Genomic DNA, 62,146 nt, shown 5'->3' on the forward strand with positions numbered 1-62,146 from the left:
CGCAGGCGCGTCGCGTGCTCTCTCGTGCTCCCCACCCCTCCCAGGACTTCGCGCAGTCGCAGTGGACGCGGTTTGCCCGCCGCCGCAGACTCCGCGAGGTGCTCGGCCCTCTTTTTTCCACGTCCACTGCGCCGAATCTCTGGGGCGGCGCAGGCGCGGGGAGGGATTCCGGCTTGCCTAGCCGAGGAAGCTCCCATTACGCAGAGGGCGCGTCGGCAGAGCTGACCTTCCCCTTTTGCTGCACCCCCGGGCGCGTTCGCACTGCAGGCGGAGTGGTTGTGCCCTTCCCGCTTTGCTTTTCTTTTCTTGGCGTCATTCCCTGCTTTTGCAAGCAATTTCTCACGTTTCCGTTAAGTAGGAAACGTGGACTGCAGTCACCCTTGTTTGAAAACCAGGTGTGTGGAAACATGAAGGGGCTACTCTGCTGAAAAAGTTTGACATTGCAAACAAGGGGTTTTATAACCCACTGTTCTCCAAGACTAGTTCCCCAGGTGTCCCTGGATGAAACAAGCATTAAAGTGGACCCTGGAAAAGTCCTCAGTAGTAAAAATTTACATGGGTACTGCTCTCTACGTTCACACTAGCGCGTACATCACACCTTACAACTGTATCCACTCTGTGGATACCATTTTTCCACGGTGCTTTTCTGTTCATGCGTCTGTTTTGTTGCTTAATCTTCCTCTCTTGTCGTTGTTTAAGCATTTATCTCCCACACTCAGCTCCCAGAGGCGAAAAACACATTTATCTTTGTGCTTGCAGCCCCCATCAAGTCTCTGTCACATAGAAGGGAGAAACACGGGGACTAGGGAAGGTTAGTTGCTCAGCTGGCTTTCCGCCACATAATAACTGCCTTTAAAAGGGCAGGATAAAAAGTATCCATCTAAAGGATCTAGGCTAGCAATAGTGTTTAGCCTGCTTTGGGAAGTGCTTAGAGGGATGGCCTTGACCCATTCCAGGGGTGTTTTTTCTGGACACTCAGACATGACTCTTCCCCAAGCTCAAGGCAGCGCTCCCTCCTTCCATGTATCACTTACAACAGCTAAGAATTATTGAGATTCATGCTGGTGCCCTGGCAGTGTTTTAGATGTTATATACTTGTTATCTCTATTAATCCTTACACAGCCCTATTTTTACCTTGTGGATGTGGTTAATCCAGGCACAGAATATTAAGCGCCTACCTAGCTCTCAATCACACAAGTAAGGAACAGAGCTAGGATTCAAATCCAGACATCTAGTGCCAACATCTGCACTCTGAACATTTGTCATATACTCCCGCTCGGTGTATGAAGTTAGAACAGGCAACCAGTCATAACTGTGGTCTGTCTGGAGTAGATTTCACAAACTCTGCAATTACTGCCAGTTCATTTGGGGCCTTAAGATCTAAAGAAATAGCTCATCATCACTCTTTCTTCTTTGTTGTACATTTATTTATACCCAACTTCATCCCAGAAGAAAGGAGTCAAGATAGCTTACATAAATGTATGCAGCAGGGTAAATTTAAAATAAGTTCAAGAGCCAGGTGGTACTGGCCTGTAATCCCAACAGCTTGGAAAGCTGAGGCAGGAAGATTGAAAGTTCAAAGCCAACCTCAGCAACTTAGTGAGACCCTAAGCAATTTAGCAAGAGCCTATCTCAAAATAAAAGTAAAAAGGGCTGAAGATGTGGTTCAGTGGTTAAGCACCCCTGGGTTCAATCTCTGGAACCTAAATTAATTAATTAGTTAATTTAAAAAGTAGAACAAAAGAAAATGCATGGTGTAATAAGGTCCCATTCGTTTGCTAGAGATTGGCCACAGGAGCTGAGTGTGGTGGCACACACCTGTAATCCCGGATACTGGGGAGACTAAACCAAGAGGATGGAAAGTTAGAGATCAGCCTCAGCATCTTAGGGAGACCGTGTCTCAAAAATTAAAGGGCTGAAGATGTAATTCAGTGGTAGATGCCCCTAGATCCAATCCTCAGTACTACCAAATAGAAAAGAGCATAAATATGACTCCCAGATATCTAGCAATCAAAGAAAAGGTCAGTTACAAGTGGAGTAGGTGTTTTGGCTGTGCAGGAATTGGGACTTGAATACAGCAGCTTGCAGAGTTGGATACCACATCCCCAAATCTCTTCCATGAATCTTATGAAAAATAACTTTGATCCTTGTCTACCTTTAGGGTTCAAATACTTAAAGGACTTATTAAAAGTCTCATTTAAAGGACAGGGACAACCAAAGGAAAGTGGATTGCACAGAAAGAAAGTGAGCATTGGGGGGAAATCACCATGAGAGGATCAGAGATCAGTCTCAGCAGAGTTGTGAGAGCTAGAAGAGTTAGGAGAGTAGTTCTGAATACTGTCTGCAGCTATTCCCTTCTCCAACCCCACCAGGTTTCCCAGGACCCTGGAATCCTGGGAAAGAATGGGCCATTATGAAAATAAAAGAGCTTTATCACTAGGGGCCCGACCAGCTTTTCCAAAATACTTGTATAAGAATTCAGAATTCTTTTTTAAAATTTTTTTGTAGTTATAGATGGACAGCATGCCTTTATTTTATTTGTTTACTTTTTTAATGTGATGCTAAGACTTGAACCCAATGCCTCATACATGGTAGGCAAACACTCTGCCACTGAGCTACAACCCCAGCCCAAGAATTCAGAATTCTTAACTGATGCAAAAACTATGTTACTTAATACCCCAACAGCTTCTGGGGGCAACTCACCATCATTTAAAACATTGATTTCTTTTTTTTTTTTTTTAAGAAAATCAAATGAATATTCACATTGTATAAAATAAGGACAAAAATTAACCCACTTCAATTCAGGTCTCATTTGCCCCTAGAGTAGGTACTATACCCCACTTTTTCTTTTTCAGAGTAAAGATGTATTCATTGGAGGAAATTTGGAAAATGAAGGAAAAATATAAAAATCAACTATAATCTCACCAGTCATAGATAGCTACTTTTCTGCCTTATTTCTAAAGAATGGTTATTGAACATTTACCAGCATACCATTAGGTCTAGGGAGACATCTGGATCACATGTCAATATCCTGGGGTAATTCCAGAAATGTCTGTGGAGGTAAACTTCTAATTATTATTTGGACTTCCTGATTGAAAGGAGTCTGGGGCTTCACAGCTTGGAGGTCTTAATAAAATCATGATCTTATTTTTATTTACTAATAGGTAATGTCTGGGACACCCTAGTGTCCATAGAAAAAGGCAAAAGAGGGCTCAGAGAAAGCCAACAATCACTGTGTTGAGACAAGAGCCACGTCCCTATGGATTTGTCCTCAAAGAAGGCACTTGGGAACAAAATAGATAGCAGCCTGTGACTCCTTAGAGTAAACACAACAAAGACTTTTATTGGGATGCTTTTCTTATATGCCACTCAGTATTGGTCAATCACCAATATGGTGTGAAAGTGAGTAGGAATAGGTAGTGAAGTGTGAGGGCTGTAGTATGTGGCTCTTTGATGCCCTGGCTTAATCTAAGACAGCTTTTAAGAGAGTTATCAATAGAAATACTAGAAATAGAAATCCATCAATAGAAATTCTCTCCATCAAGTCTTCAATAAAGACTTGAGTGGCATTAAGTTTAAATTTTATTAGGTATACCTGGAAGGCAGCCCTTCTTTATGCCAAATGTCAAAAGCTTTTGTAGCCAGCTCAATTCAAGAAAATTGAAACATCAAATAGGGATCTGTCTACATTAGTAGGAGATTGACCCTCTCCATATAGTACAACACCTAGGTGGTATACCTGGGCAGGGTCAAGACTTTTTCCTTAATATTTAGTTTTGATTTAATTTCAGTACACATACAAGAGAATAATTTAAGTGCCAAAGTTATCAATTAAGTCATAAGGCATTTATGTCTTTTTTAAAATCATAGCTCAAAATTTTTAATATCATCATCATCATTATTATTATTTGGTACCAGGGATTGAATCCAGGGGCACTTAACTACTGATCCATATCCCCCAGCCCTTTTTATATTTAATTTAGGTACAGGGTCTAACTAAGTTGCTTAGGGCCTCGCTAAGTTGCTGAGGCTGGCTTTGAACTCACTATCCTCCTGCCTCAGCCCCCCAAGACTCTGGGATTACAGATGTGAGCCACCACGCCCAGCCTCTAGCTCACATTTTTAAAGCAAATATAACTAAATGCCTCTTTGCAATAACCTTCCTTTTATCCCAAAATGTGTGTGTGCGTGCACACACACACACACAAACACAAACACATTTTCAGTGGAGTATTTTATGTTAAACTAACTTTCTAAAACATCCAACTGAATGCAAAATGAATGCCTAGTAATTGAATGAGTTAACTAGCTATAGAGAACTGTTAACTACAAGGCAGTTAAAGTTGTTGAACAGCTACCACAAATAGCAACTATTTAACCACATCATTTAATCGTTGAAGTGTTGCTCTGCAGCCCTTCATCTTATCTTGTAATGAGAGTGCAGGGCCAGGGGTATATTTAGGTCAGTCCTAGTTTGTTACAATGAAACCATGTCATCTACAGATGTGGAGTTGTTTCTTTTTCAATGCTCTCCCATCCTGCAGGCAAGATATCAGGAAATAACCAATAACTGTTTGTTTCCCCAAAAAAAGGTTACACAGTGTGAAAACTTGCTTCAAATGAAACAGTTTAACTGTTTTATTTCTAATGATGGTTGCTCTCTTCTTATTTAGTGTATCCAAATTATGTATTATTTACCTTTTTGATTGGAGAAGGTTTACGTCTGAATGGTTTTCTAAGTCTCTGTTTTAACTGGTTTTGCTAAATAAGACCCCCCCCGAAAAAAAAGAAGAAGAAGAAGAAGAAGAAGCATCGAGTGTTCTAATGTAGCTATAAAATTAGTAAATTCCCACTAAGAACACATTAAAAGTAATGGCATGTAGTTCCTAAAACTAAAACCAGATGTATCTGTAGGCTGTGAAAAACGTTCATTGGGGTTACATTCAACATAAACATTGCTTAAATAGGATATGTATGAATTATTATTTGAATCTTGATTTAAAGCAGACCCAATGTATTATAAATATGGGATTAAAATGCCCAATGATACTTGTTGTTTTAAAAGATCTCATAATGAATAAACCTCTAAAGCAAAATGTATATTGAACCAATTAAGTATGTATGAAACACTTAGTGTGTTTGAATCTGTACCAGAGAAGGCATGACCTCCCAACCTTCAAGTAGTTTAATGACTATGAGGGAAGATGACCACAAAATGATCTGGCTCGTGGGAAAAGCTTTGGCTTCAAAATGGGTATTCAATGTTGTTGAATACCCTCAGACAAATCTGTCTTTCTGAGTCTTGGTTTTATTACCTATAAATTGTGTCCATTACTTAACAATTTTCAATGTTTCTTCCAGCTCTAAAAAATCTTTTTTTTTCTAAGACACACAAATGAAGCCCAAAACATAGCATACATAATATTGTATAAGCTGTCCCCAAGTTAGGAACTGGATCAAGTCCAAAAGGTCAATTGTTTGGAACACAGAATATATTTTCCCACAGAGGCCATGGTACAAATGGTTGTTAAATTCCCACATCAGTCTACAAAATCAATTTAATCCTTAATGCAACCGTAGAAAAGTATCCATGATAGTATGGACTCTTACCACCAATTAACACAAAAGTTTACAGGGAAAATCCATTGAGGATTCTAATTTGATATGGCAGAAAATACATCTCTGCTTCTTACTACCCTGAGCAATAGGAATGACGACAATTCTAATTCCAATTCCCAAAGAGCCCTGGACCCAACATGGGAGACAAAGTTTGGACTAACGGATTGGAGAGTGAGGATGCTCAGATATCTCCTGAGTCCATAGGCAGGATGGGCTGAGCACAGGTCATGGGGTCTGGGTTTTGATTGTTAGGAAGGAGTTGGCTTCCAAACAGGAGTGTNTACCATTATAAAAAACTACCATATCTACAAAACAAGGTGCTTCTTAGCTAACATTTCAAAAAGTGAATTAAAAATCTTTTTTTTTTTCCCCCAGGACTATGGAAACAGGGAACTAGGATAGAAGGAGAGCACTGACTTCAAACTGTCTCAATACTATCCTAGATCTTGAGGGGTGTGGTGGGCTTGTGGGTTCACCTTATTTTTGTACTTCTTATCTTAGATGTGCACTACATATATCCTTCAGTATTTGTTCAGTACCACAAAATGCTTTTCAAACCCATTTATGTGAGATTTCTATAATATGAAACTTATTGTGGCCCGCCGAAATGAAAGTGGCAGATTTCAGAGTCTTACATACCAGTTCTAGTCCAGTCTCTCTGCTGGTCAGCACTGAGACCTGGTAAAGAGCACAGCGCTCTCTATTTCATATTCGTTACTTATATAATGAAGATAACTGATCAGGGCAACAAAATACATGTATGTATACTTTAGCCCAGTATTAGGGACTTAGGTAAGGTGTCTGTGAGGGGGCTGTTTCTATTTTTGATATTTTGCATTTAAAATGGCCTTTTACTTAGTTCATTATATCTGTTTGGACACAGTCTTTTTTATGAGACAACATGATGAATGGTTTGTTTTGAATGATAGCTAAAATGTCAGAGAATATATCATGATCCTAGAATTTTCTTTCTTTAGTCAGTTGAAGTTAATTTATGCGTTTTATTTTAATTGACAAATAAGGTTGCATGTATTTATGGAGTACAACATGATGTTTTGATGTATGCATACAATTTCAATTGAGTAAGTCAGGTTAATTAACCTATGGGTTACCTCACATGGTTATCTGGTGAGGACAATTAAATCTACTTTCATAGCAATTTTCAAATATGCAACATTTTGTTATTAACTATGATCTAAACATAGTTTTTAACTATAATGTACCATGGATCTCTATTTCTTGTACTTATCCCTCCTAACTGAAATTTTAAATTCTTTGGTTAAGATCCCCCATGTTCTTGCCCTCAGTCTCTTTTACCTACCATTCTAACTTTTATTTTATAAGTTCAGCTCTTTACATTCTACACAGAAGTGAGATCTTTGATTTTTTTAAATAAATAAATGAATTATGAACTTCTGTAAAATTATTGAACCGACACTCGGAATTCTAGTTACTTTAACTGTTAGGTTTTTTTTTTTTTTTTTTTTTCCTGAAACTGAGAATTGAACCCAGCGGTGCTTAACTACTAAGCCACATCCCCAGCCCCTCCCTTTAAAAATATTTTATTTAGAGACAGGGTCTCATTGAGTTGTTTAGGGCCTCACTAAATTGCTAAGGTGAGGCTGGTTTTCAACTCACAATCCTCCTGCCTCAGCCTCCCAAGCTTCTGGAATTACAGGGGTGCACCACCACACCCAGCATGTGCTGGGAATTTTCAGTGACATTATTACATTGAATGCCTCCAGGAAACCCTCTGCAGCAAGTTACCTTCTCTTTTATAGACGTGGGAACAGAGCCTCAGAGGCTTTGGCTTTTTTCTAGCCATCTTGGGCTAGTTAGGGACCAGCTCTAGGTCAAAGTTGTGAGAGGAAGTGAGAAAAAGTGAGAGGGGGTAAAGTGGGCCAGTGGTGGTAGTACCCGGTGACGGTGACCTCACTGCAGAAATGGAGCAGACAGAATGTGGGTGACACTGGCAGCTGGGCAGAGTCTCTAGGACAGAAGGAAAAGGAGCTCAATCTCAACTACCTCCAGGGGAAGGGGGGGATCCCCTGTCTCCCACCCTGTGCACATCCCTGGGACACCCTGGCCAGACACAGGTAAGCGACCATCACCGTCCATATTCTTAAGCAGGTCTTGTGTGACCAGTGCCTGGGGGTGTGGATCAAATCCTGAGCTTTTTCAAATTCCAGAGAGGGAGGGGACCATGAGATTAGACGAGATGTTTACAGCAGTGATGCCACAAAAGCATTCGGACCAGATTGTGAAGGATTGTGGGATTTAGATCAATGACTTTCTGTTAAAAGTAGCTGTGTGTTTGTTGTCAGAATCAGCCCAGGAACTTTATTATTATTATTATTATTATTATTATTATTATTATTATTATTATTCAAAATATCAATGTTTGATTTCCCCTTCTCCTCCCAAGAATGTCCTCACTAACTCTCAGCATTGGGAGCGGAGGAAAAAATATTTTGAAACAATGCCCCAGGGAATTCTGATAGGGACCCACACATCCCTCCCACATCTTTTTTTTTTTTTAAACTAATGCAGATCTCAAAAGCGAAACAAAACATAGTAGGTCAAAGAGAATGCTTCAGGAGGGAGAGACAGGGGAGGGCTCTTCAGGGAAGAGATTGTTTCTGGTGATGTTTGTGAAAGAGCAAAGAGACTGGGATAAGTGGAGAAGATTGTGCATCAGGAAGTAGCAGGAAATAGGGTGGAATAAGAAAGAAGAGCCAGGTGCAGAGGGAACTGATGGTAGGTAGGAGAGTTTAAACCTGATGCCATCTGACACAGGAAACTATTCATATATTCATTCAGTACATATTTATTGAAAACCTACTCTATGCTGGGCCCTGTATCATGTGCTGGGAATACAATAGAGAACAAAATAACGTGCTTTCTCTCATCAGGCTTATACTGTGAAAGGAGAGGGATTGAGTGATCAGTTCATCTTAGTTTTGCCAGAGATTCTCCAGTTTTCAGCATTTAAAGTCCACCCCAGAACTCCTTGGGCAAACCAGGATGGTTAGTTCCTTAGGAGGTAGACTGTGTGTGTGTGTGTGTGTGTGTGTGTGTGTATGTGTGTAAAAGCCAAGAAGAATGGTAAAGCAGGCTAAGAGGTTGGGATAAAGAAGCATGTTGTTCTTGATAGGGTCAGAGAAGATCTCTGAGGAAGTGACACGTGAACAGCAATCTGAATGAAGAGGCCATGTAAATATCTGAGGGCCCACTGGGGAGGGATTATATCCAGCAGAAAGAACTACCATGCAAAGGTCCTGGGGTGCAAACAGGCTTAGCATAGATGAAAAATAAGTAAGTTACCAGAAAGGTTGTAGAAGCAAAAGTAGAGAAGGGTTCAGTGAAGTAAGCTTGTGGGATCATGTTCCCAGTGTGATGGGGATCACCAGAGGATGGAGAAAAGAGGCGTGAACTACTAGCTCACAGGGTGAGGGAAACCAAGCATGGAAGCCGTGAAACCTCTTACAAAACATCGGCATTAGGTAATCTCCAAGAATCCCTTCTAAAAATATTTTTTGGGGGGGTATCAGGGATTGAACTCCAGGGCACTCAACCACTGAGTCACATCCCCTGCCCTATTTTTTGTATTTGATTTAGAGACAGGGTCTCACTGAGTTGCTTAGTACCTCACCATTGCTGAGACTGGCTTTGAACTCATGATCCTCCTGCCTCAGACTCCCAAGCTGCTAGGATTATGGGCATATGCCACTGCGCCAGGCCATTCAAAATGTTTGATCCAAGAAACAGTAAAGGATGTGTCTGTTAAAGTACAGACCAGACTGGGCAGTGTTGGACTGAGCCCGGCTACTGTACAGTGATGATGTTAGAAATGGAGAGGAAGCCCCCAGAATTTCCTGGAGAGGGGATTCCCTGAAGTTGGTGGCCTATTCTGTTTTGTGCTACTGTAACAGAATACCATAGATGGGGTAGTTTATGAACAATAGAAGTTTGTTTGGCTCACAATACTAGAGGCTGGAAAGTCCAAGATAGAGGGGGAGTACATCTGATGAAAGGAGAGGGGCAGAGAGAGAGAGAGAGAGAGAGAACTGAACTCACTTTCATAACAAATTTACTCTCTTGATAATTATTATTAACCTACTCCCCCAATATCAGCATTAATCTACCCTCATGACCTGATCACTTGTTAAAGGTCCCACCTCTCAACTCCTGCATTGGGGATCAGGTATCCAACACATGAACTTTAGGGCTCACTGCAACCACAGTAATAGGGGAAAGAAAGCTCATCTTTCTCTCATTGCCTAAGTTTGAAGTCTTTCTCAATTGTCATGATCCAAATGTCAGGGAGAAAAGAATGTGAAATAATCTTTCCCATTAAAATGAAGGTCCCATGACAGAGTGGCAGGACCAGGAACCTGGCATCGTGCAACCCAGGACTCACACCCCAGCTCCACCACCTGCAAGCCACACCCACCAGGCAGCTCACCTAAGCTCTGGGATCTCAGCATCCTCGCCAATAAAATAGGAATCAAATGCCTGACTGGCAGAGTTGGGAGCACTAAATGAGGTCATGTCACAAAGAACCTAGAGTGGGACATGGTGAGCCCTCAGTCTAGGTTCATTTTCTTCCCCTATTTATACTCTTAGAGCTCAGTGTGTATGAGTCACCACTAATCAGCTATATGTAATATTTACATAATTATAATTTACATAATAAATATTTATAACAAATATTACATATATATGTATGGTTTTGTGCTTTTCACGCCCACTCCTTATTGAGCACATTCTGTTGGTCAGTGGGGCCCACACTCTTCTCCATATTCACTGGGACGACTCTGTTCATACCTGCCTTACATCCCCACCCTGCAACTCACACTTCACTGGAATATCGGGATCACACCACGTACCTGCTCACATCCTTCAGGTACTCCACACCATCTTCAAGATAAAATCTAAACACCTGAGCTGGGACACAGGGCCTTGCACAATCCCTGGTGTTTCTGCCTCCTTTTCCGTATCACCTCCTCCCTGGCTTCCTTCCATGGCTGGTCCCGCCCAGTCTTCCAGCTCTGCCCAAGCCCACGGTTTTGTTATTGGTTCTCCTGTGATGCTTTACACCAACTACAACTTCCTTTCCTATTATTTCTATTTAAAATAAGCAAAGCATTTGGAGTTCAGGCTCTAGAGGCACCCCCACCTTCTTCCCAATCCCAGTCCAGCAGCTTTATAGCTGGACTTAATGATTAGGAGTTAATTAAATAAACTGAGACTTCCTCACACTGGACTGCTGATTTATATCAACCTGTTTCATCACTTTCAGGCATAATAATAATAATAATACTCACTTCACAGGATTGTATTTTAAGAATGAATACCTGCAAAGGGCTGAAATATCAGTACACAGTAAACCTTTAAGAAACATTGCCTATAGATATTACATCTATATCCCAGAGTCTGAGTTCTAACTCATTTTTTTAAATTTCTTTTTTTTGTTTCACAATATGCACTTAGATGTTTATTGAATGAAGACCTAAGTGAATCTTATTTTAAAGACTTTGTTCTGGTTTACAGAGCTATTTCTTGACTGCAACATTTGGACTGTGTCCAAAATCTTGTTAGTAAAAAGATACCATTTCTAATATTTCTGTAAACTTTTAATTTTCATTTGCAATATTTCTTTGGAATATATTTCACAACACGGAATCATTAGTTAACAATATAAAAACTTTTACAGCCCTTTTGTATATATTTATAGATTTTTCTTTAGTAAAATTTACCCATTGGCAATTTAAAGGTTCATCTTTAGGAAACTAGTAGAAAATGGTATTTTTGTGTAGCTGAATAATACACAGCCATTAAATATCAGGATTCTCCATGGTTTATCCATTGCTGATATTTATGATTTCTATTTATTTTTTAAAAAATTTTCAGACATTTATGGACCTTTATTTTATCATTTATTTGTATGCAGTGCTGAGAATTGAACCCAGTGTCTCATACATGCTAGTCAAGTGCTCTGTCATTGAGCCACAACCCAGCCCCTGATTTCTATTTATTTTTGCTAGTTTAATATGCATAGTGATACATTAATGTCATTTTAATTTTCATTTTTAATGAGTTTTCTTTTTTGTATGATAATTTATATTTATAATCAAGTGTACAAACTTCCTGCTCATTTCCTTGATTATTTATGGTATATAATTGGATATTGACCTTACATATTGAATTTATATATTTGTATTGATTTTCATCAATATATTTTGGATGTGAAACTCCTATTGCTTATATTTGCCATATGTAACTTTCTTCATTCTGTGTTTTCCTTTATGTTTTAATGTATTTTGTTTGTTTGAATCCATCTCTTTCATCTCTACCACTCCATTAAGACAAATAGTGAAATGTTAGAGGCTGGGGGAAATTCAACACCATGATCCTTATTCTCTTTATATATGAAGAAACCAAGGATCTGAGAAATCTACTTCATGCCACAAAATATCATTTTTTAGTAGTTAAAGCTTTTTCTCATTTCACTAGGGTGAATAGAATGTTTTCTAGTTTCTAAAAACTAGAAAAATGTAAATTTTTTTCCTTTATAAAATGGCATTTGCTTCAGCCATGAGATGTATATAATGGAGTGTTTAAACTCTTCAGAGTCTGAGAAAAACACATTTGTTTAACACCTTCTGCCTACCAACTATCATACTCTGTGAGTGTGTGTGTGTGTGTGTGTGTGTGTTGCTGGGTATCTGAGTGTGGTAAGAAAGAGAGAGGGGGAGAGGGATACACAGAGTAAGACAGGAAGAATACTCTGGTCTTTTCTCCTCAAAGTCTCTTCTAGGTCTGGGGCCATAGCTCAGTGGTAGAGCACTCGCTTATCATGCATGAAAGCCTGGGTTCAATCTCCAGAATGCCTGCGCACACACCCACACATGCATACACACCCACACAAGCTCCTTCTATATAGTAGTCACTTTACTCTGATACGATATACAATGATGACTATCACAGTGTTGCTCATAAGAACAAAAAATGGCAACAAATGCCTAATGCTTAGGAGTTAGTTAAAGTAACTATGGTATTTCCATGTAGTGGGATACATGAAATCGTTACAAATCATGTTGTAGAGGAACATTTAATGACACAGATATATATAAGTAAAGTGTAAAGACTAGATTATGATTAAAGAAGACCTAGGTAAATGGAACCACCTGTCACATTCATGTTCATAAATTGGAAAACACAGCATTGAGATGTCCATCTCCTCTAAATTAATCCATGGATTTACTTCATTCCTAAAGAAATCCCAAGTGCCTTTTTCTTGGTTAAGGGGTGGTCATAATTGACAAGCTGACTCTGAAATTCACATATCAATACAAAGGCTCTAAAATATGTGCGACAACTTTGAAGAGAAATAATAAAGTTGGTGGATCGCACTATCAGATTAATATAAAATTGAGACATTGTACCATTGGTAAGAGAATTAGCAAACTGATGGAAGAGAGAGTATAGAATCCATATACATTATCATAGTAAATGGTGTGCAAAAAAGAGGGATGGGTTTTTAAAATAAACAATTCTGGAACAACTGAGTATTCTTGTGGAAAAAATGCGTTTTGACTTCTACTTATGTATAAAAAAATTAACTGGGTGAATCATAAACTTAAATGATAAAACAGCCTAGCTTCTGAAGAATACACAGGAGAGTATCTCATGACTTTAGGGCAGTCAAAGATTTCTTAAAATGTACAAAAATGCTATCCATGAAAAGAAAAATTAATAAATCGAACTTCATTAAGATTAAGAGCTTTTGTGAAAGGCCAAGTCAAAGGCTGAGAGGAGGTATTTGCAATATATGTAAATATATCAAAGAACTCAAATCCTATAAACCAATAAGAGAAAGACAAACAACCCAATTAAAAAACGGGTAAAACAGGCAGGGTGTGGTGGCTGCAATCCCAGCTACCAGGGAGGCTGAGCAGGAGGATCACAAGTTTGAGATTAGCCTGGGCTATTTAGACCCTGTCTCATGAAAGTGGATGTAGGGGATGGGAAGGGGGGAGGGTGAAAAATACTTGCATAAGCATTTCACAGAAGAGAATGTGCAAATATCCAATTAATGTCTGAAAAGTATGCAACTCATCATTAGTTACCAGGGAAACATAAATGAAAACCATGTACTACCAATCCATACTCTCTTGAATGGCTAAAATTAGAAAGACTGATGATACCAAGTGTTGATAAGGATATAGAGCCATTAGCCCCCTCACACACTGCTGTTGGGTATGTAAAATGGTAGAGCCAGTTGGAATGAACAGGTACATCTTTGAAAGTGACTATTAAGCCTACTCTGTGAGTTAGCAATTCCACTCCTAGGTATGACCATCAGGAGACATGCACAAAATGTTCATGGAAGTTTATTTTTAGCAGACAAAATTTGGAAACAAGCTTAATATCTCTCAACAAGCAGATTGATAAATCAGTTGTAGTGTGTTCATATGGTGGAATTTTATACAGCAAACAAAACCCAATCAAACAAACCCAATCTACTACTACATGGAACAACGTGGATGAATGTTACGGTCATTATAGTGAGTGAAAAGAAGCAGACATAACAATTGTCTATTGTTTTATTCCATTTATATGAAACTCAAAAACAGGTAATACTAATCAAAAGTGTTAAAAGTCAGAATGGGATTTACCTCTGAGGCATATGCATTTTTCATTGATTGGGAAGGGGCAAATGAAAATTTTCTAGAGTTCTGGAGTGTTCTTTATGTTGCTCTAAGTGGTAGTAAACAAAAACATGCTTACATAAAATTGTACCAAAAGGTACATTAAGATTAGTGTGCTTTGCTATATATGTAGTGCCTCACTAAACAGTATTATAGGATATTTTTTTCTTCTTTTTGCTGCTTTCATATATCACCCTCTTCTTGGCTATGTTGTCCAAAACATCTAAAATGACACAATTAATTTTTGAGAAAACAATAGAAGTTATTACTAAAAAAGCAAAACAAACAAAAAACTAAAAAAAGCAAAACAAACAAACAAACAAAAAAACCCACTAAATTTAAAATATCAGCAGCCTATCTCAATTTATTGGCCTGAGCCCTGGACCTAAAAATAGTCCCCAGGCTTGCCAGCTGGGAACTGGGCTATGTTTAGCCAAAAGTGGCAGAGAGATATGGGGCGGAGCCAAGTGGACATTGCTGCTAGGAGGGATGGCTCTGAGCAGGCTGGGTAGGCCATACCTGTCACCAGGAACTCAGGCCAGCAGCAGCATGTAGGATCTCAGTCTACTGGGAAGTGGAAATGACACAGAGAAAAAAGTTTCAGGAGAAGCAGGCTGGACACAAAGGAACTCAGAGCAGCTGAACCCTGCCTATTCACAGAGCGTACCTTCCTTTTGTCTTCATTTGGTTGGGTTTTCAAGTTTTTGTTTTTAGATTCACTTTTCCACAGCTTGGTTTTATAAGTACCGCGCGCTAACCGATTGCGCCACTGGAGCTCCACACAGCTTGGTTTTAAATGTTGTGCTGATGTTTGGGGAAACTGGGTGCAGAAGTGTTTAGGTTGCAGGGATGAACGTCATGTAACCTCTTCCTTGTTCATGCACCCATCTAGGAGGCAGGGATAGCTGGTGTAATTATCCACATCACAGCGATGCTTTGAAGCTTAATTAATGTTCATAACCCACTTTGAAGTGTTGAGATGAAGGCAGTTGATAGGAATGGTGCCATTCTAAGTTCTACTTACGAACTTCAGCAAGCTCTGAAACATGGGATGTGGTGTCCCCTTGCAAATGTATTAGCAGGGTACCTCCTAATCCACCTGATTGAATTAGAATTGATGTCACTCAGCCAACTGAGAGGACTCTATTTCTATATTTTGTTCATTTTTCAAAGGTGGGTAGAAATACAAGATAAATTACCACAAGTGACAACATTTCAAGGATGGCTTAACAAGTTGATCTGTTGCTATTGTCAATGAAGAACTTTTAACCCCAAAGTAGGATGCAACCCAACTTTTGAGGCAGAGAAAAATGTGCCAAATCCTGAGATCAAAGGTAAGCCACATGCTGTGGATGTCATCAGCAACCTGCCTAAGAATCAATTCATCCTTCTGTATGATTTGGAAATGGCTTCAAATACCATCTTCTCCATTTCTAAGAAGTAGAAACACTAAAATATTACCAATAGGAAAGAAAAAAAAAACTATTTGGAAACTGGTACTGTCAAGAGTGTGGCCTCTCTATCTAGTAGCCAATAAACTTGGCTGTGCTTGATTTAAAAAAAAAATCAAATTATGTGAGCAAACAGGAATATGGTGAGCCAAATAATAACAGTGAAAACCATAACAATGATGGTGGTGATAACAACAAGTATAACAAGTATGCTCTGAAGTTCTACACACGGTTCCAAGAATTTTACATATCATTGGATCCCCACAATTATCCTAGAAGGTAGAACATATTATATACGTGTTATATAGACAAAGAAACTGAGGCTTGGGGAAGTGCAGTAATTAACTCATTTAAGGTTACACTGCTTAGCAGATACCGGTGGTTTTCAAAGTGTTCGTTGCATGACAGTCCTTCAGAAACTGGTTACAAGTGATATTCCCAGCCTAAGACCAGAAGATCTGATTCAGAAGTGCGAGATGTGATCAAAACAAGTGCATTTTAAGAAGAAATGCATTTTAATAAGCACCCCAGGCAAATCAAGCCTTTATATCACCCTTTGGGTGGTAGTAGCCCAGACCTAGGAGGAAAAAATTAAAAAGCTGAGAATAAGAATTTGCCAGTTATTCTCCAGTACTAGCTCTCCCTGTCTAGCTGAATAGGAGGTCATTTGCCCAATTGGGACTATATGTCCCTGTTGTTAAAAAAGAAAAAAAAAAAGTTATCGCCAATCCATTGATGAATGAAAGTAGTCATTCAAAACATCCAACTTGATTTGTCTAGCTTTCATATTTACCATTAACCTTCTGACTTTAATTTGGTCTCTTGAATAGATTTACCTACCAAAAAGAATCTGATAACCAAACAGACATGTATTTTAACCTGGTAGTTATAATTCTCACAGGTAATGAATGTTTTAGTCAGCTTTTTCACTGCTGTGACCAACCAACCAACCAACAAACAAAAAACCTGAGAAGAACAATAAGAGAACAATAAGAGTTCTCAGTCCATAGATAGCCAGCTCCATTCCTTAGGGCTTGAGGTGGGACAGAACATCAGGGCAGAAGTATGTGGTAGAGGGAAACGGGACATGGCCACCAAGAAGCAGAGAGAGATGAAAGGAATCTCCACTCACCAGGGATAAAATATATATCCTACAAGCAGGCCTCCAATGACCCACGTCTTCCAGCCACATCCTACCTCCCTGAAGTTAAGACCCAGTTAATCCCTCTCAGAGGATTAATGCACTGATTAGGTTAATTTCTCATAACCCAATCATTTCACTTCTAAGCTTTCTTGCGCCGTCTCACCTATGAGCTTTTGGGGGACACCTCTTATCTAAACCATAACAATGATTAAATGGCATTGCACTTTATTAATCAATCTATTATAACTCAGGTTAACATGAGTCATTTCTGGAGAGCTAGCCCTCTCTTAAATGAGCTGCAAGCAGTGAATTATGAACATGCAAACCTCAGAGCTAACACACATTCTGAGGCCTTCCTTTAGTATTCCCATAGCACTGAGCTGGAAGGCTCATTTTTAAAATTAAAAAAAAAATTTGTAGTTGTAGATGGATACAATGCCTTTGTCTTATATGTTTATTTTTATGTGGTGCTGATGAGTGAACCCAGTGCTTCACATATGCTAGGCAAGCACTCTGCCGCTGAGCTATAGCCCCAGCCCTGGAAGGCTCATTTTGAGACTCTAAATCCTGAACTTTTATCCCTACAAAAAGGGTAAGTTTATTAAGTTTAATAAAATAATTTATAAAAAGTCAGTCTCCTGGGTCCTACCTTTCACCCTTGGCTTTAATGTCTATGACCTCTGAGATATTGAGGAGCATGATGATAAGTTTTTAACACCCTTGCTCATTTCCTCTTTTCAAATACCACTTGTCTGCTTCAATTGTTATGGGCCAAGCTATATGGGCAATGACCAAACAGACTCCGTTTTGCCCCCAGACTCCACGTCATGTAAGAAATGCTTCTCCCATGGAAAGCCCCACCTCTGTACACATCAACAGTTGCTTAGCATAGCATGTTTGACAACACAAAATGGCAATTCTTATACAATGTAAAAGTGTTCTTTCTTTGGTTTCCATTTTTCTTGGACTATGTACCCTGTCAGAGATTGATTGTCTAGACATTAGAAACCATCTTTAGTTTGTACTCAACTAGGGTCATTTTGGCCCACTACCTTTTTTGTTTATGATCTCATGACATTTGTTTATGGTTTTGAATGCTTTAATATGGTTTTGGACTATAAAAGGTGTACTCAAACCCCAGGAGGGGGTCAGAGGGTGTAGACTTGCAACCCACCCCTTGGCCCGCCAGCTAGTGTAACCAGACCACTAACTGGTGAATAAAATTTCCGTCTCCTGCTTTAAGATCGACTCAGTGATTTATTGCAATCTCACCTGAACAGTATGAGGCATAACTCAGTAAATGGAAAAGACACACAATGAACTTGGCCAGAGATAATGCTATGGAGACTGAACCAACCCATATCATGCCTCCTCCTTTCCTTATTATATGCATTTTAAAATAGGGCAAAACAAAACAAAACAAACCAAAAAAAAAAAAAAAAAAAAAAAAAAAAAGGCTGGGTAAAGCAATTGCAGTTTTCCTGGTCTCCTAAAGAGGACATTATTGAAGGTATTTGCCCCTTGTGCTCTTGACGGGAGACTTACTCTGATTTCTGCCTTCCTTGATAGCCTCTTTTCCCTCCCCAGCATTCCCCAAGCCTGTTCTCCCTTTTTGACTTTTCTTGGCCTTGCCTCACCTGTCTGTCATGTTCTTTATCTTCAGCCTCCTGTGCTTAGCTCTTCTCCTGATGATTGGTTCCATTACTCAAATCTCAGCTAAACTCTTACCTTCAGAGAGGCCTTCACTGACAAGCCCACTTAAATTACATCATTTAATTTTATTTTCTGGATAGCATCATCAATTACTGATATTTTTCTTATATTTTTATAGGCTGTCTCCCCCATATCATATTTTCCCTGTTATATTTACATTGCCCCAAATTGTGCCTAACGCAGGAAAAATGCTGTATACATTCTTGGGGAGACAGGAGAAAAGAAAAAAGAAAGGGAGAAAGAGAAGGGAGGAAACCAGAAAGGGAGGGTGAGAGGAGGGAAGGAGAAAAATGAAGACAGTGGTGTAAGATGCTTCTGATCTGAGGCTGATTGCTGGAGGCATCCAACTGGGTTGTGTCTTTGCTTAACAGTAAAATATTTTTATCCACCTCCTTTGTAAACAAATCAGAGATCTTGAAGATGTGTTGAGTTTATTGCATAAGACTGTTTAACAGTAGTTAAGAAAACAAATGAGTTACACTGAGAGTCTTTACTAGATATTTGTCATCATTAGCTCAGTCTCATAATTTATTACAATATGAAACCAGGAAAAATTGTGTAAGTGGTTGAATTCAAGAAGCTAAGTTTCAAAGTGGAACAAAAACAGTTGCACTAAAGATTTTCTTTCAACACAGCTCAAAAATACCTTCTTGGCAGCAAATGGGAATAACAGTAAAGAGTCTTCCAAAAAGCCTGGAAATAGGAAATAAGGTTGCCATCTGAGAATTAAACCAGTAACGCGCGCACACACACACACACACACACACACACACGGATAAATCAACTGAGGGAGTAATCGGAGGTGACCAGTATGTAACTGGATTTGGGGGACACCCAGATGACCTGGGAATAGGAAGGCAAGCACCAGAATGTTCCTGTTAGTTTAACCAGTAGAAAACTCATCAATGAAAGCCTGCATGATCAGAGGAGGCAGGGGAGCTGTCAGCCAGTAGCCTGGGAAACATTAGCCTAAGAAGCCAGAAGCGGGTAGCCCCTGCCAAGCCCTATTCAGGAGAGAAGGACATGCCCAAGGACATGAGCTCTCAGACCTCTTTGGCAAGGAATCCTTTGACAAACCATCTATCTACCTCCTCTTACTCAGATTTCATGCTCTAGCAGCCTGGCTCCTGGGTGCTCAGTTAGTCTACAGGGAACACATGCCCTCATATGGAGATGTGATGGCCCATCTGTTAGTTGGTTGCATTTATTTGTAAAATGGGATAAATTTGACTTCTGGCTGTTCAACAGTCTCTTTTAGCTTGAGTTAGTGTGAGTCTTCCCCTTGAGATAAAGCTCCAGAGCAGAGTGACTTGTGACTTATGTAGGGCTCAGACTACGAGGCAGAGAATGAACCAAAATTTATACAGTTGGCTCTGAGAAGATAGCTCCACAGAGGGCTGGTCTAGCTCAGTTCTCTCAAGTTCACTCTCATGTAACTCATATGGCACTGAGCAAGGGGAAGAAGAGAGGCCAGGAGTATGACTCTGGCTCATCTTCTAGAGGCCACAAGGCCTAGATAGATGAGATGTGGATACCTTAGTCCAGGGGCCAGCAAAGCTTTTCTGTAAAGAGCCAAATAATAAATATATTAGGCTTCACAGGTCACATATAATCCTGGTTACATATTTTTTGCCATTTTAAAAATATAAAAAACAGGGCTGGGATTGTGGCTCGGTATGAGGCACTGGGTTTGATCCTCAGCACCACAGAAAAATGAATAAATAAAATAAAGGTATTGTGTCCATCTACAACTAAAAAAATATTTTTTTAAAATATATAAAACACATTCTTTGCTTTTGGTTTGAAAATAGGCTTCTGGTTGGATTTGCCCGAAGGCCTTATTTTCTGGCCCTTCTCTACTTCTGATCTGGCCCCTTGTTATGGGGGAGACCTTTTGGAAAAGCTACTTATAAAATGTGTTCACTTATTAACAGACAAATGGTCACCTCATAATCTGCCTTATTCCTCTCCAGGCTGATGGCTTCTACCTTTGCCAGTCTGTGGGGCCAGATGGTCAAATGAGGAGGAGCAAATTGCAAGGGAATTTGTGTGGAAGCTGGTGGTGAGGAGTGTAGTGTGCTGGGAGGGTGCGTGGGGCCTAGCCAAGGAGAGGAGGGGTTGTTTGAATAAAGTTTCAACCAAAGATAAGTCTTTGTAGAGAAAGTTAGGGAGAAAATGCCTCTAGCCAAGGATGAGCTTAGCTCAGGTCACTGGTGGAAGTACCAAGTCCAAGGGATCTTGGAGACATCTCCTAAAGGCCCTCCAAACCCTAGGCTTGCCTTCTGTGGCTTATCACCACCAGGCTCTGCAGGGCCCCATCAGCTCTTTACCATTTATTCCAGTATAAGTGCCTCAGCAGATTGGATAATTTTCTCAAATTGCACTCAGTGAATGGGCCTCCCTGAAAAGTGGATCCTCCAGACCCAGATACAGCTGAAATCATCATTTCCTTGAGAGAGGAATAAGACTTCCTGAAAGTCCCAACTTAACCAACTTTGCTATTTCTATCTATTTCTAAGACAGCTTATTAATTATATATTTCATTCTTTGAAATTTGAATCACTTTCTGCCGCAGTCTGGCTGGGCACAAAATAACCGAGCCACCAAGAGGCACTTGTAGGTTCAAACAGGAACTACGTTATTGCCCAAACTCTCACCCGCACTCCCCCGCGCACTCCCGCGCAACTCTCCCAGCCCTCAACTGGGCTCCGGGAGAGCTCAACGGGAACTCCGAAAGACCTCAAAAGTAGCGGGGTGCAATAGGCAGCAGGAGCCACCCTATTGCCAGGCAGCAGGGGTCTATATACAACTGAATACACAGCCTGTTTCAATCCAGCATCATCCAGTCACAGCAATTATACACAGCTTAACTTAATTATCATCATCTTAATGGCTTGCTGGCATCACCTCTCAACCACTCCTTCTGGCAAAATGCCAGGCGCCATCCCGACTCGTCTGTGGCTCTCAACATCTTTCAGTTTTTATTTATTTCATTTCAAAATATGCTAATGAATAGAGTCATGAAATTGACCAATAGGTAAGTCAGGATCACAGGGCAGTGGGGGAGTTGGTGATAGAATTATAAATGGAGGGTTCCGTGTTCTAACATCCTCTTTCTACTCTCCACAGTGGTAGTTCTCACATACTGTGATGGACAGGAATGGGGCAGGGAGGGAAAGAGAGGGCAGTGGAATTTGGTTAAGTTAGGTCCTTTCAGGAAGTCTTATTCCTTTCTCAAGGAAATGATGATTTCAGTTGTATCTGGGTCTAGAGGATCCAGTTTCCAGGGAGGCCCATTCAACTGAGTGCAATTTGAGAAAACTATCCAATCCGCTTAGCCCTCATTACCTGTAGTTAAAATTTACTCATCTATAGTTCATGTCATTTTTCTTTGAGTCTTCTTGAAACCTCTTCAAACAAAACAAAACAGGACTTTGACAACTCAAGGTAGAAAATGGTTCTACTTGTTTTGAAATGGCCAACAGAGGAACCATAGAAAACAGAGTGATTCTTGAATAGGCAAAACCACATTTGGATGATTCACAGCCAGAGGCAGTGGCTAAGATCATCCTCTTTCACTGGCTAGGATTCATCCAATAAATCACAAGGTAGAATCATGAAAAGGCCTCTCTTTTTTAAAACAGAAGAAAGGAATGTGTCTCAGACTCATTGTGTTCATTTCAAGAGAATCAAAACAAAGTAAAACCTTTTAGAATTTGAAGCTGTGGCAAGTAACTTAAGATGACAAAAATATTCTACACTCAATGAAGGTGGATTGAAAATATACCCTTAATGACATCCTGCCTCCATGAATAAAAAGTAAATGTAGGGTTTTAAGGAGGTTAATAGAAATACAAAAACATTAAGAGGCTCCTGAAAGAGACCTAAGACTCATTCTGGCATCAATGTTATAAAAGTACTATAGCTGTGTGCAATGCAGTGATTAAATAAGAGTCATCAGCTAGAATTGTATACATTTTAGAGTTTGGATGGATCCTAGAGAAATTGTCCAGGTGGAGAAACTGAATCCCTGTTCCCTACTCAAAATCTGTGAGTTGGATTGAACCAGGAACCTGTATATTTCTCTGACCCAGAACTTAGCACAGATAAAAAGACACACTGTTTGAATCCTTGAGACTAGGCTCCTTGACCACAAAGACTATTTTTGTTTTTTTTCTTTTAGCATTGGAATTGAACCCAGGGTCTCACGCATATCAAGCAAGTGCTCTACCACTGTGCTACATCTCTCTAGCCCTTTTTATTTTATTTTGAGACAGGGTCTTGCTAAGTTTCCTAGGCTGACCTCAAATTTGGCAATCCTCCTACCTCAACCTCCCAAATAGAAGATCATATTCTTTATCTTTCAATTCCTAATATTCAGTACAGTGTCTGGAACTTAGCATCCAAATTTATATATATTACACTATTAGAAGAAGCAAATTATATATATTACACTATTAGAAGAAGCAAGAGTACAAAAGCAAGGGCAATATAAAAATACTTGTAAAGTATTGTTTGATTCCCCGTGGTATTGCAGGTAAGATTTCCCCAAAAGCAAAAGTGAACTTGACCTCAGTGTTTCTTTTCTTAAGTGAGCAGCCCAGGTTACAGGCAGGCATCTGCCAGACTGCTCACTGATACCACCTCCATTGTCACTATGAATCTGTCTTGCTCGTTTTGTCTGATCAGAATACTAGATGAGTTCACTCCCAATTAAGTTCTCTACTTTAATTATAGCAGAAATAAAAATTGGGCAGACAAATGACTTTCATTCAAGTATTTCAGATACGTTTTCCTTTTGAAGTCTGAAGTACTAAGGATAGATTAAAAGAGCATCTTGTTTGAAGTTGAAAGTACAGATGATCTCATCATGGAAAAAGATTAAACATGATTCTAGCCACCTTATGATTATAATGGTTCATCAGATTCAATAGCTGTTGGGAAACAATCATATCTTTTTTATATCTAAATTATTTGGTTCTTTTCTCTGAAAAAAACAAAACAAAACAAAAAATACTGTGAACCCTTAATTTCAAGAGCACAAAGAATTGTGCTATTTATAAACCAGCCACAGGACAAAGGAAAACAATAAAGAATTAAATGTTACATTCTCTTAAGAAATATTTTCTTTCAGTATTACATAAATATCTTTGTGCTCTTTTGCTTTCTTTTTGAAATCAAGTAACCCTATGACATTTCAAAGTGAAATAACTGCACACAAAATTTTTACATAGAGGCGAGGATGACTTTTTTAGAACCAGTATAATTAACTATACACACAGTGTGTTATTCATTGTCATCTGACCTTTATTATTTAATTTCATATTCTGAATATGTTTGCTTCTAAATTTAGTTAGGAAAATGAGGGAATGGTATGGTTGCTTTGCTGGCTCTACATTATAGTGGAGTATACCTAGAATAGTTTTCAAATGTGGATATTAAAATATCTGTATCTATATCTATATACATACATAAGTGTGTGTGTGTGTGTGTGTGTGTGTGTACTTTGTATGTTTGGCTTAGTAATTTGGATTTATTTGAAGAGACTCCAATTCAAGGTCCTGAAAAATTGTAAGTAACTGTTAGTTATGGTGCTTGGTGGGGTCAAGAAGAGGCATACCCTCTCTGAGATAGGGGACAGAAGTTAGTGGCTGAAATTTTCTGAAAAGTTTCCTTCCTTGATGCTTTCAGTGACCATGATATGGCTGATCTAGATCCAAAATTAAAAAAAAAAAAAGTAGGTAATTCCTTATTTATTTATTTATTAAAGTTGTAGATGACACAATACCTTTATTTTATTTGTAGTTATTTTTATGTGGTGCTGGAGATCGAACCCAGTGCCTCATGTAGGTTAGGCAAGCGCTCTACCACTAAGCCCCAGCCCCAGCCCTGGATAATCCCTTTTTTAAAACATGAAAATTCAAACCCTTTCTCTATAGCAGATGAAAGACACCTACTGCGGTCCATGTGTAACATGAGGGTAGCGTTACAGGAGCCTCAGTGGGACCTGAGGGTATATGAAGTAGAATTTTGGAATCTCCACTACAGTAAGCCTACTACTAGAAGTTGGGTTACCTCTCCTGCTCCAATAAAATGGCCACTGTCTGGCCACGGCCACTTGTGTGGTAGTGCGGTTTGTATCCTGTGCTCAGTGCATCGCCAAGGGGGCACTAAGGGCTAAAGTCCAATCCAATCTCCTCTGGCCAAGTCCAGCTCCCTGGGCTGGGGCTGATTCTGCAAGGAGGAAAGGGTACTTTTTATGTTCCCTCTGCCCAGAAGGGTGATAGTTTTCTTCACTGACACAAAGTCTTAGATGCTGGCAAGGTCCAGGCCTGAGGCTGTGGATGTTCCTGGGAGAGCTTCAGACTTCATTCCTGCTCCTGTCTTCCTTGTGTCCCCAGGGCTTGCACAGCTCCTGGCAGTCCCTAGGATCAGCTTGAGGAGCAGTATCACCAGAACTGTCATGTCTGCTGTGGACTTGAAGCAGGGAGGCAGGCGGGAGGCTCTGAGAGGCCTCCTCTGTCCCCGCTGAGAAGCATCAGGGTGGGTACCCTTTTCCAAAGAACTCAGAGGTAGACTGGGCTTGTTCCTTAGGCTCCTCTTCCTCTACTTGCCTCCTTCACTCCAAGAAGAAGATTCTAGCTTCTTCACCTCCAAGGCATTGGGGACTGGGTTCATTTTCCTTCTCAGGTGAATCTGCATGTTAAGCATAATCAGAAAAGTCTAACACCCAAAGAAATTCCTGGAATTCTTAGTTTGGGAGTGAACTCCTGAATGCTTCGCTTTGATTTAAACTCCCAACCTGAGCAGTCTCAGGAAGCAAGGCTGCCCCTTCATGCAGGCCTGGCCAGGAGTGCAAACAGGGGCCTAGACCCTATGGGCACACATTCGAAAGTTAGACATCAAACTAAAAAATAATAAATAAAATGTTCTCTGTTCTTCTATCTTGACAAATCAATGACACCATCCAAAAATATTTGTAAAGCTGTGGTGTTTATATGATGAAAGGTAGCAAGAATATCAAAGATGACTGAATTTAACTATTATTGCACATGTTTGGGGAGCTAGTGACACTTTGTAGGAATGATAAAAGACACCTGTAATTCATGATTTATTCATTTATGCTACAATATTTCTTCTACTTCCTGTATGCCAGCAAAAATCATTATTGTTACAATAAAGGTTTTTGTATACTTTGTGTTCAATTGATTGCAACAATTTAACAGATTAAAAGTAAAATACAGAGGCTGGGATTGCGGCTCAGCCTAGAGCACTCACCTAGCGCTGATGAGGCCCTGGGTTCGATCCTCAGCACCACATATGAATGAAATAAACATAATGTGTCCTTCTACAACTAAAAAATAATAAATATTTAAAAAATTAAAGTGCAATTGTATTCAAAATGCTTAAAATTTGAGTATATTTTCATTAAAATATAAAGTGAATGTTAAATTTAAAATTATAATTACTTTGCATATTTTATTATCCTAAAATATTATATTATCTATTAAATTAGAAGTCAAAATGAAAAATAACAATGCTATCAACATTTTAAATAAAATAAGTAAAGCTGAACTTTAAAATTTAACTTTTAAAATGTTTTATTAAATCTTTTAAAATGGATTTATTAATTTATTTTTAGAAGCTATTTATTTATTTATTTATTTATTTATTTATTGGTACCGAGGATTAAACCTGAGGGGGCTTACACACTGAGTCACTTAAAATAGATTTATTTTTTAAAAAATTACAATCCAAAGGTTTAATATTCATGTAGTCATCAATACAAAGAATTAGTATTGTTTCATAATACTACACACTTTCACATACATTGACATATTTTCATCATAAAAGCACAGTCAATATTCATCATTTTGTCTATGGGGGATATGGTCCAAGATCCCCAGAGTATTCCTGAATTCATGGGTAGTACCAAACCTTACATATGCTTTTTTTTCCCTATACATACATACCTTCAATAAAATTTAATTAATGAATTAGGCACAGTAAGAGATCCACAACAATAACTAATAATGTAATATAACAATTATAATGATATATTGTAATCAAAGGTATTTGAAACTTATGAATTCCTGGGTACTTGCCTGTAATCCCAGTTACTCAGGAGGTTGGGGTAGGTGGATCTCAAGTTGGAAGTCAGCTTCAGCAACTTATTGGGGCCCTAGGCAACTAATAAGACCCTGTCTCAAAATAAAAAATAAAAAGGGCTGGGAATGTGGCTTAGTGGTAAAATGCCCCAGTAAGGAAATAAATACAACTTCCAAATTATTCTTTTCTGAAAATTTCTACTTAATGCTTTTAGACTACTGGTTGGCCATGGATAACTGAAAACCATGGAATATGAAACCCAGTTGGTAGGGGCGACTGTAAGCAGAATTGTTTGCTATTGCAAATATCTTCAGTCCTATTGTGAACACACCAAATTCCTGAGTACCTCTGGATTGTGAGCTGGGACACAGAAGCCTAGAAGGAATGCTGAGCACTCCTGGCTGATGACACTTCCTTATGCAAGAATCTGTGGCCTTCATACTCTGAGAAGAAGGATTTGACAACTTCTTGTTTAAGAGCGTCTTTACTCAAATCTTTCCAAAGCAGTTTTTATTTCTAATGTCAGCAGCAACACAATCCACGATGCTTCTTTTCTTTTGAGACATTGGGCAAGGGAGGACCAGAAAGGCTTCAGGGGGTCCTAGATGATGTCATCTCAAGAAGAAATGTTTAGGGTCATGAGTTGCATTGGGCCAGAGGTAATCATGCACCCTTTAATTGACTCTGTGTGTGTGTGTGTGTGTGTGTGTGTGTGTGAGAGAGAGAGAGAGAGAGAGAGAGAGAGAAAGAGAGTGCGAGCACTGGGGGCCTCTGTTGTCTGGGTCTCAGGGTGGTACTATCAAGAAGTTGAGGAGAAATCATCCTAAAAAATTCATATGTCCATTTAATAGAGAGCCCATTTAATTAGCAAGTTATAAATAACAGGCATGCTAAACATTTACTTCTCATTTTGCTGTGAGAGTATTCTTTCTTTGTCTTCTTTGTCCCTCTCTCTTCCTTCTCCTCCACATGTGTTGCTTCCATGAATCTAAGTTGGTTTGGGATCTTTCAATTAATTTGTGTTCTAACCCTGGTGCCAGAACTCTATTCCCCCCCACACCTCCCGCAATGGGGTTATTGAGACATAATTCACATACTGTACACATTACCCATTTCAAACGTATGTGTCATTTTTTTTTTCCTTGGTGCATTTCCACAATCAACTTTAGAACAGGGTCATCATTTCCAAAGGGAACAAACACCGTGCTTACCCTCACCCCCTTCCCCATGTCAATCTACTTTCTGTCTCTATAGATTTGCCTCTTCTGCGTATTTCATATAATTGACATCACACATTATCTGGTCTTTGGGACTAGCTTTTTTCATCTGTGTTTTCACCCATGTTGTAGCATAGATCAGTACTTCATTCCTTTTTATTGCCAAATAATGTTCCGTTGTGTGGACATACCACATTTTGTTTATAATTCATCAGTTTGACAGACATTTGAGTTCTTTCCACTTTTTAGCTATGAATAATGCTGCTATAAACATTTATGTACATATATTTATGTACACATGTATGTCAATCTCTTAGTATGTACCTAGTAGTGAATTGCTGAGTCAAACATTAACTTCATGTTCACCCTTTGAGGAATTGTTAGACTATTTTCCAAAGCAGCTATGTCATTTTACACTCCCATCAGTAGTACAACAGGATTCTAATTGGTCCACATTCTCACCAACACTTACTATTATCTGTTTTTATTATAACCATCTGAGAGGATGAAAAGTGATATCTCATTGAAATTTCCCTAATGACAAATGATAATAGTTCTTTTTTAATTGGCTATTTCTGAAAAGAGAGGAAGAGTACAAATGTCTGTGAACAGCCCCCTTTATCACTATGGTCAGGTGTTTAGACAAGAGGCCAATTCATGAACTGTAAATATGAAAAAGGAGGGTGGAACCCCACTTCTCAAACCTGCAGGCCAGGTTCTCAGTACTTCTACTTGTCAGGAAGCTCTCATCTTCAGTGAGCTGCCTCCTCTTCCTCCTCCTCCTCCTCCTCCTCCTCCTCCTCCTCCTCCTCCTCCTCCTCTTTCTCTTCCTTCTCTTTCTCCTGCTTTTTTTCTAATCTAAAATCTTTTCCTGAATCAATTTTCCTTCCTTCCTTCCTCCTTCCTTTATTTCTTCCTCCTTTCCCTCCCCTTCCTGAAACTTTTGGTCACTAAGTCAAGCTTTGCTCTGAAACAAGGACTAACTCCACAGATGTATTTTTAAAGACAAGCTTTGGCAGCCCACTAAACAGTTGACATTTTCCTTTCCCTTTTGAATTACTGAGTCCACCTGAGGTATGCAGATGTGGCCAAACTTACAGGTTCCCCTCACCCCTCAGACAACTCAGCAGGAGTTCTCCTCTGGGAGTAGGGGAGGTAGGTAAATCCGTTGATAGGGAATGTGGGTAGAAACCAAAAATCTGGGCTGAGGGGGCATAGGTAACTTGAAGAAACCTTAGGAAATACCTTAGTTTGGGTTTGGTCACTATATTTGTTTTGAAATTTCAAATCATTTAAAAAAGAGGGCATAGGCATTTTTTAATTTTGCTACAAGGAAACAAGCGTTAGAAATATGTTGAAAAAAAAATGTAGAGAATGCAGTCCATAAAAACAGGAGCTCTGCCCTCCTCCTTACTGAATTAAAAAGACACATTTAGCTCATTTCCTTCAGCCTGGCACATGTTGGAAAGGCACCTGCTATTGCCGTGTGCTCCTGAGATTGCACGTGTACTTCTCTGGGGTTAGTGCTGGTTGACCCACCCCGTGGTCCTCAAAGAACTTTGTCTTCCCTCTCTGGTTCACCATGTCCCCATTTCTCCCACTTTAGACCTCTAGAGAAAGAAGATTCTGGAACCCAACCTTCTGCTGGTCTTATCTATGTTCCCTCCTAGACCTGGAGGCAGCCCTTTTTGTGTTATGGGCCAAATGCCTCTCTCCCCACCCCCCCCAGCTTTTTTTTTTTTTTCTATTTCTTTCATCCCCTAACCAAAGTGAGGGCTTGCCCCTTGAAGACACCTGCCCTATCCTTCCTGTTCTTGCACTGCGTGGCCCTCGCTCCCCCACAGTTTTTGCACTGGGCTGTCCCCTTTGCTTGCAGCCGCTGTCCTCCAGTGGCTCACTCCCTGTCATTACTCAGATCTCAGCTCCCATAACACTTCCTCTGGAGGCCTTCCCTGATGTCCTCAATCGCAGTTCAGTGACAGTTGGGACTTCTGTCTGTTTTGTTCACTGTAGTGTTCCCAGCATCTGGAACAGTGCCGTTGGCAGGCACTTGATGGATCTTTGCTGAATCGTTAGGATAAAGCAGCTCTGTTAAAAGCACCAGTTGCATAATCTCTGCCATTTTGTGTTAGGCAAAAAAGGAACGAAGGAATGAACAAAGAAAGGAGGAGCGGATAAGAGAGAGGGAAACAGAGCTCCTGGCAGGGCAGAGGACAAAATGACAGCTGGAGAGAAAATAGGAAATGGGAACTGAAGCCTGCTCTCACTTTCCTTGAGGTGGTAATTGCTTTGTGCTGCCATGAAAACAAAAACTAGGCTTGACTTAAAGAAAAAACACATTTTGGAAGATACCAGAGAAGGTTTCCAGTTTTTGTCACCAAAAATTAAGAAAAAAAAATGGTTCGATAGGTGTCAATTCCTACTGCACATTAAACAATCTCTTAAACATATCAGCATAAGAGGGATCCAAATTCAAGGGACATCATTTTGTGGGAAGGAAAAATAAAAAAGCAGTCCCTTCTACAGTGCACATTGTTTCCTGAGGCCTTTTGGCTACCTCTAAGGTGCTTTGTTCCCAGCTGAGTGACTTGCCTGTCACAGTAGAGACCGACAATACATAAAGGATGTTCCCAACTCAGATCCCCATTGTGCAATCACCCTTGATTTCTTTTGCTAAACTGGATCTTCAGCTTCCTTTGCCAACTGAAATCAAGTGTGTTAGGTCACGGCCCAACTATGAAATAGTCTCCATGCTTGTTTTTCTTTCTCCTTTCTTATCCTCTGTTTAGTACTTGGAACAAGTCAGATTATAATTATGAGGAACTGAGGCCTCTTGCTAGCACACTGAGGCTGAGCAATGCTTCTAGTATTGTTGAGACTCCCGGTGTCAGCCAAAGGTATTAGTCACGTGATTGTTTGGGGTATGTAATCATCTAAGACTAAAATGACATCCCCAGAGTAAATTACACCGGAATTTAGCAAACCTGCAGTGTAGGACTTGCCAAGCAACAATGAACTAATAGCTCCGCCCCCTTCCTATGCTCCATATGATTAGCATTATTTTTCTAGTGGCTCTTGTTTGAAACTAAAGAGGGACCTCATCCAGTTTTGGTACAGGTAAGTGCCCAGAGACTAAGGCTCCCTAGATGTGAAATTTTTACAGCGACATGTTTTGAGTTTTCTTTCTCGATGTAGTTGATGCTTTAGATCTCTGTACATGCTGTTCTCTCACCTCTGGCTTTTGATATATGATGTCCCCTCTGGAAGGCCCTTCTCCTTGTCCTCCCTTTTGCCCTTGTATATCTGGTGGGCTTCCACTCATTCAAAATGCTTCTCCTGAGTGCGTTTTCCTTTACCTTCCACTGTCCTGATTATAACTTCACTTGTCTTCCAACACTCTAACTTGTATATCCCCTGCATAGCCTGTGTCACATTATACATTAATTATTTTCATATGGAAATTTGTGAAGGGCAGAAACAATATCTCCACACCCTTGTTTTCCCAGTGTTTGGCAGAGCCTTGAAAATAGTAAGCCCTCCACAAATGTTGGTTCCCTCTTTCCTTCTTCAATTATTTATCCTCATTGTCATGCGTGTTCTCAGTTCAAAATGTAATTAAAGTTTTATTAAATTTTAGATCACATACTTTGAAGATATATATTATTAAGTACATGTAAGTTTAGAGTTCCTGTATCTCTCTGATGAATTAAAATGTCTATCAAAACACAGCGACTCTCTTTGTTCCTAATAATGCTTTTTATTTTAAACTTACTTGTCTGATGATCGTAATAGCTACACTGATTTTTTGAGGGGATATTTTCCAGCTCTGTTTTTCCTTCTTCTTATATTTCTACTTTCTGTCGTTTTTGGCTCCTATAGTTTGGCAAGTCTTTCATAAAATGTATATATTTGGATTTATAAGATTTTTAAATTTAATATTTCCTTATCTTTAATAGGTGAGTTAAATCCACTTACTTTATTATGATTACTCACCTTTGGATTTCATTTCTATATTTATTTATTTATTTCTATATTTCATTTTGTGGTTTCTGTTTGTGCTGCTTTCTCTGTGATTCCTTCTCTCCAGCTTTTTCTCGTGGTGTACCACACTTAAACTTTGTGAGTCTTCTTTTCCACAAACATGTTTGATGTGCTTCTCATAGGGGAGGATCAATTGAAGTAGGTTCCTATGTTGTTTCTTCCTTTAAGTAGGAAAATGAGAAGATTCCAGGGGATATTTAGAATTATTCATTGCATCATCAATAAAAGGGAATAGCTAAAGGGGAGACTTGGGGAAAGAAAAACAACCAACTTTTTATTTCTTAACAACTCTCACTGGGACTAAGGCAGTTGAACAACTAGGCAGCTAGTTCCCAAAATGACGAGTGGCCACGGTGTGCAATTCTGGATACAGAAGCATGGAATTTGCAGTGTGTCTGCTCCCAGGGGGAGGGTGGTCACTACAGGGAAGGCCTTGGGAGCTCAGTATGCTGTATGTGTTGCATGACTTTATGTGGAATCAAGTCTCCCAGGTCTTGTCTCCATTTAATCTGCAGCATAAACCTCAATCTTTCAGTATGCCATGATGGTATTTGACTGCTTGGCTCAAATCAATCACAAACAGACACAAAGGGGAGCCATTAAATAGTATGACAGGACTCAGTTATAATTGCACTGCCTGATAATGCAAAATACAATTAGATGGATCTTTTTAAGGATTGTTACTTAGGTAAAGATAAACAATTTTAACACAGTGTATTGCTTTGTAGTCTCACTTTTAGATTTTTCCCTGTAGTAACAAGTATGTCACAGCAGTTAATAGTCTCGAATGTGGGGTTTCATACAGACTAGGTTTTGAGTTCCTTGTACTAGCTACATGATCTAAGGCAAGCATTTAATCAATCATGCTAAACTTCAGCTTCCTCATATCTTAAGTGAGGTTAAATTTATAAATAGAATGGTCATGAGAATTTAGTAAATTAACACACAAAGCCTTTAAAGATAATAGCTGTCTTTTAATTTTTTTTATTATTATTTTTATTAATAAGGAATTCTTTGAGAAGGTATAGGGAGGACATCTGAGATGGAACTGGGTCTAGATAAGCATTGGACTCTTTGCTTCAGGTATTTAACCTGAATAGCATGGATAGCCCTTCAAACTTTCAAGATTCGGGCTGGGGATGTGGCTCAAGCAGTAGTGCGCTTGCCTGGCATGCGTGCGGCCCGGGTTCGATCCTCAGCACCACATACAAAGATGTTGTGTCTGCCGATAACTAAAAAAATAAATATTAAAAATTCTCTCTCTCCCTCTCTCTCTTTAAAAAAAAAAATAAATTTTTCAAACTTTCAAGATGCCCCAGGAGGTCAGGAGTGTGACTTATACCCTCTAGCATACCATCCGGAGCTGGCAGATATCAGGGGTGCTGGTAAACACTTGCTTTCAGAGTGCATGGCTTCTGTGATAAGGCCAGCATGATCTTCTACCCTCAAGTCCTGTTCTCTTCAACTCAGGAAACTGTCAGGTACTCTACTTCTGGAGTTGGAGAGCATCTGCGCTGGCCTGCTGAGCACAAATTGGGAATTCGTTTCCTGTGCGATCAGGATTATCTGTAGATGACATGTACCATTGAACTCAGTACTACTAACACTGTCTGAAATGAGACCCTGAGGACCTAACTTGAGATCTCAACCCTATAAATAACATGCTTCACCCTGGGAAATGTGTTCTCAGTTCCAAATAATCAATTTACAAATAAAACACTGAAACATAAACCACTAGGAAAGCGGAGCTACATCCTTCCCATCTGTAGTGCAGGAGGAGGAAAGAAACTTCCACAGACCAATTGAACTGTAAGAATATTTGGGCACTGCACAATTTTCTGAATGGAAGTTAGCCAGGACAGAGATGAGCAGTTTGTTGAAAAGAGCAATATTGGCTCCTTAGTGGCTATCAAATGATAAGGACATGGAATTCAGTATGGTCCAGCAGCCACCCTGTGCCTTTTATTCCTTGGAGAGTTTACCTCAGAGGAGAAAAGGACATCTTCTTGCCCAGGGCTTTCTGGAAGCTTCTACAAATTGCCTAGAGGGAGCCTCTGTGCCTATGCTCCATCCCCCCCAAATTGGTCTGCCCAGTAACAGCTCTCCTAGTTCTCCTTGCCAAGATCTGTCTCCAACTGCCTGTCACACTTTGTGTTTGACTGCCCTGGGCCTGGATCTTTCATCAGACAGTTAAGTGGTAGATGCCAAGAGTCTACTATGGCTCAGGATGACTCCAAGCTCTGTGAAAGAACAGAAGAGACAGGATCTGCTCTCAAGGAATTTACAAACTAGTTTTGGGAAGCCATCTATCCTACCCAGCAAAACACAGTATTCAAGTCAGCCCGCCCTGATCTGAATCTACCATTTCTTAGTTATGAGCTTTGAATCTCAATGTTTTCATCTGTGAAATGGGGATAAGTATAGCTATCTCATATGGGCGTCATGAGGACTGTGCACCAGATAAAGCACTTAGCAGTGCCTGCACAAATTAAGTGCTCAATAAATGCTAGCCATCATTATTTGGAATTTTTTAAAAAAATGAATTATCAACTAGTCCCAGCTGTTAAAGGAACCTTATAACTCTTTCCTCAACTCCCTGCTGAATCTTCTCAGACCTGGAGAAGGAAGCAATGCTGTTGGGTCACAGCAATGGGCAGGGATGAACTGGTGCAAGAGGGGCTTTGGGGACCCATGAAGAGCTGTGGTTGACCTCTGGCAAAGGCAGAGAACTGTCTTGCTCAGTTCTGCACCACACATCTTTCTGGGCTTGGAAACTAAATAACTGGAACTGATTCTGCTTTGAAGAATCTGCAGCTAAGTGAGAATTCAAGACACACAAGGTACAGCTTTAACACAGCCATGAAGATGCTTATTAATGAAAGAGAACAAAATGACATGGTGCAAACTTGATGGACCTACGAGGAACATTTGGGGCAGGAAATGCTTATTGGTAGAGGTCTAAATTTTGGACTTCTGAGTAAAATTTTCCAGACCTGTTAATACCTCCTGTAGCTCTTCTGTAACAATAGCCATGGGGCCCTGTTCTTACCTGTGCCCCTCCAAACCTGTCTCTTTGTTTTCTGGGTCTGTTTCTCTCCCCAGACAAACTGTAGTCAGGAAACACATTTCTGATCCTGCCCACAGACCCAGTGGTTTTGGTGAAAGGCCAGAGCCTTGGGGTCCGGTGTTTGCTTTCATGGTTTGCAGCAGGCACTGGAGAAGTGGTGGGTGGTGACAACTTTCATTCCAGGCAGCTGCTAACTGGGCTTTTGCAGAGGGTGATGTTTACTCTGCAGGTTTAATGACGGTGCTGGCTTTCTGGGAGTGGCGTAATGAAAGAGATTCAGACAGAGGTCGGCATGAACCTCCTCCAGGCAAGGCTGCCCCAGCCAGCAACAGAGAGCAGTTCCATTGAGCCTGGGATTCCAGTGTGAGACACAGCTTTTGTCAGAAGGTTTTTAAAACCCAATGACTGTGTCACTTTGCCCTCTGGATAAATTGTGTGAGTTCGGCAGCAATCACACCTCCTCGCTTCATTAAGTGACAGTGAGAAGAAAAACAAATGCAAAACGAAAAACACGACTGTGAAACTATTTTAGTTAAAACTATCCTAGTGGAATTTGTTGGTACCATTGAAATTATCAGCAGATCGAAAAAAACTGAAACCCAGAGAAGGAAAGCATCTGGCCTGAGATCACACAGCATATGAATACAAGAGCAGACTGAGATCCAGGCTTTCTGGTCCTATTCCCTTTTATTATTCTACATCTGTTGACAACCATGAAGAATTCTTTTTCTCTTTCAGTGGATTCTTCTTTCTTCCAGAAGCCTAAACAGAGCCAGGATGATCCAGGAAATTCAGGGAATCCTAATTCACTTTCAAAGCCATGTTGCTTTCTGTTAGCCAGGCCGTATGCATTGCTGTTTCAATTAAGTTTCTCACTGTTTCATATGAAAGCTTGCAAATTACCACTGGTTCTAAATAAATCAATTTAGGTATTCGGGGGTTTATAAATATAGAGAATCTTGCTTTTCCTCTCATTCTCTCTTCCCTGGCTCTCTTCCCTCCACCCACTTCCATTAAGATGCATTTTTAAAAAAAGACTTAGAATACATATTTTGGTGAAACCCTTAACATTTTTCTTCTCAATTTTTATATTATCATCAACATAATGTGTTATAACAATTTACATTTTGCAAATTTTTTTTTTTTTTTAGCATATTAACATCGCAGTGTAATGATTTCTGATGAGGGGGAGGAGGAGGATGCAGGTGGGATTAGGTGGAGAGGCTTTTGAAAATGTGGGTAGGGTGCTTGCGAATGTTTGGGCAGTGGAATATTTATACGGCATTGTGGGTGTTTTGAACTCTCTGGAAACAAACAAGCAAGCTCCACACATGAAGTCGATGGAAGTCCTCCAAACTTTGGACAACACAGAGTCCTTTCAGAAGCCTGAATGGAGTCCAAGTTAAATTAGAGCCCAGAGGGCCCATGCAAATGGAAAGCTGACAGATGAGAGTAAGTGACACTGGTCCAGGACCCCAGGAGACCAGGGCCTTGTGCTGGTTTTACTACCAGTGGTTGTTTCCTAGTCTAAAAAGGTATAATAATAGCTTATGCCTCATGGAGTCTCTTTGATATAAAAATAAAATAAGTGTGTAATGTCCTAAGCCCACGGCCTTGCACATAATAAGCACTTGATATTGCCTCAGAGGCCAGTAGGCTTTTGGGGAGAGACCCATAAGCACTGATGGTTGATCAACCAAAGAAGGACCCCATTTGGGCAGGGAGGCACCAAGATTATGGCCACAGACTGTGGAGGTAGACAGATGTATTCTTAGATTCCAACTCCAGCATTTTCTAGTGTAAGATGATGGGCAAATTAAACTATTTCAACCTCAACACCCATCTCATGGGGTTATTGTATGGATTAGTGATGTAGCTCAGATGGAGCCCCTGGCTTGGTGCCTGGCATGGAGTAGATGCTCAATAAATCACAGTTATTGGTCCAGGTTCTTAGAGAAAGGGGCTAAGAAACAGAAGAAAGGTAGATAAGACAATTTAAAATTAGTGAGGTTGACAGAAACCAAGAGAGAAAATTCAGCTCCTCTGGGACCTGGATTAGTTTGCTGTGGCTGCTTTAACAAATTATCACAAACTTGGTGACTTAAAACAGTGGAAACCTTTTCTCTCATAGTTCTGGGGGCAAAATCAGTCTCAGGGTGTCAAAAGCAAGGTGCCACAGGACCGTGCTCCCTCAGAGTCACCAAAGGGGGACCTGTTTCTTGCTTTTTTTCTGGCTTTTGAGGGCTGTTGGCACTTCTTGGCTTGTGGCTGCATCACTACAACCTTTGCTTCACATGGCCTTGTCCTCTGTGTGTCTGTTTCTATGTGTGTGTGATCTCCCGCGTTATTTGGAGGGTTACAAGGCAAGGGAAATAGTCTGAAAATTTACCTGCTCAAATAACTGTTAGTTTCCTGCCTTCCTGATAGGTAAGGCATTGAGCCTGACAGATGGTCATTGGAACAAATGCTCTTCTTGCTGGGGGTGGGACAATCGTGCTGCCTGATGTCAAAGACCTCCCGCCTCACTGGGGGAACTAGATTGGTTTTCTCAATTGTTCCCCCCCACACCGCCCCGCCCCCCCGCAACCCCTCCCTCCTCCCCAGCTCCTTCTCTTCCCCCCACCCCCAATGCTCACAGGAAACACCTGGAGGGATTCCACTCCATCCTTTTGTACATCTGCCCCTCTAGAATTTAACCAGTCTTAGCTCACTCCTGAAGAAAATGAAGTCTCTCAATATGGTGGCATTAATAAATAGACAGGCACGTGCTGACCCCAAGTCAATCCTCAAACTCCATCATCCTTGACTTTCTGGAAGCAGATGAGCAGCCCTCCCTCCACAGCTTCCAGGCTCTTGGCACACTCCCCTGACAATGCCCATCAGACTTCTGACAGTCCAGTTCCCAGGCCAGCGCCAGTCAAAGATTCGCAGGAGCTGTAGGGTACTTAAAAGGTGGGGTTTGGGGCAAGAGAGAACCTGGTTCAGGTGTTGGCTCTGCTATTTGACTTCTAAACTTCAATTTCTCTGTCTGCAAAGTGTGGTAGCAACAATCCCCACTTCATAGGGAATGTTACAAGGAAAAATGAGATGCTTGTCAATGGCTTAGCACAAAGCGCAGCTGCCATTAAGTAGTTTCAATGGGAAAAAATTAAGCATAGAAAGAAGTGGAAGTTGTTTACAAAGCCAGGAAGAGATGGAATGGTCAAGGAACATTTCCAACTCTCCCATGACTTCTGGTGAGTGGGTGACAGGGACACATCCCTTGCCAGCAGTGAGTTTATGGGAGGGCTGCTGACAAAAAGCTTCTTACCAAAGCTGTCTTCTTCAGGGACCTGGAGGAGCCTAAAATTCCAGCCCCTAGAGGGACATTCTTTTAACCAATGCCCTCATTCTCCTGGAATTCTCTGCTCAAAAGAGAGGTGATATTAAATCATTAACATTTTTGCTTAGAACATTTCACATCTCATTGGGACCTGAGGGAATAAAGCACAGGGCTTTTGACAGAGGAGGTATAGTCAGTTGAATGAGAGCCCCCAAAAGAGATGCCCAGATCCTGGAAGTTGTCAATGTGACATTGTTTGGCAAGAGGGTCCCTGCACATGAAATCAAGTTAAGGATCTGGAGATGAGATCATCGTTCTTGGTTATTCAGGTGGGCTCTAAATCCAATGATAAACATTGTTATCAGAGATGCTCAGAGGAGAGAGATATGGAGAAGAACGAGGAAAAACAGCCCTGGGAAGGCAGAGGCAGCCACAAGCCAAACAACACAGAGCCACCTAGAGAGGCAAGGATTCTCCCTTAAAGAGCCCCAAAGGGAGCGGGCCCCTGCTGATACCTTGATTTTGGCCCTGAGATACAGATTTTGAACTTTGGCCTCTAGGACTCTAACAAAATAAGTTTCTGTTGTTTTAAGCCACCAAGTTTGTGCTAATTTGTTACAGCAGCCATAGGCAACTTAGGCTCCAAGGAAAGAGGGCAGGTCTGAGGTATGTCAGACGACAAGTGTTGGGCACCAGCAGTTAGGGACAGGTCAGGGCATGCGCTGAGATACATGACAGAGTCTGACTCCATTTCGTTCTCCTTGTTTACTCATTGGCTTCTGCCAACTTCAACAGTAGCAAGGACAACTTATGGTCATGGAAACACTGACCATGTGCCCACCAGACCGGCTTGAGGTCCTGAGCACACAGCATTTCCAGTTTGGAGGAGCCAGATGAGTCTCCGCCTGTCTCTGTAGCTCTGTTCTTGCCATCACTCATGCTGGGATTTGACCTTGGGATTGAAGATGTGCTTTGACCTTAACCTGTTCTTGTTCTACTTGTTTTCAGCTTTGGCTATTTCCTGGTCCCTGCTCCTCTTCCATCAGCTGCCCTCCCTTTCCAGGGTTGGCAGTTGGTTCCTGCTGTATGCCTGGCCCAGCCTGGCACTTCTGGATCAGCTGGCACCGACTGCTCCATTCAGCCAGCACCCTGGCATGGACCTCATCCACAATTTGCCATTCCATTTTTCTGACCTGACCTCCTAATATCTGGCCTTGTTTGCCTCCCGTTTGGTTCAGTGGCTTTGACTTCTGCTTGCTCTCTTGATTCTGACAACAAATCCAAAGGGGTGTGAGTGATTCCCAGTTACTGACCTGCCCCACTTGCCTGGCTCTAGGACATGGGTCACCAAGAGCAGGTTTAAGCAAGCCACAAGGAGCTGGGTGAGATTTCTGATATTAGGGTCTGGAGCTGAATGCCAGCCACACCAACAGACAGCTCAATTGTCACGCAGCTTCCAAAGGAGGAACACTTTGCTGGTTCTTTCTTATCCACTGCAGCCTCAGTCAGGTGAATAATAGCAGCCACAGACTGTAAACAATCTCTGCTCAAAGCACTCTGTTGATTTTGATGTGTCCGACACAATGGTCACCCTGGACGGCTCTTTACAACTTTCTCTCCAGTTCATCTTTCATTTTTATTCCTTTTCCCCCCTCTTTCCTGGCAAAGAGTAGGGAAGGTAAAAAAGAAAACTTGAAATTTTATACATAAGGATGTAGGTTTGTGATTTTTAGTTAGCAAGTACATTTCGTTTTAGAATAGGCTGTGCTGGCCAGACCTAAGAGGGTCTTTCTGTTGTTTTTCAATGATGCCATGTAGCAAAGGGGTGGGACAGTGGGGAGGGACAGAAGGGAACTCACTTAATGAGTATCTCTCAGTATAAGGCACTGTTATCTCATTTAAGGCTCACAATGATCTGCAGAGCTAGAAACCAATATTTATTTATCTTTTAAGTTTATTTTGTTTATTTTTGGTACTGGAAAGTAAACCCAGGGGTGCTTTATCGCTGAATTCCATTCCCAGTCCTTTATTTTTTAGTTTTTATTTTGAGACCGGATCTTGCTAAGTTACTGAGAGTCTCCCTAAGTTGCAGAGACTGACCTTGAACTTGTGATCCTTCTGCCTAAGCCTCCTAAGTTGTTGGAATTATAGGCGTGTACCACTGTGACAGCCTATTATCTCATTTTATAGATGAATAAATCAAGGTGGAAGGTCACCAGACCTACCCAAGGTCATGCAGTTGGGATTAGGAGCTGGGACTTGAACACAAATGCTGACATAGGCGACTAAAACAAATGGCACAAACCAACAAAATGGTGTTTTAGAAATCAGCCAGGAATATTGGCAAAGCTGTGGTCTGAACGCTGGGCCATACCACCTCTGTGTTGGAACAAGTACAGCAAGTATAGGCTTTAGAAACCTTGAATTTCTTTCTTAAGGAGATTTATGAATAGGAAAGGAAATGCAGTCATTGCTAGCCAATCTGTTGTTTTAGATGGTGTCGTGCATTAATTAACATTTCCAAAGCTCTTTGAGATAGAAAGATAAAAGATGTCTGTCATAGGTGTGACAAGGGTGACTGTGATACTTCCCACAAGGCCAGGAGGCTGTAGAGGCACATGGTCAGGACCTGGCTAATGCCCAGGAGGGTCCCAATGGGCACCTGGCAGGACTTCTCCAGGGAAGACCTGGCTCTCAGGAGCAAGCAGCCTCGCTTTAGAGATGAACCAACATGAAATTGGGCAGGGTGGCTTTGGTGCTTGGGCAGAAGTTTTGGACCCTTTAAAGAGCCATGCTCTTGGGAACTATTAGTGATTCTCTGTCACTTTCATTTTAGTGGGAAGGAATTTCAGATTCTGTTCAATGATTGGATCCATTTAGAGGGAGAAAAAAACCCCAAGGGGTTCCCGGGCATGGTGTTGCATACCTGTAATCCCAGTAGCTCAGGAGCCTGAGACAGGAGGATCTCAAGTTCAAAGCCAGCCTCAGCAATTTAGCAAGGCCCTAAGCAACTTAGCAAGACCCTGGCTCTAAATAAAATATAAAAAGGGCTGGGGATGTGGCTCACAAGTTAGCATCCTTGGGTTAAATCCCTGGTAGAAAAAGTTTAAAAAAGAAAAAAAAGAAAGAAAGAGAGAGAGAGAGAAAGAGAAAAGAAAAGAAAAGAAAACCCAAGGGGCTTGGGTTCCATGGACTGGGAGTGGGGAGGTTGTAGCAGGATAGGGGCATGAGAACTGAGAATGAAATGTTAATTAATGCACGACACCATCTAAAACAACAGATTGGCTCTACCCAATCTACCATTTTGCTTGAGGTTGATCCTTATGATAACACAGGATTTTAATTCTCCAGTTAAAGGCCCAAGTACAGGCATAGGTCTAGGTATGAATTGCCTAGATCTATGTCTGGAGCCACAGGGAGGGAGGGGAAACTTCCAGGGAAAGAAAACAAGTACAAAGGATGAGCAAAGGGAAGACAGGTAGCTCAGAAATGATTCCCCAGGGCAGGAGAAGCAGACAGGGAGCCAGAGGAGAGCCATCAAAGCTCCACATGAGCTGGGAAGGAGACTTAGAACCATCTAACACTTAGGCTGTCTACACCAGGGCATAGAATGTGTGCTGGGTTGTGTTTACACTGTCATAGTTTATTGTCTTGAGGGTACAACAACCATCAGAGGTGGGTATGTGATCCATTCTTCATGGGGAAGTTGAGGTTCAGAGCAGGGCTGACTTGTCCCAGGTCTCAGCAAGGAAGACGTGGAACACAGGCGTTCCTCTTTGCTGGCTTGTACTCTCCTCTGCAACCTCCACTGCTTCCCACACGGGTCAACAAACCAAGAGAAATGAACCTGACTCAGTGTCGGACCCTGAGCTATGGGTCCTACAGATCTGAGTTTGAATCTTGGCACTAAAGCACAATTATCATGTGTCCTTATACAAGTATTTGACCTTGAGCTTCATTTTCTCTATCATTCATGTTGTACTTGGAGCATAACATAATGGCTGGATGATGATAATAATAAGACTCAACATAGTTAACCTTTTTGAGTAATTCCCAAGTACTGTTCTGAGCACTTCCCATATTATTTAATCTTTACAGTAAATCTCCTAGAGATTACCCTCATTTTACAGATGAGGAAACTGACGCAGGTAAGTTTAATTTAATTACACAAAGCCCCAACAGATAGTGGGAAACTTACATTCAGGAGCAGAGGTGCAGATGAAGGCCTGGGACAGGACTCTGATTAGCGGGGAGGAAACCTGCAAGGTCTGGGGAAGAGCTGGCCTTATGCCACGCCTGTTCCTCTCACGGTCTTTGCTCAGTGTGGGAAGTCAGCAGGGCATGTGGACATTGGTTTCTCCTTCTGGATCTTTCCCACCATCTTCCCCCAGCATTTTTTTCTCTGCCTCAGGCCCTGATTTACTTATTGTTATTTTTCAGTGGCAGCCCTTCTGATCAGTTTACCTTTTCCATCAATTATTATTATTTTTACTTCGGACATTTTTAATTGCAAAATCTAAAATTTTAGATTTCATCCTATTTCTGGGCTTCCCAACTCCTTCCTTCCTTCTTTAAGTCTGACCCTGGGAGGAGGCATGCACTGTCTTCAGCTACCCACACTTTTGCCTGCAGGAGCCATGGGCCCAGTGGGACCTGGCAGAGACTGTCGGGATGTCTGTATGTCAGAGGAGAAGGTAGGAGGTTGCTTGTGGGTGACCTTTAAGATCAGTCTGTTTCCAAGCAACTATTCTACAAAACACACAGAGTTTGCACGTGCTAGGCCTCTTTTAAGGAAATGGAATTGAAGGAATGTGCACCTGGAGGCTCCTGGTCACACACACAGTCCCAGGCCCGACATGCACCAGGAGCAGAAAGCCATGCAGTTTCAATTCCAGGGGCAAAACCATGCCCTTAAGACCTTGGAAAGTCAGTTAAGCTCCCACTCCTGGGCTTCTTGTTGTCATGCAACTCTCCTTATTCCCGGTACCTGAATTTACTGAAGAAGCTACAGGTAGTGGTGATCAAGTTTTTGATAATGAGAGAAAAAAAATCATTTCGGTTACACAGAGCAAATCTGAATGAGTAGAAAAAAATGGAATTCATTTTGTTATTTATTTGAATAAGGTCAGGCACTTATTTGGCTCATCACACAGGAGAATTTCTTGAAATCCAGGGAAAACCCACTGCTTAAATATACATTAAAAGAGGGACTGGAACTTGCTAGCAGAGGGGTGCTGCACTAACTGGTCTGCAGCAGGGTGCATGGGGCTCTGCGTAAGCTCGCCTGTGCATCTGGCAATGTGAGGGCTGCCTGGAGCTTTGGTGCTCCATCCCAGCTGCCACAGCTACAGCCCCAAGCCTCTCCCTGCTGCAGGCACCCCGTGGTTTGCACCCTGGGTCCTTCCTATAGGTGGAGCAGCCTTCTACCCCCACCCCACCCAGGGCGAGGCTCCCAGCTCTGGGCCTGGGGGAGGGAACAACTTCACTGATTACACTCGCCTCCCCCAAAGCTCCTTTTAGGGAGCTGGAGCTCGGGCTGTTCCACATTCCCCGTAGCTTAGCAACAAGAGCCCCTGACAACTGATTTATTGGAGAAAAAGCTTAACTTTCTCCTAGCAGGTTTGTTTCCTTTCTTTCTTTCCTCGTCTCTCCCTCTCTCTCTCCTCTTCTTCTCTTCCCCCACTTTCTCTCCTCCTCCTTGTTTTGCAAATAATCAAATCTCAAACGTCATCAGGTCCTGGGAGTCCCTCCCAGGGACACTGATTTCACTTTCTTTTGTGGGGACACCAGCTTTCTGTGGCCACCCTGTGTTCCACCCTCAGGTCTCAGCCCTACTCCTCCTCTGTCCCCTAGCCAGAGTCAACTTGCTAAAGCTCAATTCTGATGAGCTTCCTGCTACGGCCTCAATGTTGTTTGCTCCCCAGATTTTATAAGTAAAAATTATTGCTGAATGTATATACGTGACTGTATAACCAATGTGATTCTGCAACCTGTACAATCAGAAAAATGAGAAATTATACCCCATTTGATTCAAATGTATGAAAAAAAAATCCTAACCCTCAAGGTGATGGTATTGGGAGGAGGGGCCTCTGGGAAGGGATTAGGTGAGAAAGGTGAAGCCTTCATGGAAAGGATTAGTGTCCTCAAGAAAGAGGCCCAGGGGGGGCTTGCTCACCCCTTCCTCTTACCAGACACCAAATCTTTCAGTGCCTCCATCTTGGGCTTCCCTGCTCAGTTTATGGCATTTTGCTATGGCAGCCTGAACAGTCTAAGACACTTCTTTTCTTGCTTTAAACCTTTTTTGATAGTTCCCAGGAGAAATATCCTCAATTACCCTGTAGCAACTAGCCCTGTCTGTTTATCTGAAGTCGCCTGTCCTTCTCCCTGCCTTCACACCCTGCCCCATCAGATTATAATTCTTTGCTTGCTTCCATGTCTTCCTGCAGACTGCTGCCTGTGTCTGAACTTCTGCTCTCCAAACTATGACCTGTTCGTGATTCAGCTTCCTGGGGAGGCCTTTCTTGCCCATGCCCTCCTCCGAGCTCCCCCACTCCCCCGTACCTCCTTCTGTAGGTGCACTGTGGCCCCACAGTGCACAGGCCTGTTTATGGGAGACTGTCACTAGAGGATTCTCCATGAGGGGGCTATTTCGTTCTTTCTTTTTTTTTTTAAATACCTTTATTTTGTTTACTTGTTTTTATGAGGTGCTGAGGATCCAACTTGTTGAGAGCCACAGCCTAGTAGGGATGGCACCTGGCATTGCCAGAAGGAGTGGTTGAAAGGTGACGCCATTAAGATGATGATAATTAAATTAAGCTGTGTGTAATTGCTCTGACTGGATGATGCTGGATTGGGGCAGGCTGTGTATTCAGTTGTATATGGACCCTGCTGTCCCGCAATAGGGCGGTTCCTGCTGCCTCGGGCACCCGCTACTTTTGAGTTCTCGCGGAGTTTCCCGTTGAGTTCCCGTTGAGTTTTCATGGGGTTCCCTGAGAGTTTGCACGGAGCCCCCTGGAGAGCTGAGAGAGTTTCCGGGAACCCAGAGACTGAGATTACAGCGACAAAGACTGCCTCAGGAGGATGAGGCTGGAAGATTGCAAGTTCAAACCAGCCTCAGCTATTTGGCGAGGCCCTAAGCAACTTAGCAAGACCCTGACTTAAAAATAAAAAGGACTGGAAATGTAGCTCAGTGGTAAAGTTGCCCTGGGTTCAACCCCAGGTACTCCCCAAATAAAATAAATGATACGTAAATAAATAAATAAGTAGAAGGAACAGGTAGAGTTTGCAGATAGTATTGGCAAAGGTTAAGTGGAATTTGTCTCCATTCCCAAGCCTCTCACCTTGTTTCTGAATGGTCTTCTGAACGGCTATACCTATGGCAACAGCCTCCTAACTGGTCTCCTGACCTCCTGATCTCCCACAGCTTCAGGAGATTTATCCAAAGACACCATCTCAGTTGCTTGAGCCACAATGCTTTTGTGGCTCCTAGCTGTGTGACCAGTAAATTCTGCTGTGTACGTGTGAACCTCGTCTTCCATTACATGTTTCTAAACCTGGGGCCTTCCTGTGGTTCTCCAGGCCCAGAATGTGTGTGGGGGATGGTTTCCTTGGAAGGCAATGTTTTTATGCACAGCTCTGTTCCCTAAAGCTGGTTGGTTCATCCCTTTAAAGCCTGGGATCCTCCTCTGATCTGAGTCGGGGTTGGGGAATAGGAAGTTGGGTAACTAAATTCAGTTCTGCCCTTGACCTCATTCCCTTCCCTCACCCCACCTCTGCCATAAATTCATTTGGCTCTTTGCCAGTCTGAGATGGTGGCCCCACCCCAGTAGCCTGGAGGTCACTCACAGCTCTCATCATTCTGCACCATGCAAGGGTGACTTTGGTTCCGAGGATTATGTCCCCAGCTAAGCCCACAGCCCCAGGAAAACTAATGTCTAATGCTTCCCTGAGTTTTTCTCACAGCTCCTGAGAGATAGAATGGGCTCTCAGGGCACAAGCTGCCAGCCTCCTGTGGGTTTTTGTTCACGCTCGGACAGGTCTCCCAAGCCTCTGCCAAGCGGGTGTGCCAGGGCCTGACTCTGGGCAAGTGAGGAGACAAATGAGCCCATCAGATTGTGCTTGTCCCAGCCCCAGCCAGGCAGCCCCTGACTGCACCGGAAGCTTGGCCAGGACCCCAAGATCCTTTTCCTGACTTTGCTGGGAGAACTGGAGGATACCCAGCTCAAACTCATCTCTCATATTCAATCCAATGAAACCTTGCAAGTACGCGCAGCGTAGCAGGGCCACTGTGTTTTGCACAGAGCTGGGTGTGAGCCCTGCTCTTCATTTACCAGTTATGTGGACTTGGGCAAATTATTTTAAAATGTTTTAAAATTATTTTTTAGTTGTAGTTGAACACAATACCTTTATTTTATTTATTTATTTTCTATGTGATACTGAGGATCGAACCTAGGGACTCAAACATGCTAGGCGAGTGCTCTACCACTGAGCCACAACCCCAGCCATTGGGGAAATTATTTAATCTCTCATTTTCCTTTCCCATAAAATGGAATGATAAATACCCACCTTAGAACTCCAGGAGTTTTGTCCTCCATAAGGCTTCATTAAAGGGCATTATTATTATTATTGCTGTTAATTTATTTTTTGAGGCTTCTGGAAGTTAAACTCTGTGCTTGGCCTCAGGGCTAGGAGTATGAGGGTACATAGATGAATAAGGTCTGGTCAGCACTTCAGGGAGCTAGCAGTCTTGAGCAGGCATGGGCAAACTGCTGTCTGAGGGTCAATTCTGGCCCAGTGTCCATTCGTTTACATATTGTCTATGACTGTTTTCCTGTTGTAACCAGGGGACTGGGTAGTTGCAACAGGAGTCATATGATCCGTAAATTCTAAGGCATTTATTTTTTGGACCTTTACAGAGAAGATTGCCTGGCCTCTGGTAGAGAGGGGAAGATAGATGCATAATTGGGATGAGGCCAGTGGCACAGTGATAGAGATCATTCCCAAATGATGGCCCAAAGGAAAGAGAAGCAATTCTGACCTGAGAGAGCATCAGGGCTTTTGAGGCCAGGAGTAAAGATCAAGAAATAAGCTGGGAGTAGGGAGGGAGGGTGTGGGCATGTCGATTGGACAAGGAAATGTTTAAAGGGTGTCATGCATGCAAAGATGGAAGAGACTTGAGGTTCAATGGCTTGTCCAAAGTCATGCAACTCTGCAGTCAGAGCTTGAACCTAGCTCTGTGCCTTGAAGAATTTATGACTTCATATTGATATATTGTTCTATTTCTTTTTCTTTTTTTGATATATTATTTCATAAAACTCAAGACACATTAACATAAACATCCTTGAATATAAGCTTTGAACTCTTAGGTGAAATGTTATTCCCCTCCCTAAATATTTCCATTTTTCCCATTAGTTGACTTGTATTAAGATTACAATTTAAAAAATTACCAATCAAATGGAATTTTATCAATTTAAAATAAAACACATAGATCCTAGTCTTATTTTACAGATGAGATTAAGCATCGCTCAGGCATGAAGTGACCTTTGGGGGCATAAAATCCAGAGAAGGGATCTATGGCTGTGGCAAGAGCTCAAAGCCCATGCAGTTCCAAGCCCTGTTGTGGGACTATGTCCTGGTTCCCCCATGACATCAACGACAGGCCTGCACAGGCAGGGGAACTCAGACTTACACACCTGGCAGGTTATTTAAAATCCGGAATGTCTTCAGTGAAGTTCTGTTGTGTTTGTTCACAGAACATGATGCTGTGAGAAAAACTCAGAGAAGCATAAGACAATACCACCCTCAGTCTTCCTGGGGCTGTAGGCTTATCGGGGGACATAATCCTCTAAACCTCATGGTGTATGCCAAAGTCACCCATGCATGGTGCAGGCAACATGGGCACAGGAGCTGGCAGCTGGGACCAAAAGGCTCAGGAAGGACTATGGGTTGCAGTCAGGTTTAGCTGATCCTATGCCAAGGGTTAATTTGGATAATCATCTCCTCACATTATAAAAGCTTCATATGCCACAGAGCTAGAAGGGAGCCCAGGTCTTACTACCAATTTACAGATGGGAAAACTGAGCCTGTAAGAAAGGACTATGTTGCTGATACAGAGCTTAACCCAGCTCTTGCTATAGTATGGTTTTGTCCCTTTCCTTTGAATTAACCCCTAGACTTCAGTTTTTCTTTTTCTTATTCAAATTTATCCTATAGAGATGATAACACCAGGGCTGGGGACATAGCTCAGTTGGCAGGGTGCTTGCCTTGCATGCACAAGGCCTTAGAATCAATCCCCAGCAAAACACACACACACACACAATAAATTGGTGATGACAACACCAAAGTCTTCGGTGTTGTGAATGTCACCTATCTTGCTCTGTTCCCCCATCACCTTTTTTTTTTTTTTGTATCAGGGATTAAACTCAGGGCACTCAACCACTAAACCACATCCCCAGCCCTATTTTGTATTTGATTTAGAGACAGGGGTTCACTGAGTTGCTCAGTGCCTCACCGTTGCTGATGCTGGCTTTGAACTCGCGATCTTCCTGTCTCAGCCTCCCAACCTGCTGGGATTACAGGGAGGTGACACCATGCCTGGCTCCCCATCACTTTTAACATCACTGTCTATATATGGGTGGACCAGGGAAGCCTCTATGAGGACAAGGGTATTTGAGGCTGACCTGAAAGAGTGGGCAGGATTTGGGCAGTGAGGCCAGGGCGACGTGTTTCAGGTGAAGGCGCTGGCTTTCAGAGTCAGAGTGTAAGTCCTATCTAGCATGGATGGAAATAGAGTCCTAGTGACCAGGGTGACCTAAAAGCCTGTTGCTATAGTCTATCAATGACCTGAGCAGTTCATTTTCCTGATGGGGCTTTTGAACCTCTTTCTTGGCCTTCTTGCTGGGCTGACCCTCACTCACTATGCCAGACAGGACTCCTGATAAGGCGGGCAGGGTTACATTGGTCAGTCTGCAGCAGGCAGGCAGCGGATGTGTCCCAGATAAGCGGGGATCCTCTCTCCTGTTTGACCTTAACCAAGGCCAAGCTCTCTGGGGGAGGGAAGAGGGGATCACATAGCTGCACCTGGTTTTTCCCTTATCAGTTTGGCCTCTCCTTCAAAACTAAGGCTGATTATGAGTGCTTGGTGGTCTAGGGGTGCACCCTCCTTTCAGATTACTTGATGCTTTGTGTTCCCCACTATCTATTTACTCTTAGGGCCTACCTCAAAGTCAAGAATTGAATCTGTTCCAATGTTGTAAACCCCACACTATGTTTTGCACATAGTAGGAAGGTGAGAGTTTTGCCAACTTCAAACCCAACAAAACAAACTCTCTCTTGCCCCCAGAATTCTTCACTCCTGTCCCCAGGTGCTCGGACAGATCCTCACCCTGGTTAACTAGCACTACAGGGTCTCCCAAGAGGAAAGCAGAATAAAAACCAAATGAAAGTTTTCCTTTGGTGCCAGTGTTTCCCAAGCATTGAGGAGGAATTGTTCTTCTGTGGGGTTTTTTTTTTTTTTTTTTGTAGAAGTTTGTAAAAAGTTAATGAAGTCTGGCAATCCCTCCCTTCACCTCCTCTTAGCCCTTCTACCCAGAAAGAATGTGAGAGTTGTGCTGGGAAGCAGGTTTCAAACTAGACTCCAGGGCCAAGCCTAAGGTCCAGGGCTGTGCTGATACAAGGAGACACAGGTCCCTGGGGCTGGGGCTGAGATGATGGCGAGTGCTCCGCCTCCTCTGCCTGGCCTATGTCTATGGTGGAGGGGTCCATAGAAGGGGAAAAGAGTCTCCAGGAAGGGGAGACTTAAAACACTGATACTGCTCCTCGCAGCTGCTGCGCACTGAGGGCTCAACGTGAGCAGGCACTCTGCCAAGAGCGCCACATGTGACCTCACATCTGCCCCTCCCCCTGGGAGCTGCCAGCCCTTGGGGACACTTGGCTATGGCATCCACCTGAATGTCTGGGCCTTGAGCACTTGGCCCAGCCACAGCTGATGCTCATGGAGGCTGACCACATGCCAGGATCCAGGCAAGTGCTTTCCCTCGCTGGAGACTTACAACTACCTTTTGCGGTTGGTGTATTTGTCTTTATTTTTAGATTAGGAAACAGGCTCTTGGAGGTTGAAGTCACTTGCTATGATTATACAGCTCAGTGGAAGAACCAGCACTCCAGGCCAGGCCACCGCTGCTACAGCTCTGAGCTGTTTCACGATGTGACCTCCCTTAGTGACCAAGGCCATCCTGGTCCTTGGACTCCATTTGCAAGGAGCTGTTTGATTTCCCTTACCATGGAACAGGGTCTTCCCAGGCCCCCAGTGTGGTGATCATCCTGCTCCATCTAATGCTAGAGTTGAGGACCCTGTTTTACTCCTTGATCTGGTTGATCTCTCAGGAAGACTTGACACAAATAATATCTTTTTCTACAAAACCTGCCTCTGCTCTGCCTTCTGTAGGATGCTTCAGGGCTTCCTTCCCCTCAGAGGGGGAAATGGCCTCTGCCCCTCTCTCCTTCATTTACGCATCTCACTTCACTCGGGAGAGAGAAGGATTTTGCAGACTGCTTCCAAAGAGCAAGGAACTCTTCCCCTGAGGCACCTAGCAAAACCCACCTCTTGTTCTGTGATCCTGAGTTGGGTTTTTTGGCTGTTGTTGGGCTGAAGGAATTGCAAGTCCCCATGACAGGTTGGTGCCCAGAGTCCCTGCTCAGGGTCAGGCCCACTCAGCTGCACCTCTTTCTATGAGGGACAGTCAGAGAGTTGAGCAAAGTCAAAAGTCCACAAGTTTTCCTGGCCCTGTCAAGCAATCTCTTGACCGGGAGATGAGGCTGTGGATGGTGTCATTGAGCTGCAGTGTCAGACCAAGGGAGGGGCTGGCTTCTCCCGAAGGCCTGAGCTGGTCCAGGAGGAATGGGCATGGGGAGGCAGGCACTTGTCCATTTTCTACATCCTCTGTCCTCTTGGCTCCTGCAGTCCTAGACCTACTGTATACCTTTAGCATCTGTGTTGCTCTCAGCTGAATCCCCAGTACTAGGTACGTACTAAGTTCTCAAGAATGAATGAACCTAGTGGCCCACATTGAATCAGAACACGAAGGAGACATCTCACTATCTCCTCTCAACTTCTTTGGCCCTATGAAGGATATGGAAATCCCTTGGCTTGCTTGGTAGAAAAATTCATCTTTCCTCTCCTCTCTGCTGGTCCGTGTTTACTTGCTGAAAGACTTCCCTAAAATATATTTATTCTGTGAAGATCAACTACTTTCACTCTCTCGGTTATGGGTGGATATGTGCAGATAATTACATGATACATATGTGGCTGGAGAATATTTTTTGTATGAATCAAATTTTGTTTTGTTTTCTCCAAGTATTTCATTCCCCAGTACCTCCTCCCCTACCCACATAGCCAGACCTTTCTGAATCTGTGGCCTCAGAGGAAAGAGGAGACAGGGCAAAAGAAGAAACAAGGTGGCCTCTGAGGGGTGGGAAAAGAGCAGTGGTCAGGGATTGCTTGGCAGGGGCCAGAGAACTCCCAGTCTTAATGTGGTTCCACTCTGGGACAAATCATAAGGAGTTACTCCTTAATTATTCCTTAATCCATGATGAAATTTTTGAGGAGACTGGCATAGCTATGCATATCTGACCCCAGGCATAGTTCTGGGCACAGACCTCCTGGGGTTATGGGAACCTTCCACATCCTTCATGTCCTGAGTGGTGGCAGCAGAAGTACACAGGTTTTCATGCAGAAATTAGAGCTCAATTTCACTTGCTTGCAATCCCCCCACCTTGCTTCCTTGTCTGTAAACAGTAGCCAGCTCCCTATTGGCAGGGATCCTGTGGGATTCGGTGGGTGGGCATGCCTGCCCTTCAGTCCACGTAGCAGGTCTACCCCGGACCTTTCCTTTCTTCCCTTCCTGGAGGAACCAGGACAGGGTGGTTAGGAAAACTCCAAACTCAGGCAACTGGACTCTGCATCCTACCTTGAAAGAGATGGCACATGTGACGTTTGCCCCTGACTTGCAACAAAATTGGCCAGGTGTGCAGGTGCTTCAGGGATGCAAAAGACCTTCACCCTCCTTTGGGTCACGGAAGGGCAGGATCTTGTTTGAGAAGCACATATTGTGTTTGGAAGACTTTATATATGGCATCAATATTTGACGACGCCCTGGGGTGCAATCTGGCTGGCTGGTCCACGCTGTGTGACTACAAGCTGTCCTGTGCCTGGTGTAGCATGCCAAGGTCCCAAGTCCTCAGGGAAAGAGCAGCATGTTGTCCTGCAAGGAAGACTACTGAGGAAGAAAGGAAGGTGGAGGCAGGACTGAAGTGGTGTGTCTGGCTGGGGGTCGGGCAGAGGGTGGTATCTGGCTCCAGAGTAGCCATTCTCTTTTTTTCTCTGCTCTTCCATTTGACAGGAAAACAATGCTAATTCTTGCTGATTACTGACTGCTTATTTAGTGCCAGATGTCATCTCTGCAGAAGGCTCACTTGAGGAAATGGTTGAGCACATGAAGACCTGGAAAATTCAGAAACTTGCCCAAGGTCAAACAATAAATTCAGGTCCTAGGAGGGCAGTGAACCAAGGAGAAGTAGCACATGAATCAAGGGGACTGAAGAGCAGGGTCTTCAGAAGCAGAATGGGGACTGTGAAGCTCTGGAGAATCTTACGGGAATGGAAAAGATATTGAGAAACCTGGTTCCCACATGCCTGCCAGCCCGCCTCCATCTGAACGCTTAGGAATCATGGGATGGACCTTCATCCTTACTTCAATTTTAAGTTGGATGGGAAGACAGGTCTATGAGCCCAAGACTGAGCATTCGGGAGCTGGCACTCTCTGTGTAGCAGAATTCCAAACAGGGTGAGAACTCTAAATTACAATCTGGTTTTCTAGGCCATTGTGAATATATATTTGTCAAGAACGGATGGTAGGACATATTTTATTTAAGTTGTTACCTTGATCTATAATTTTAAAACATTAGAACTTCATATGTGGGGCTACATTTGTAGTCTTGTACTGGGCCCCACAAATGTTGGGGGGGGGAGCATGTCACAGTGATCTGAGAGCCCTAAGAGGAACCCTGACAACAAGACAGAGAATTGCCCACTGAGGTGACTTCAAGAGCATGGCTGAGTGCTTCTCTTCTTGTTTCTTTTTCCCATTGTCCCATAAAGGTTCAGACATACCAAAAAGCACAGCGATGGGATGAGAAATGTGAATGGGCTGTCAACAAGGCCTGGAAGGATCCGTTGTGCTATATCATTGCATCCATTCTTGGAAAGAGGTGTCTCTTTAACCTTTGGATCAATTTTACATGCAAATCGAAGGAACTATTTAAAAAACACTTTGCAGGGTTCATTCCTGGGCTTTCATCCAGACCCACAAGGTTGGGAGCCAGGAGCATTTCAGTCCAGGGAGAGTGTGTGCTTTATCTATAGGTGTCTTCTCCCTTTTCCTTCTCACTTGGATCAGTTCCTCAGGCTCCAAAGGTGAAGGAATGGAGGCTCCAGGGAAGGGCTAGTTTGGAGCCTTCCTGCCACTGGGAGGAGAGCCCCTGTCTGTACCCTGCAGCTTGTCTAGGAGCTGGGGAGCTGCTGGGCCGCAGGCTCTGCCCTCTTGCTGTAAGGGGACCGCACCCTCGGTGCTGGAGCCTGCGAGGCAAGGTTTATAGGAAGCTGCACTCGTGGGCTATTGTGCTGCCCTCCCTGAAGGCAAAGCTCCTTCCCTTCCCACGAAGGGCAGAAGGGCAGAAGGGCACGTTCTGCCATCTCTATTTATTGCCTTGTCCAGCATCCAGTTCCCAGAACTCCCCGGAGGATTCTCAAGCCTCAAACAATAAGCCATCTCATTTGCAGCAAAAGGAGAAGTGTGGGAGTCACCCAGGTCCTCCCAGACACAATTCCACAAGTGACCTTGAAATGGCCGGGACTGTTTGTTCATGTTTAACTGAAGTCACCCAGTAGAGCTCAGGGTTCTGACCACAGTGCCAAAAAGAGGAGTGGTGGGAAAGTCTGGCAAGTGCTCTGGGCCACGGCTGAAGGCCTGTCTTGGAGGTCAAGAGACAGAGCCCAGTGGCTCTTCAGGCAGTGTCACATGCTGTTGTTATTTCCCTATTGTCTAAGCTGGAAGGTTGACCTTAGGCAAGATTATGAGGTCAGGTGAGTTTGTGTTGGTCAAACTGCCATTCATGCCTCTTCCCTCAATCCCAGATAATTACCTCGCTGTTCTAGCCTCTTGTCCAGCTGTTCTCCCAGTTCCCAAGGCTGACACTGGGCTTCCTGGTGGGTCTCACCCCACTTCCCTCCCCTGCTGTGCCCTCAAGGACTAAGGCTCACACAAGTGAGAATGGGTGTGTGTGTACGCATCTACTGAGGGTGTGCACTGAGGATGCAGTCTCACGTGCACACACGCTCTCTCTGGGTCTGTTTCTGTCTCTCCTCCACACACATCCACACACACTGGAATGGTTTGGGTCTGGAATGCCCCTCAAAGTCTCGTGTTAAAAGCATGGTCGGGGGCTGGTGTAGCACGCTTGCCTAGCATGCGTGAGGTACTGGGTTCGATTCTCAGCACCACATACAAATAAATAAAATAAAGGTCCATTGACAACTAAAAAATATTATAAATAAATAAATAAAAGCATGGTCCCCAGTGGAGCAAGGTTCAGAGGTGGGGCTTTTAGGCAATGACTGGATCCTGACAGCTCTAATCTCGTCAGTGGATGAATCCATTGATAGCTGAATGGACTACTAGGAGCTGTTGGAGCAAGGTCACTGGGATGTGCCGCAGAAGGGCTCTCTAGCCCCCTTTCCTCTTTCTCTCTGCTTTCCAGCCACCATGAACTGAGCCTCTTTCCTCTGCTACACTCTTCTGCCGTGATGCTGTTCAGGCCCAGTTCATCAACTGTGGACTGAAACCTCTGAGACTGTGAGCCAAAATAAACTTTTCCTCCTCTAAGTTGTTTTGGCAGGTATTTTGGTCACAGCAACGCAAAGCTGACTCTCTCTCTCTCTCTCTCTCTCTCTCTCTCACACACACACACACACACACAATCCACCTGTTGGCATTTCTTCTCTCCAGGGTCAGATTGTATTTACGATTGGGAGATAGTACCCTCCCATTCCAGGTAGCATTTGTTCATCTAAACGCTGATAACTTGTTTTCTGACCTCCAGGTGAAGGGCTGTGCTGGCCCATATGGTAGCTCCTGTCCCCCCTTCCAAGCCCCTCTCTCTGGGCAGGCACAGGCCTTGGTGGGTGGAGATTGGATTGGATTGTGGCCTCTACTTGCCCCCTGCCTAGACACTCCTTTGCTCTGAGCTGTCCCACCCTGAATAGAACTCCAGAGGAGGGATTCTAGTTTAGGGAGGAGGGGCAAGTTATGGGGACAGGTGAAGCCTGAAGATGCACACGAGTCAGCTCATGCATGTTTCTGTCTATTCCGCGTACTCTGAGAGCTGGCGTTGCAAGCTGGACTGTGCTTCCCTGACTCGGCAGGATTAATTGCTAGAGCCCCTACAAATAGCCCAACTCATCAGTAGCACCGATGCCTGTGCCATGGTTTGAATATGGTTGGTTCCCTCTGAAACTCATGATGAAATTTGAATGTCATTGTGGCAGTGTTGGGAGGTGGATCCTTCAAAAGACATCAGGTTATTAAGAGAGATTAGTGCCTTTCTCAATAGGACAGCTTAGTTACAGTGAGAGCAGGTGGTTAGAGAGCAAGGCTCCCCTTGTTCTGTCTCTTCTGCATGCAGCCATTTCCCTGCCTTTCACCACCAGGAAGCCGGGCAGATGCTGATGCCATGCTCTTGGACTTCCCAGCCTCCAGAACCATAAACAAAATTAACTTCTTTCCTTTATAAATTACCCAGTCTCAGATATTCTGTTATAGCAACAGAAAACAGACTAAGATACCCAGTTTTGTGAACCTTGACAGTAGGCCATAGTTTTACAAACATGACTTTTCTTTATGACAGTAGAGTATATTTTGACATGTCATACATCCATGAAGTATAATATATTCTAATTAGGATCCATTCCTGTGGTTGTACATGATGTGGAGTTTCACTGGTGGTATATCCATATATGAACATAGGAAAGTTATGTTCAGTGTGTCTACTGGAAACATGACTCTTTTTGATCATTTGATCAAGTTTGATCAATCAAGGTTGACCTGTGACAACTCTGGAAAACAGTCAGGGCAAGAAGATTATACCCATTTGATAGAAGAAAAAAATAGACACTCAGATGAAATGAGATGCTCACGCTGAATTGGAACTGTGATCCTCTGGTTTAATGGCTTGACAGTTACACCACATCACCTTTTCCCAGAGACACTTACAAAGTCTTGCTTTAAACTTAATTCTACAGAATGTACAAACCTTTAAGAGTCCTTTAAACTTCCAAAATATGGACCATTTGCCTCACTCATTCTCTTGCATCCCACCATTCATTCCCTAACAGTACTACACACCTGTTTTAACTCTTGATGCTTTAAAGGGGTCTTTTCTTTTTGCAGGAGCCTTAGCCGTTGGTGGGCAGGTATTCTGTCCACGGCAGATGAGCAAACGGTGCACGGCCAAGCCTCACATCCTGGTTTGGGGCCAACACCCAGGTCTCCTCATTTTCCCATCCAGAGAGTTTTCAGCTTTGTCATGCTCCTCTTCCCCAGAGGGCTGAGGAAACAGAAGCAACTGCCTACAGGAAATATGCTCCAGCTTCCTCCACAGACACAGAGTTCCAGAAGAGTCAGACTCCATGGAAACAGAAAGCAGAGGGTGTGGACGTGGCATTTCTTCTAGGCCCACTCCAGTTCTCGTTAGAAACGGATGAGCCATTGCATGTTTCCATGGTGGGCCCAACATGATCCATATTCTCAGAATAATTGAATCTCAGAATACCAGAAAAGGTATTCTTTCTGGTCAAATGCCTTCCATTCACAGATGAGGAAATAGTCTAAGGCTATCATTGAGACAGTTTAAATGACTTGCTCAAGGCCTAGTTATGGGTAGAGGGAATAAGCTACCATCTCGTGTTGAAGGTGTTAGCTTGGTTTGCACCTAGGTAGACCCACAATCTGGAAATGAGATCCCGAGCAAGGTGAGTGGCTGTGGTCATTTCAATCCTTTCTCTAATCTGAAGAAGATTCAGACTATGGAATACAAGGTCTGTATCATACTGGTTGATTTGATTTCAACTTGAAATCTGGGCTCTATTGCCTCCCCCTGATTACCTATAACCTGGGAGGATAAAAATAAACAACAACAACAACAAAAACCTGTTTCTGCATTGACCTTGATGTAGATATGTGCTACTTCCCTTGCAGAGTTTCACTTTCTCTGGGAGCAGTTGCTCCCTCAACACATATTTACGGAGCAGCTATTTCTTACCAGGCCCTGTGTTAGGTCAGGGGATACCCAGTAAGCAAGACAGACATTTTCAGTCCTCAGCAGAATCAGAAAGATGGCTGCAAATTCTTAATCCTAGAACTAATTAATTCTACAATTACACCCAAGAATGCCCTAGGATCAGTATTTATAACTTGAGCTGGTAAGTGTCTCCACTCATCTGTTCTGGGTCCTGAGCTGCCTTTCCCAGCCTCTGTGCCTGAAAACCAGTCTCTGCTTGTTTCCTGATTTCCACCTTGGACTCCAGATCTTGATTTGGTGTCTATATGACGGTCCATACCTTGTGTTCTCCTCCCTGGCTTCAGCACCTAAATTTATCACTGTGGGATAGGATGCTAAGCAAGCCAGACCTAACCCCTGCTCTCAGGGACACAAGCTGGCTCCTGGCCTACTCTCTGGTCAGCACTGAGCTCTGCCTTTCCTGTTCACTTGGAACTGCTGAGCGTCAGCCTTGGCTCCCCTACATCTTTGCTCTGATTTCATGCCAGTCTCCGAGTTGACATTTGTGTTCATGGTACTTGCACATCTCCTTCCTGGTTGAACTGCCCTCCCCCCCGCCAACTACAACCTCAGGCAATATCCAAGGCAATATCCTGTCACTATGCCCAGGAGCTTGGTTCATCTTGTTCTGTCTTTGCCTGGCCTCTGAGGCAACCCAGGGCCTGGAGCTGACCCATCATCCTAACAGGGCTTCCATAAATATTTATGAAGTTGAATCAACTCAGCAGTAGTTCAGAAATTCCAGGACCCTTTAGAAGAATCTGGAGCAGTTGTCTCTAGTCTAATAGTATGTTCCACATTGGAAACACCTCTCGATCATCCTGGTGGTTCTCTGTGTTCCAGAAGGGTAGAAGAAAGGGCAGGTGCCATGTTGGGTGAGTCAGGGTGGGAGTGGGGCAACCCTCCACCTAGAAGTTCCATATCTGGGACTAGTTGGCAGCCTCCAGCCCAGCCCCTTGTCCAGGTCCTGAGGAGCCCTGGGAGTGCTGGAAACAGGTTCTGCCTGTTACTGGCTGATCTGGAGAGTGTTCTTACCTCCTCACCTCAGCATCAGAGGTCCTGACCACACAGGAAGCAGAAGCAGAGCCTGTCTGTGAAGCTCTTTGTTTTCCTTGAACGCCTCTTTGGATTTTTACATGAGTTGTTCATTCTGGATAAGAAACCTGTGGTTGGCATTTGTGAACTTTCTTCATACCCAGTAAGGTAGGTGCGGGCAACTTGCTTGGGACGCCAAAGCTAAATGAAGCCTTGTGAAGCTGATGACCAGGCTCCTGCTGTGTGTCAGTCAATGGCCATTATTTCTGTCATCTGCTCAATTCAGCCACTGGGTCACTAACTGGAACCTACTCTGGTTCTTGTTTAAAGTTAACTTAGACCTTTTCCTGAATTCTTTTTGGATCTTGATTATTTCACCCCAAAGATGAGAGAAAATTTTTGCTTTCTGAAAGAGTGGCTGAGCCTTCACATCCTGATAAGCAAATTTAAGATGACCCCATTTCCCAGTATTCACAGACCCGTGTCATTCCCTTCCCCTCAGCTCTTTCAGCGAATAGAATGCAACAAAAGGGATGGAATGTCATTTCAGAGATTAGGTTATAAAAAGACTGTGGCTTCTGTATTGGGCCTTCACTCCTCCTCCTCTTCAGAGTCCTCTCCTCCTTTCTTTCTTGGATTCCTCTCCTGGGGGACTGGCACGAACTGCTGTGTTGTGAGAAACCCTATGGAGACACCCTCAAGGTGTGGTAAGGAGTTGAGACCCTCAACCCAATAGCCTATGTGGAATGGAAGTCTGCCAACTCCCTGTGAGGAAGCTTGGGAGTGGATCCTTTTGCCCTGTTGAGTTTTGAGATGACTGCAGCCTTATAAGAAACTCTGAGTCAGGCTTACTCAGCTAAACTGTGTCTGGACTCTTGACCCACAAAGCTGAGGGACAATGTTTGTTATTTAGCTGTTAAGCTTTAAGTAATTTGTAATGCAGCAAAAGATAAATAATTTATTTCCTCATATTGGAGCTCCAAGTGTACGGCTTAAATTTCTTTCTTAACTTCTCATTCATAACTTTCCTGCCATGTGCCTGCTGTTTTTTGTTTTTTTTAATCAAGGTTGCTACTAGCCCATAATTTACCTTTGTGCCAATTAAGAAAAGGTCCCATCCCTTAAGACACTTTTTTTTTTTCCTTTGGCTGGAAAACTGTCATAAACATCCAATCTGTAATGACTAGGAAGGGTGTGGGACCCAGTAGATATGCTGCCTTTGTGCAGTGCACAGTTGGCACCACTACTCTGGCCCCATTCCTGCTAAAATTTCCCCTTCCAATATCATCAACGACTTGCCATTTTTCAAACCTGATGACTTTCCCTTAGTTGTCTTTTTCTTTGATCTCTTGGCTTCTCTTGACGTTGTGGATCATTCTCTCACCCCTACAACTTGTGTAAGATTGTAGGAGATTGGACTGTGATAGTGGTATATGACTAAAAAGATTGATTAGCTATTGCAACAACTTCAGTACAACTAAGCTAGTCTTTCAAGGTAGCTGTCTTAGGCTGTTTTTTTTCCCCACCCCCTGTTATAATAGGATACCCCAGTCTGGATAATTTATAAGCAACAGAAGCTTATTTGGCTCATGGTTCTGGAGGCTGGGAGGTCCAGGGACTTGGTACCGACTCTGGTGAGGGCCTTTGAGCTATATCACAACTTGGTGGAAGGGGAAGTGTGCATGTGTGAGTCAGAGAGGAAGTGGGACCAAACTCATCCTTTTTATCTGAAGCCCACTCCCATGATAACTAGCCCACTCCCTCCACAACAGCAGTAATCCAAGCAGGCAGAGACTTCATGGTCTAATCACTTCTCAAAAGCCCCACACTGGCAGTTCAATTTCCACCTGGGTTTGGAGGGAATGTTTTGGCCACAGCAGTGACCTACCCAGATGTTGACCAGGGGCTTCCTGGTGTCTTGGTTGCTGCTGGCTCCATTTTTCTTTCTCCAGCCACTTCTTGTTCTCTGTATCTGCCCAGAGCCTCTCCTTTTATGGCTACCTTGGTAGTGTGCCAACTCGGAATTCATACTTGTTCCTTAATTTTTGCCCAAACCTCCCTTCTTTACCAGCATTTCAGGAGATGGACACATACGTATTTATGATAGTCGCACTTAGTGGCCCGTGAAAAGCTCCTCTTCCCAGCAGTCGTGGGCACCCCTGCAGTCTGCTGGCCTCCTCTGTTCTCTCTTCCCTGGGCTGGTGTGGCTCCATTTCATTTTTCTCTTCTGTTAGCTTGCCTTTTGGGAGCTAAGCTTTCTAGTCTGACATCTCCAGACTCCCAAAAGCACTTTGCAGTGGGAAAATAGTTTTGTTCCTAAGAGGAATTCTGTCCCCAGATGTTGAGCCAAGATCTTTGCTCAAATGCCTCTGTAGGTCTTAACGTGATCACAGAATGGGTCACAAGTTGCATGTCATCTCCCCAAGTGAAGTCAGAGTGGAGTGACTGTTTGTTCTTTTCTGGAATCTCTTCTCTCCGGGACCATCTTTTACCCTCCCCTGGCTTGGGTTTTTGCCCAGGGTGTGTAAGTGCTGTTTATTCCACGTTACTGAATTTCCACCTTAGCTAAGAAATCCACTTCTGAATTGACAAATACACCACTGTAGTTCATGCAGGCAAACATCTTTTAAAAAAGTTGTTCTTTTTAGATCTACATGACAGCAGAGTATATTTTGACATATCCTACATACATGGAGTCTAACTTCCCATTCTTGTGGAGTTAACACTGGTCGTGTGTTCATATATGAGCATCGGGAAGTGATGTCTGATCCATTCTACTGTCTTTCGCATTCCCGTCCCTCCTCCCTCCCCTTCCTTCCCCTTGGTTGAATCCACTGAACTGCTATTTGCCTTGAGGGTGATGACAAAGGAATAGATGCCCGGTCACTCTTCATGCAGGCCTGGTCTTCTTGCACCTGACATTTTCTTTGGCCAGCTTTGAAAAAACCCATTTAGATGGTCACCACCTGTGACGGGTGCTTGCTCAGAGGAAAAACAATTCAGCCAGCTTGTTGAATGATCTCTCCCTCTTGTTGCTACTTTCCGAAGGTTTGTTGATCATGGCACAAGTTCTTTCATGCTCTCTCTGTCCATCTCTCGTGCCACATGTTTCTCCTTCTTTGGTTTAGCTCCCTTTTTCTGTCCCCCACCTGTGAGTCCTCCTCGATCACTTTCTCTCTCCCAGGAAGCCCCATGCACTTTCGGGGTTTCAATTATTATTGCTTTTTAAAGCTACTAAACATTTCCTTTATTTATCTATACATTCATGTTTATATATATATATATATATATATATATATATATATATTTTTTTTTTTTTTTT

General features: G+C 42.7%; 1 long non-coding RNA gene across 1 annotated transcript; it reads left to right on the plus strand.

Moving 5' to 3' along the window:
* The first annotated feature begins 30,919 nt into the window (after positions 1 to 30,919).
* On the plus strand, positions 30,920 to 57,644 carry LOC125617218. The gene is made up of 3 exons (XR_007348138.1): positions 30,920 to 31,084; positions 52,797 to 53,240; positions 56,901 to 57,644. It is a non-coding gene; the product is annotated as an uncharacterized LOC125617218 (long non-coding RNA).
* The last annotated feature ends 4,502 nt before the right edge of the window (positions 57,645 to 62,146 follow it).

Source organism: Marmota marmota, unplaced genomic scaffold (genome assembly GCF_001458135.2).
Source record: "Marmota marmota marmota unplaced genomic scaffold, marMar, whole genome shotgun sequence".
Lineage (NCBI taxonomy): Eukaryota > Metazoa > Chordata > Mammalia > Rodentia > Sciuridae > Marmota > Marmota marmota.